The following is a 72,089-nucleotide window of genomic DNA, read 5'->3' as shown; positions in this document are numbered from 1 at the left end:
CAAAGAGATAGGCCAATATGACTGAAACCTGGTGTGCGTTCTTTCCAAAGATGCTACTTACTAAACATGATCTCTGAAGGCGACGGTGGTGGAATCTCTCGGACTTAGCACAGACTTTTCAAAAGGCCCTCTTATTTAAGTATATTTAAATTAATACCTTTCGGATGTATTAATTTAACAAACTAAACATATGTCTTTGTATTAATGTCTTTATCAGCTTTATCAGCTTTTTGAAAGAAATGCAAAACAGCTGAGGCAATCTGTGGGGGCCTTGTGGTTCTAGGCGCTTATGTCCGGGACTGTGCGACTGCTATGGTCGCAAGTTGGAATCCTTCCTCGGGCATGGATGTATGTGATGACCTTAGGGTGGTTAGGTTTAAGTAGTTCTCAGTTCTAGGGAACTGATGACCTCAGATGTTAAGTCCCATAGTGCTCAGAGCCATTTTAACCAACTTAAAACTGCTGACGTGGAGCCCGTCCGCTATTGGTGTGATCCAAATACTGATTGGTAATTTATCAGATCTTTCATGGTGCACCAAAGACCCTACATTCTTAAAGAAACGAAGTCCGATACTCATTTAACTATGCAGCATAATGGGATAGATCGACAGCGTTATGCACTTGCCTTATGAAAATTACATTGGAGTCACATCTGTAAGTTTGCATTTTCTCGAACACAAACCTGGAATAACAGTAAATCACAACACCAATCAACAAGCACTGCTCAGTTAATTTCAATTGGCAATACTGGGCTGACTACCAGCACGTAAGTGGTAGGTGATCACTACTATTTTCTTTACATTCTCTATCTTCCTTCAACCTTCCTGCTCTTGATAGATCACTGAGTCAGTTTAACGATACTTCCTGGAATAAGCAGTTGACAATTTTAGAATGTCTTTGTGCAAGAAGCTATCTGAGAAGGGAAAAATAGCACAAAATGAAGAAACTTATAATACATTGATGAAAGAACTTTTTACATTATGTATGCTATTCGATTACTGTAATTCTTATACAATATCGTTTCTTTTATAGCTTTTAAAACATAAGGGTTTTTGTAGCTCTTCAAAGCGGCGTCCAAGGAATTAGAACTGATGAAATCACCTACACTGCACCTTCTGTTGACATGGGCAATGGCAATCTTAAAGCATTTGAGTCAGGCCCCCAGGACACAGAGGTTTGTAAAATTGAATATTTACATAAACTCCTCAAATTACACTACGGTATTTGTCCAGAGATGCTGCGAGGTAGCAACATTCCTCTGGCGACCATTCGTCATTTAAAAATGGTATCTGAAGATAAGAGGCGTAAAGTCACGAAAAGGATACAATACTTTTCCTTCCCCATACTTCTCCAATCCCAGAATACGCTCTAACGACATTCTCCTTTACTGCATCTCCAACCGTCTTTTCTCTTTGTTCCCGCTAGTGGGTCCCAACGGATATGGCGTACCTTTCCATCTAGAAATAGTTATCTCAGTGTTCTCTGCTCTTTTGCAAGTTACAAAAATAACATTTAATGTTCTGAAATAGGAGAGACACTCATTCCTACATGTTCCTCCAAAACTGGTAACATGTGAATCCTTGGGGATCCGTGTTGTCCTAAAATAAGTTTGAATTTTGCCGTATATGAACTGAAATATGAATTTTGCTGTCGAGCGGTAAAAAAAAAAAAAGAGAAGACTAATGAGACTGGACATGTATTTCACAGCCCCACCCCATCAAAGAACATATCTTGCTGAAATAAAGCATTTCGAAGTTTACCGGTGACACTGCAGTCCTGTCAGAGACAGCAAAGAACTTGGAATAACAGTTCAATAGAAGAGATAGTGCCCTGGAAGGGAATTATAAAATAACCTCCAACGGAACTAAATGATAGGTAATGGAACGTATTCGAATTAAACCCAGCAGTACCAACTAATTTTAAATAACGTTTACTACAAAGAGGGGCGTAATATATGACCAACACAAAGATATACTTATTTCGTTAATTTTCCTTGTTTTTTTACGCACAACAAGATATATAATGAAGACTGACTATAGCAAGAAAAGTGTTAATGAGAAAGAGGGATTTCGTAACATCGAATAGAAATTTAAGTGTTAGGAAGTATTACTGTAAGGTATTTGTATGGTTTCCGAAATGCTGTTTCAGGCGGGTGCAAAAATGAGTGTGCGTAATGGAAAATACTGATCGCGAACGCAAAGACGTGCCCCTGTCTGGCTACCACCTGAAGCAGATCTTTGGATCTCGTAACGGTGATATTATTTCCTGCTTCTTGCTTTATAACATATAAATTACAACATAAAAATAAATGAATGATTAAGGGAACTGGTAACTACTATTTATTAATGTTTTTTCTGCTTATACATTTATTGTAGATTAAAACCCCTTTATATATTACAAATGTTTATATGTCGATGTGCAATGGCCATAAGGGTATACAAATGAATTTCCTGACTAATATTATTGATCAACTGTCCAAATGTGCCCCCTTTTATGTCTACGTGATCTAATATAAATAATGCGAGATGACAGAGGTCATCTACGTCCCAAACACAAGAAGCAACTACTTTCAAAAAGATCGACACCAGTGTGCAACCTCAGTATAAATGAAACTTACGTGATCACAGCTGTTCAGCTTTATAGTATTAACAAGCCATAGCAATTACCAATATCACCGTATCTACTACGTCCGGTGCGTCTGAGAGATGGTTCTCGTACAAGTCTGCGACGATGGAAGATCTCCAGCCACAAAATATAAAAAATCTCATTTAACACTTGGACGGCAGAAGGCGGTCCTCTGTCTAGTACAACCTAACACTATGGTTTTCTCTCTGTATTCTACAGACAAGAAATACGAACTCCCACCCACAAGGACGGAATCCAGATAACGTCTCAATGTGAGTATTGACACGGGAAGTGCTCTCAATCACTGAGCGCTGCGTACTCAACGAAAGTTCACTACCCAGAGGCGAAGTCCAGAATCGTATATGTTAGCAACACCTCCGGTCACCTAAAGCAAGTTATCAGTGCCTTGCGGCACTATATCATGCAAATTAAGCATTAGTGATTTTGTCCGCATTTGTACTATCATGACAAACGAACATTGCGACGGTATTTCACTGGTGACAGCTTTCCCCAGCTTTAACATTATTCCCCTGAGTTACACTGCACGTCATCGAAAGTCAGTTTCGGCATGATGCTTGATGAGAAAGTCTAGCCCTGGGATTGCACAGTAGCCTTCGCCTGCATCACGCATTACACTGCTAGTGTTGTCACTTTGTCAATTTCCTGATCCACTGGCACAAGCCTTGCAAACACATTTCCTCTTTCTTCTCGTCCCACCTTATGAGGAGGCAGTGCCGTCGAAGATGGTGCCGAAACTGCGGCTTTCGGAAATACTGAATGCGTTTGTACCATTTCAGTACCCAAAACATCTGCAATACAGTCAGCCATACTGATAGCTTTCAGTATCACCTCATAAGTATCTACAACAAAATTACTGTCGGCAGTTTCACTCTGCAAGACACAAAAATCGTCAGCATATGCACTTCTCTCCACATCTGGTCCAGGCTGCAGAAATTAGCAACTTCTCCGCCAGGAGGTCCCCCACTAATTATGCAAACAACAAACGAGGAGAACAAAACAGTACAACGACAAGGACACTTAATCTAATTCTATCCTAACACTTATTTAACTTAACTTGAGAGGCTACTCATAACTACTACTTCACGTGCTTAAACGCAGTGAGCCACATTTATTGCTAGAAATGAAACACATTGCCCATTCAAAATGGCGAAAATTACCACAAAACTCCGACTTCTCCACGAAACTCATATTCCCCTCCTAAGAAGCTACGCATAGTTAACACATACACTTCCAGACAATGAGCCCCAATCACTGATGATGGTGTTCATATTTACACATCCTCAGTCTGAGTTTACTTGACACATGTCACACTTGAAAACAGAACTGAAAAGCTGCTAAAAGGTACAAGGTGATACACACAGAGGGTAAAATACAACAGTCAGTGCACTCACCCACTGCATACTTGGCTTCAAAGGGCTCTGAGCACTGTGGGGCTTAACTTCTGCCGTCATCATTACCCTAGAATTTAGAACTACTTAAACCTAACTAAGCTACGGACATGACACACATCCATGCCCGTGGCAGGATTCGAATTTGCAACCGTAGAGGTCGCGCGGCTCCAGACTGAAGCGCCTAGATCATCTCCGTCACTCAGGCGGGACAAGTGCATACTAATATAGTATGTCGACGATACTGCAACCCTGAAGTAGTCGAGAGTCATCGTCTCCAGGGAGAGTGGCTGGTAAGGTTCCCCTGTCACTGAAATTTAGAGGTGAGACTCACTTCTAACATCAAAATGTGGAGATCCAGGAAGGATGACCTCTACACGTGGAGCTCTGAGTTGTGGTGGTGGGTTGTTGTCGGGATGATGATCGATGGCTGCTCATAAAAACTTCACTGTTAGTCATGCATTTTACTGATGAACAAACTACAACATTCTGTGGTGCATCTTCCTCTATAGTGTGTGCTGAAGACAGCGAGTGTTAAGGAACTGACGCAACAGGTGGGCACGAAAACTTCGTTTCATAGGCCATATCCTGAGGCATCAAGGACTTGTCTGTTTGATACTGGACAAAAATTTGTATACGATGGTATTGGGGAGGAGAGAGTGTTAAAATTGTAGAGGGAGACAAAGTCTTGAATACAAGTAGCAGGATCAAACTGATGTACATGGCATTAGCTGTGCAGCGCTGAAGAGGCTTGCACAGAATAGACTAGCTTGGGCAGCTGCATCAAACCAGTCTTCAGACTGAAGACCACAACAGCATTGAGGAAGGGGTGGGATGGAGAGGTAGACTTGTGGTCCACAACTTTGCAAGTTGTTTACTGGGACAACTCATGAGTAAGGTAGAACTCGTGTGATTCAGCGCCCTCGGCTGTAGACATGGAAGAAGACGTTTCTATATTGCCCTAAATTAAAGGCGCTACTCAATCTTGTATGAGAAAAGCTATTTATCTCACACTGCTGGCAGATGCAAGGAACTGATGTAGCAGTTCTTGTATATTTTGTTGTTGTAAAAAGAAGTGTTTCTGGTATGACGTTAACCTGCAACCATACAGTATAAGTGGCCCCTATCCTAAGGTGGATGAGCCAATGGAAGTTGTGAGCTGTAACTGTTACCTTGTTTGCTTGCGAAGGTGGAAGGAAGATAGATAATGTAAAGAAAATAGTCGTGATCACCTACCACTTACCAGTAGGTGGTCAACACTGTATTGCCAATTGAAATTAACTGAGCAGTGCTTATTGATTCCTAACGTGATTTCCTGTTACTCCAGGTTTTTATTCGAGAGAAACGCAACGTTACAGATGCGGCTCCAATGTAATTTTCTTAAGGCAAGTGCATAACGCGATCCGTCAGTCGAATTATGCTGTATAGTTAATTGAGAATCGGACTTCGTTTCTGAAAGACTGTAGGTTCTTTGTTGCACCATAAAATATCTGATAAGTTGCTAATCAGTATGTCGGTAACACAGATGGCGGAGAGATCCCACGTCAGCGGTTATGTATTTCTTTCACGAATAGCTGTATACAAAGCTGATAAATACATTAATACAAAGAGATATGTTTAGGTTGTTAAATTAATACTTCTGAAAGATATTAATTAAAAATATACTTAAATACGAGGTGCGTTTGAAGAGTCTGTGCGAAGTCCGAGAGATGCCACCACAGGCCCCTAACGACGTCATGTTAAGTTAGTAGCATCTTTGGAAAGAACGCACACCAAGTGTCAGTCATATTGGTATATTTTTGTGTGTTAGGCATTTTTGTGAATCAAGGAAGCCGTGTGATTGTCAAAAACTGGGAGAAAAAGAATTTCGTGTTGTGATTAAAAATTACTTTATGAATGTCAAAACGCCTCAGGAGACTAAAGAGAAGGTTGCTAAACATTATGGTGAACGTTCTGAACGCCCTGTGGAGGTTACCACTCCAGAAATCATTGATAAAATCCATAATATGGTAATGGATGACAGATGGGTTGAGGTGCGTGAGACTCCTAGTGCTGTGGGCATCTCGAATGAAAGGGTACATAATATTTTGCATGAACATTTGGACATCAGAAAGCTATCCGTAAGATGCTTCCGCGATTGCTCACGTTTGGCCAAAACGAACTGTGCGAAGTGTTGCAAGGATGGTTTACAGCTGTTCTGAAGAATTCGCAGGACTTTCAGCGTCGTTTCGTCACTGTGGATGAGATATGGATACATTACTATACTTCTGAGACCAAACAAGAATCTTAACAATGGGTACCGAGGTAGAATCTGCACCAAAAAATGCGAAGACAATTCCTTTGGCCTGAAAGGTTATGGAGATTGTCTTTGGGGAATCTCAAGGGACAATTCTCATCGACTATGTGGAAAAGGGTAAAACTATTAAAGGTGAATATTATTCTTCGTTACTGGACCGTCCTTTTCGATCAAGAAATTGCACCAGCACACACTTCAGCAGTTGTGGTCGCAAAACTAATGGAAATGTGATTCCAACTCATTTCACATCCCCCACACCCCATATTCTCCAGACCTGTCTCGTTCGGACTACTATTTGTTCCCCAAGTTGAAGAGATGGCTGGCGGGACAAAGATTTTATTCAAACGAGGAGGTGATTGCAGCAACTATTAGCTATTTTGCAGACTTGAACAATTCATATTATTCGGAAGGGATCAACAAATTAGAACAGCGTTGGACGAAGAGTATATGTCTTAAAGGAGACAATGTTGAAAATAAAAATGGTTTACCCCAAATATGTGAGCAATATTTATTTTTGCACGGACTTTTCAATGGCCCCTCGTACATTCATGGTTCTTATGAGCTAACAGGACAGATGCATAGATGCTTACATAGCGAAAGCTGAAGAACAAAGGACGACACGAAACAGGAAGGAATCCCCTAGATGATTGCAGAAAAAAATGTTCTCCATTATCGGCCCGTGTTACATATACTTATTAACATTTGTGGACTTTCTAGTACACACATATTTCATAAACATAAAGAAAGAAATTTTTCTTGGTGTCCTATATATTCCTACGATGTATTTGACTACGATACTGGCTGTTACATGAGTAGTCATTCAAGTCGTGTACAACAAGGTTAATTCAGTTTAGGGATATGTCTGCCCGTGGGAACTGATGCGGCCACTGATGGAGTCACGCCGCCGTTGGCTTGTATGATGTCAATCGGTCGGTGACAACTGGCTGAGAGCGAGCTCTAGTTTCGGAGTTTGCAGCAGAGGTGGGCATCGAAGCGCGGCGCGCCCAGGAGCGTAACCATGACAGCCGTGCGAGCCTTCCGTAGCGCTGCCGGTCTAGCCGGGGCAGCCGCATGGAGATCAGACGGGCCGCACTGGGCTACAGCAGTCGCGGGCCGTGCGAGTCCCTGGCGTCACCCCAAGGGCCGAGCAGTGTTGATGCGAAACGAACTTGTATGCCACGGGCTCAGCAGAGTCGCGTATGGAGATGCAACTCACGGGCCGCGACCTCTCTGCTACACACTGAGCGAGCCCGTGACGTCACTGCACCAGTGCCTTGGGCAAGCGCTGGCGTGCTGCGGCCTACAATCTGTTCGTAGCACTGACCTCAGTTGTGAGCTACGGGCTGCGAGAGGTGATTAGAGTAGAGTTATTTCAAATGTTAAATGTGTGTGTTATCTTATGGGAATTAACTGCCAAGGTCATCAGACAAAATGAGCGCGGAAACTAAACGTGGTATGCAGAAGAAGGTGTACGTGTCAATAAGAAGGGAAGTAAAAGAAAAACTAATGAGTGCTGAGTGGAGAACCATACAGCCTGAAGCGAATTTTAAAAGTGAAGCCTGTCGTGGATGGTGTTAGGAAAAGCCTTCATTTTGTTTGCTGTTCGCTGTGCAGTGAATTTTACTCTCATGCTGAAGGGTCAAGTGGAAATTCGCACATTTCTCGCCATCCAGGCGCGTCTAATAAATAAGGGTCTTGTGTAGACGAGAAACGACTTCCTACACCTGTTCAGGACATAACTGTCGATAAATGCGTGGCTATGTGTGCACGAGATGTAAGGTGTTATGGAACTATAAGAGGTGAAGGTCTCATGGATCTTCTTATTTGATACTGCAAATGCCATTATGTCTCACTCCCCCCCCCCCCCCCCAAATGTGTTGCGGTACAAAGCATAAAATGCTAAAAGCCTCCGACATATAATTACGCCAGAGGTAATTCCTCATATAAGAGAAGGTGAATACTCAGCAACTACAGACATGTGGACATCGAGTGCGAGAAGAAACAATTATCTGACATGTACTGTCTCCTGTTTCATTGACTGCACTCTCAGACCTCTCATTTTACTTACAACCCAGTTTCCAGATGAACCATAAAGTGTGTGTGTGTGTGTGTGGGGGGGGGGGGGGGTTATATTCTAAGAGAATTGTTTAGACGGTTTATGTCTCTTGGTATCCACCACTTCACTTTGAAAGACATGCAGCACACTGCTATTCAAGGTACCAACATTGCCGTTGCACTGCATAATTATTCATGATTGAATTGTTCCTGCCATATGCTAAATATGGAACTATGAAACAAATTCAATGCGGAGTGCATATGCGTCAGTTATCCATACCTTCATGGTCTTTTGAGCCCAAAATGAAGTAACTGATAATACGCTGATGAAAGAACTTTTTACGTTATGTATGCTATTCGGTTACTGTAATTCTTATACGCAATCGCTTATTTTACAGCTTCAAAAACACTAGGGTTTTTGTATCTCTTCAATGCGGCGTCCAAGGAATTAGAACTGGGGAAATCACCTACACTGCACCATCTGTTTACATGGACAATGACAATGTTAAAGTATCTGAGTCAGGTACCCCAGAACAGAGAAGTTTCTGAAATCGTACTTTTACATAAACGCCTCAAATTTTAATTAGATGAAAAGCTATTTGTTCAGCGATACTGTGAGGTGGCAACTTTCCTCTGGCCACCATTCGTCATTTAAAATTAGCATCTGAAGATAAAAGGCGTAAAGTCGTGAAATGGATACAATACTTTTCCTAATTCATGCTTCTCCAATCCGACAATACACTCTAACGATATTTCCCATTACTGCATCTCCAACCGTCTTTCTATTTGTTCTCGCTAGTGCGTTCGAACGGAAGTGGCTTAACTTTCGATCTAGAAATAGTTATCTCATCGTAGTCTGCTCTTCTGGAAGTTACAAAAACAACATTTAATGTTCGGAAATAGGAGAGATGCTCATTCCTACATGTTCCTCCACAACTGGTTACATGTGAGTCCTTGGGAATCCATGTTGTCCTAAATGAAAGTTTGAATTTTTGAAGTAATGCACTGAAATATGAATTCTGCAGTCCTCAGGTAAAAAGAAGAGAGGAGTAATAAGGCAGGACATATATTTCACAGCCCCACCCCACCGAAGAACAAATCATGTTGGAGAACATAAATTGTGCTACTCCATCTGCTGGATTTCTAGTTGCGCAATTTGAAGATGGGATTGAGACATTCGGGTAGCCTACACTCGATGTCCTCCCCCCCCCCCCCCCCAGCTGACAGCAAAGGGACACTACAGCCGTAATTTCTCCAGAGGGCATGCAGCTTTACTGTATTGTTAAATGCTGATGGCGTGCTCTTGGGTAAAATATTCCGGAGGTAAAATAGTCCCCCATTCGGATCTCCGGGCGGGAGGGGGGGGGGGGCGGGGGACTACTCAAGATGACGTCGTTATCAGGGGAAAGAAAACTGGCGTTCCACGGATCTGAGTGTGGAATGTCAGATCCCTTAATCGGGCAGTTATGATAGAAAATTTAAAAGGGAAATGGATAGGTTAATGTTAGATATAGTGGAAAATAGTGAAGTTCCGTGGCAGGAGGAACATGACTTTTGGTCAGGTGAATATAGGGCTATAAATACAAAATCAAATAGGGGTAATGCAGGAGTAGGTTTAATAATGAATAAAAACATAGGAGTGCGGGTTAGCTACTACAAACAGCCTAGTGAACGCATTATTGTGGCCAAGATAGACACGAAGCCCACGGCTACTACAGTAGTACAAGTTTATATGCTAACTAGCTCAGCAGATGATGAAGAAATTGATGAAATGTATGATGAGATAAAAGAAATTATTCAGGTAGTGAAGGGAGACGAAAATTTAATAGTCATGAGTGACTGGAATTCGAGAGTAGGAATAGACAGAGAAGGAAGCATAGTAGGTGAATATGGATTGGGGGTAAGAAATGAAAGAGGAATCCGTGTAGTAGAATTATGCACACTTCATAACTTAATCGTAGCTGACACTTGGTTCAAGAATCATAATAGAAGGTTGCATACATGGAAGAATCCTGGAGGTATCAGATATATTATATAATCGTAAGACAGAGATTTAGGAACCAGGTTTTAAACTGTTATACATTTCCTGGGGCAGATGTGGACTCTGACCACTATTTATTGGTTATGAACTGTAGGTTAAAACTGAAGAAACTGCAAAAAGGTAGGAATTTAAGGAGACTGGACCTGGATAAACTGACTAAACCAGAGGTTGTTCAGAGTTTTAGTGTGAGCATAAAGGAATAATTGACAGGAGTGGTGGAAAGAAATGCAGTAGAAGAAGAATGGGTAGCTCTGAGGGATGAAGTAGTGATAGGAGAAGAGGATCACGTAGGTAAAAAGACGAGGGCTAGTAAAAATCCTTGGGTAACAGAAGAAATATTGAATTTAATTGATGAAAGGAGAAAATACAAAAACGCAGTAAATGAAGCAGGCAAAAAGGAATACAAACGTCTCAAAAATGACATCAATAGGAAGTGCAAAATGACTAAGCAGGGATGGCTAGAGGACAAATGCAAGGATGTAGAGGCTTATCTCACTAGGGGTAAGATAGATACTGCCTACAAGAAAATTTAAGAGACCTTTGGAGAACAGAAAGCCACTTGTATGAATATCAAGAGCTCAGATGGAAACCCAGTTCTAAGCAAAGAAGGGAAACCAGAAAGATGGAAGGAGTATATAGAGGGTCCATACAAGGGCGATGTACTTGAGGACAATATTATGGAAATGGAGGAGAATGTAGATGAAGACGAAATACGTATATGATACAGCGTGAAGAGCTTGACAGAGCACTGAAAGACCTGACTCGAAACTGGAACCTGCGAGTAAACAAAATTCTATTAGAACTACTGACGGCCTTGGGAGAGACAGTCCTGAGGAAACTCTTCCATCTGGTGAGCAAGGTGTATGAGACAGGCGAAATACTCTCAGACTTTAAGAAGAATATAATAATTCCAATCCCAAAGAAAGCAGGTGTTAACAGATGTGAAAATTACTGAACTATCAGTTTAATAAGTCATAGCTGCAAAGTACTAACACGAATTCTTTGCAGACGAATGGAAAAACTGGTAGATTTGGGAAGACCAATTTGGATTGCGTAGAAATGTTGGAACACGTGAGGCAATACTGACCTTACGACTTATCTTAGAAGAAAGATTATGGAAAGGCAAACCTACGTTTCTAGCATGTGTAGACTTAGAGAAAGCTTTTGACAATGTTGACTGGAATACTGTCTTTCAAATTCTAAAGGTGGCAGGAGTTACAGGGAGCGAAAGGCTATTTACAATTTGTACAGAAACCAGATGGCAGTTATAAGAGAGTAGGGACATGAAAGGGAAGCAGTGGTTGGGAAAGGAGTGAGACAACGTTGTAGCCTATCCCTGATGTTATTCAATCTGCATATTGAGCAAGCAGTAAAGGAAACAAAAGAAAAATTCGGAGTAGGTATTAAAATTCATGGAGAAGAAATAAAAACTTGGAGGTTCGCCGATGACATTGTAATTCTGTCAGAGACAGCAAAGGTCTTGGAAGAGCAGTTGAACGGAATGGATAGTGTATTGAACGGAGAGTATAAGATGAACATCAACAAAAGCAAAACGAGGATACTGGAATGTAGTCGAATTAAGTCGGGTGATGCTGAGGGAATTAGGTTAGGAAATGAGAGACTTAAAGTAGTAACGGAGTTTTGCTGTTAGGGGAGCAAAATAACTGATGATGGTCGAAGTAGAGAAGATGTAAAATGTCGACTGGCAATGGCAAGGAAAGCGTTTCTGAAGAAGAGAAATTTGTTAACATCGAATATAGATTTAGGTGTCAGGAAGTCGTTTCTGAAAGTATTTGTATGGAGTATAGCCATGTATAGAAGTGAAACATGGACGATCAATAGTTTGGACAAGAAGAGAATAGAAGTTTTCGAAATGTGGTGTTACAGAAGAATGCTGTACATTAGATGGATAGATCACATAACTAATGAGGAGGTATTGAATAGGATTGGGGAGAAGAGAAGTTTGTGGCACAACTTGACCAGAAGAAGGGATCGTTTGGTAGGACATGTTCTGAGGCATCAAGGGATCACAAATTTAGCATTGGAGGGCAGCGTGGAGGGTAAAAATCGTAGAGGGAGACCAAGAGATGTATACACTAAGCAGATTCAGAAGGATGTAGGTTGCAGCAAGTACTGGGAGATGAAGAAGCTTGCACAGGACAGGGTAGCATTAAGAGTCGCATCAAACCAGTCTCAGGACTGAAGACCACGACAACGAGAACAACAATCGATCTCATTCAACATCTACTCGGAACGAGGAGTAAAGCATACAAGGATAAATTTGTAAACAGACTTAAATATCATGGAGAAACAATAAACATATTGAAGTTTACCGGTTACACTGCAATTCTGTCAGAGACGGCAAAGAACTTGGAATAACAGTTGAGTGGAATAGACAGTGGCTTGGAAAGGGATTATAAGATAACCCTCAATGCAACTTAATGAAAGGCAATGTAACCTATTCGAACTGAACGTAGCAGTAACAACGGATTTTCCATAACGTGTACTACAAAAGGGGGGGGGTGTAGTATATGACCAACACAAAGATATACGGATTTCGATAACTTTCGTTGTCTATTAGGCACAGCATCCTTTTGAAAGATATATTTATGTGTAAGAAGAGTGATAAACCTGAAAATATGAATATGACATCTGTTTTGAAAATTCACATCCACTGACAAGACCTAAATGTTTGCGTTAATTTTTACTCAAAAACTGAAAACCTAACGTGGTAGAAGAAATCATTAAAAATCACAAATACATTATTTTCAAAATTTTAAAATACAATGTACATGACTAGATTGCAGCATTCTGAAAAGGTATTCAAAAAGTACCCCTTTCCTCTCCCTTGGTATTCCGAGGGTTAAATCAGGTAGTGTTAAGGGAATCTGATTACGGAATGAGACACTAGAAGCATTATTGGGCAGCTAAATAACTGATGATGGCCGAAGTAGAGAGACTACAAAATGAATAGTGACTTCAGCAAGAAAAGTATTAATGAAAACGAGGGATTTGCTAACGGCGAATATCAATTTAAATGTTAGGAAGTATTTCTGGGAGGTATTTGTATGGTTTCAAAGATGCTGCTCCAGGCGGGTGAAGAAATGAATGTGTGCAGTGGAAAATACTGGAACGCAAATATACAGATTTGCCCCTGTCTGACTACCCCCTGAAAAAGATCTTAGTATCTCTTAACGGTGATATTATTTCCTGCTTCTTGTTCTTTAACATATAAATTACAACATAAAAATAAATGAATGATTAAGGCAACTAATAATTATTAAATATTAATGTTGTTTCTGATTATACGTTTATAGTACATTTAAACCACTTTATATGTTACATATGTTTATATGTCGATGTGCATTGAACATAAAGAGATACAAATGAATTTCCTGACTAATATTATTGATAAACTACCCAAATCTGCCCCATCTTATGGCTATGCGATCTAATATAAATACCACGAGATGACTGATATCATCTACGTCCCAAACACTAAAAGACACTACTTTCAAAGATGATCTATAGCGGTTTGCAGCCTCAGTGGAAATGAAAACTTACGTGATCACACCTGTTCACCTTTATAGCCCTAACAAGCCGAAGTAATTAGCAATATCAGAGAATGTACTGCGTTAGTGTGTCGGAGTGATGCTTCTCGTGCACGTCTGCGACGATGAAAGTACTCCAGCCACAAAATAAGAAACTCATTAATCGCTAGGACGGCAGAAGGCGGTCCTCAGACGTCTCTGTATTCTACAGACAAGAAACGCTAACTCGCAGCCGCAAGTTAGCAATATATTCGGTCACCTAAAGCATATTCCCAGTGCATCGTGGCAATGTATCACGCAGATTAAGGCTTATTGATTTTGCCCGCGTTTGTGTTCTATCATGATATAAGAACCTTGACACAGTATTTCACTGTTGGCAGCTTCCCCCAGCTTGAACATAATCCCCCTGAGTTCCACTGTATGTCATCAAAAGTCAGTTTCGGCATGATGCTTGCTGAGAACGTCTAGCCCTGGGATAGCACAGCAGCCTTCGCCTGTATCCCCCATTACACTACAAGTGTTGTCACATTTGTCAATTACCTGATCCACTGGCACAAGCCTTGTCGGCCCGATCATAAACCTTACAAACGCATTTGCTCTTTCTTCTCCTCCCACCTTCTGATGAGGCAGTGGCATCACAGATGGTGCCGAATATGCGTCCTCCGGAAATACTAAATGCGTCTGTACCATTTCAGTACCCAAAACTCGTGCAATACAATCCGTCTTATTAATAGCTTTACGTGTCACTTCCTAAGTATCTACAACAAAATTACTGTCAGCAGTGGCACTCTGCAAGACACCAAAATCATCGGCACATCCACTTCCCTCCACATCTGGTCCAGGCTGCAGAAATTCGCAACCTCTCCGGCAGGGTATACTTCACTAATTATGCAAACAACAAACGAGGGGAACAAAACACTATAACTACTAGGACAATTTATCTAATTCTATACTAACACTTACTGTTACTTAACTTCTACACTTTTGTGGCTACTCATGACGGCTACTATACGCGCTTAAACGCAGTGAGCTAAATTTATTGCTCAAAATGAAATACATTGCCCATTAAAAACGGCAAAAGCTACCACAAAACTACGACTTCTCGACAAAACTCATCTTCCCCCTCTAAGAGTCTACGCATAGTTAACACCTTATACACTTCCAGTCAATGAGCCACACACATTCATGATAAGCAGAAATAACGTTCATATTTACACATTCTCAGAACACAGTCTGATTGTGCTTGCCAGTTGTGACACATGGAAACAGAACTGAAAAGCTGCTAAAAGGTGCAATGTCTCAATGCGATAGTCGCAGGGGAAAAAATATAGTTAGTCCACTCACCCACTGCACACTGATGTGTGCCGACGTAACTGCAACACTGAGGTAGTCGAGAGTCATTGTCTCCAGGGAGAATAGCTGGTAAGGTTCACCGTCACTAAAATTTAGACGTGACACACACACTTCTGACATCAAAATGTGGAGGTCCAGGATGGATGACGTCTACATGTGGAGGTCTGAGTTGGGGTGGTGGATTGTTGTAGGGATGATTATTGATGGCTGCTTATCAAAACTTCACTATTAGTCATATATTTTACTGAAGAACAAACTAGATCATTTTGTTGTGCAACATCCTCCATAGTGTGTGCTGAAGACAGCGAGCGTTAAGGAACTGACTCAACAGGTGGGCATGGCCTCAAACGACTGCCTCCTATGGCCGATTGCTGATTGCACCTGGTAGTTGGCTCACAGGGTATACGTTGCTAATATCACAGCACTGATCTTAAAACCAGCAGCAGGGGCCCACAGTTAGTGGAGGCCAAGTCCCATGGTGGCTGCTTGTAGCCTCATGTCACATCGTAGAGCGCCACCTCTCCTCTTAAATATTAGCTACCTGACTGATACATCTTTGACTGATAATTATGGTAATTCATGTTGGGACAGAGCGCTATTGCTTTGTAAATCACAGCTTGCAACCATGAAGACGATTTAGAAGTCTGCTGATTGGATGTGTAGTTACTGGGCTACCAACGCCTTTCTGCTGTGTAGTCGTTATGGCGGTGCCAGACATTTTCCTGTCGCACAATGTGGAAATCTGCCAATGGTATTGCTGCATCTGACGTAATGGTGTTTGGTCGGCGCTAATCTTTTGCAACGGCCATGGCAATGTCACAATTTTACTCAGCAGCGCCGAAAAATAGTGGTGGCACTGCAGATCGAATAACTGATGGGGGAAACAAGAGATTTATGGTACCACTTCGTTTCATAGGGTATATCCTAAGGCATCAAGAACTTGTCAGTTTGGTAATGGAGAGATGTGAGTATATGTGAGTGTTGGGGAGGTGGGGGGAGTGTTAAGATTGTAGAGTGAGACGAAGACTTGAATACAGTTAGCAGGTTCAAACTGATGTACATTGCGTTAGCTGTGCAGCGCTGAAGAAGCTTTCACAGAAAAGACTAGCTTGGGCAGCTGCATCAAACCAGTCTTCAGACTGAAGACCACAACAACAACATTGGGGAAGGAGATAGGAGGGAATGGTAGGTTTCTGGTCCATAATTTTGCAAGTTCTTTCCTGGGAAAACTACTGAGTAAGGTAGATCTCGTGTGATTCAGCACCTTCAGCTGTTGACATGGCGAAAGACGTTTCTATATTACTCTAAAATGACGGTGCCGCTCATTCCCGTATGTGGAAAGCTATTTTGCTCACATTATTCGCCGATGCAGCGAACTGATGTAGCGGTTTTTGTATATTTTGTTGTTGTAAACAGAAATGTCTCTGGTATGACGTTAATCTGCAACCACACATGGAGTGACTACATTATAAGTGGTCCCCATCCAACAACAGCAAGAACCGCTCTTGTAGGTGGATGAGCGAGTGGAAATTCTGTGCTGTAACTGTTATTTTGCCTGCATGAGAAGGTGAAAGGATGATAGAGAAAGTAAAGAAAATAGTCATGGTCTCCTACAATTACCACCAGGTAGTCAGCTCAGTAATGTCAATTGAAATTAATCGAGCATTGCCTTTTGATTCCTGTTGTGATTCCCTATTACTCCAGGTTGGTGTTCGAGAGAAACGCAAAGTTACAGATGTGCCTCGAATGTAAATTTCATAAGGCAAGTGCACAACGCGATCGGTCAGTCGCATTATGCTGTATAATTAAACGAGTATCGGACTTCGTTTCTGAAAGACTGCAGTTTCGTTGCTGCACCATAAATATCTGATAAATTGCTAATCAGTATTTGGATCACACCAAAGTCAGACGGGCTCCACGTCAGCAGTTTTGCATTTCTTTCACTAATAGCTGATCAGAGATCTGATAAAGACATTATACTAAGAGATATGTTTAGTTTGTTAACTTAATACATCTGAAAATAATTAATTTAAATACACTTAAATATATACATGGTTCTTAAAAGCTAATAAGATACATATCTGGCCATTAAAATTGCTGCCCCAAGAATAAATGCAGATGAGAAACGTGTTTCATTGGACAAATATATTATCGTAGAACTGACATGTGATTACATTTTCAGGTAATTTGGGTATATAGATCGTGAGAAATCAGAACCCAGAAAAACCACCTCTGTCTGTAATTACGGCCTTGATACGACTGGGCATTGATTGAAACAGAGCTTGTACGGCGTGTACAGGTAGAGCTGGCCATGCAGCTTCAACACGATACCACAGTAAATCAAGAGTCGTGACTAGCGTATTGTGACGAGCCAGTTGCTCGGCCACCATTGACCAGACGTTTTCAGTTGGTGAGTGATCTGCATGATGTGGTGGCCAAGGCAGCAGTCGAACATTTTCTGTATCCATGGGGTCGTGCACCATCCTGCTGAATTGCATGGGATCGAATGAAGTGTCGAGCCACGGGTCGTAACACATCTGACATGTAACGTCCACTGTTCAAAGTGCGAACAACAGGTGACTGAGACGTGTAACCAATGGCAGCCCATACCATCACGCCAGACGATACGCCAGTATGGCGATGACGAATACATGCGTCCAATGTGCGTTCACCGCGATGTCGCAAACACAGATGCGACCATCACAATGCTCTAAACAGAATCTGGATTCATCGGAAAAAATTCCTGCACCCAAATTCGTCGTTGAGTTTACCATCGCCGGCACTCCTGTCTGTGATGCAGCGACAAGGGTAATTGCAGCCATGGTCTCCGAGCTGATGGTCCATGCTGCTGCAAACTTCGTCGAACTGTTCGTGCAGATGGTTGTTGTCTTGCAAACGTCCCCATCTGTTGATTCAGGGATCGAGACGTGGCCTGCACGATCCGTTACAGCCGAGCGGATAAGATACCTCTTATCTCGACTGCTAGTGATACGAGGCCGTTGGGATGCAGCACGGCGTTCCGTATTACCCTCCTGAACCCACCGATACCATATTCTGCTAACAGTCATTAGATCTCAACAACGCGAGCAGGAATGTCGCGATATGATAAACCGCAATCGCTATAGGCTACACTCCTGCATTTATCAAAGTCGGAAATGTGATGATACGCATTTCTCCTCCTTACACGAGGCATCACAACAACGTTTCACCAGGCAACGCTGGTCAACTGTTGTTTGTGTATGAGCAAACCGTTGGAAACTTTCCTCAAGTCAGAACGTTGTAGCTGTCGCCACCGGCGGCAAACTTGCGTGAATGCTCTGAAAAGCTAATCATTTGCATATCACAGCATCTTCTTCCTGTCGCTTAAATTTCGCGTCTGTAGCACGTCATCTTCGTGGTGTACTAATTTTAATGGCCTGTAGAGTAGATGTGTACATTGAGAAAGCGGAAGAACATAGGACGGTACGAAAAAGTAAGGCATCCTCTAACTGACTGCAGAAAAAATGTGAAGGCTTCTCTGTTCTTTATCAACATAGAAAGTCTTACATGTACTTTTTAACACTTGTGGACTCTCTGGTAGGCTGTTATTTCATAAACATAAGGAAAGAAAAATTTTCTTGTTTTCTTACGTTTGTCTCCGATACCTTTGACTACTATACTGGCTGATACATGAGTACTCATTCAAGTCGTGTACAACAAAATTACGAAATTGGTGTATACAAAAAAACAGTACACTATTTGGTATGTTTTAAATAAACCGTTTGACAAATGGTTTACATAGGCAGTGAGATATTTGTACAAGAAACAGTAACTTAAAATTTGAGAGATATCATGTTCTGAGTATAAGAGGTTAAGTCAGTTCAGTGACGTGTCTGCGCGTGGGAATTGATGCAGCCACTGTTGGAGTGACTTCACAGTTGGCTTGTATGACGTCAATCGGTCGGTGACAACCGGCTGAGAGCGAGCTTTGGTTGTGCACTTCGCAGCAGAGGTGGGCATCGAGGTGTGGCCCGTCCAGGACAGTGGTCATGACAGCCGTGCGTTCCTTGCGTCGCGCTGCCGGTTCAGGCGGGGCAGCCGCATCGAGGTCCGCTGGGAGAGTCGTGCGAAGAGGCTTGGCCCATGAGCTGCGGCCGCACAGGACTACAGCCGTATCGGGCTGAGCGAGCCCCTGACGTCATCCTAAGTGCCGATCAGTGCTGGTGGAAATCACCTGTATGCCACGGGCTCAGAAGAGCTGCACATGGAGACGCAGCCTACGGGCCGCGGCTTAACTGCTCCACACTGAGCGAGCCTGTGACGTCACTGCGACAGTGCCTTGTGCTGCACCTATGAAGTGTTGGTAGCACTGACCCCACTTGCGAGCTACGGGCTACGAGCGGTGAGTAGAGCAGTGTTTAGTGGAGTGATGGGATTTCTTAATTTTTTTCGTAACACACAAAATGAGAGCGGGAAACTAAACGTGGTTTGGAGAAGAAGGAGCACATGTCAAGAAAAATGGAAGTAAAAGAAAAACTAATTAGTGGTGAGTAGAGAACCACACAGCCTGGTGCAGTTTAAAAGCACACTTTGGACCTTTTTAAAGTCTAGTGTGGATGGATCTTTCATATTCTTTGCTGTTCGCTGTAGTGTGAAATTTACTCTCATGCTAAAGGGTCAAGTGGCACTTCGTACATTTCTCGGAATCTATGGGTGTCTAATAAACAAAGGTCTTATGTTGACGAGAAACGACTTCCTAAACCAGCTCAGAAGCTAACTGTCGATAATTGCGTTCCTATGTGTGCACGAGACGTAAGGTCGTACGGAAGTATGAGGTGAGGGTCTTTTGCATCTAGTTCAGAAGTTCATCGACACTGCAAAGGCCATTATATCTCACCCCACAACTGTGTCGCGGCACGTGGCAGAAAGTGTTAAAAGCCGACGACTTATAATTATGCCTGAGATAATTGCTCATATAACAGAAGGTGAATACTCAGCAACTACAGACAAGTGGGCATCCAGTGCGAGAAGAAACAATTATCTGACATGTACTGTCTCCTTTTTTATTAACTGAACTATCACATCTCGCGTTTTCTTTACAACCCAGTTTCCAGATGAAACAAAAATGGGCGGTAATATTCTAAGAGAATTGTTTACACGATTTAAGTCTTTGGTATCCGATAATTTTAATTCGCAGTATATATGCGTCAGTTGTCCATAAGTTCATGGTCTTTCGATTGGGCGAAAGAACGCTTCCCCTACGTTAAGAAAAGTGGTCTTCCTAATGCTCTTGATAGATAACTGAGCCATTCTAAGGATAGTAGTTGGAATAAGCAGCTGACAATGTTATGATATCTTTGTGAGAAAAGTACTCAGAGAAGGGAGAGATAGAACGAAATGAACTGATATCACGCTCATGAAAGAACTTTTCACGATATTTATTCTATTACTGTAATTCCTATAGGCAATCGTTTATTTTATAGTTTTAAAACATATGGGTTTTTGTAATGCTTCAAAGCGGCGTCGAACGAATTAGAACTGCAGAAATCGGCTGTACTGCACCTGCTCTTGACATGATCAATGACAATGTTAAAGCATTTGAGTCAGGCGCCTCAGGACAGAGAAGCTTCTGAAATTTTATTTTTACATTCACGCCTCATATTATACTTAGATGAAAAGCTTTTTATCCAGACATACTGTGGGGTAGCAACTTTCCTCTGGTCTCCATTCATCACCTGAAAATGATTTCTGAAGAGAAGAGGCGTAAAGTCATGAATGCGATACCCTCACACTTCTCCAATCCCACAATACACTCTAACGACATTTCCATTTTCTGCATCTCCAACCGTATTTTTTCTTTGTTCTCGCTAGTGGGTGCGAAGGGAACTGGCTTACCTTTCGATCTAGAAATAGTTATCTCAATGTACTCTGCTCCTCTGGAAGTTGCAAAAATAAAATTTAATGTTCTGAAGTAGGAGAGATGCTCTTTCCTAAATGTTCCTCCACAAGTGGTAGCACGTGAATCCTTGGGAAACCATGTTGTCCTAAATGAAAGTTTGAATTTTTGCCACTTATGAACTGAAATATGAATTTTGCTGTCCTCAGGTAAAAAGAAGAGAGGAGTATTGACGCTGGACGTGTATTTCACAGCCCCACCCAATCAAAGAACAAATCTTGATGTAGCACATGAATTCTGCTACTCCATCTGTTAGATTTCTAGTTGTGTAACTTGAAGGTGGGAGAGAGACATTCGGGTACCCTACACTCGATGTCATTCAACATCTACACCGAACAAGCAGTGAAGCATACAAGGATAAATTTGTTAACAGAATATTAGGGAGAAGCTGAAAGGGTACAGTACAGCCTGACATTGAAAATCGGTACAACATTCTTCGTTATTCTTGTCAGAACAACATATTTTTTTGTGGGTAATAACTCAATTTCACTTAATACACCGAAGCCGGATACCACTGTAGGGAACAATGACAAATTAATTATTTAATTGCTCACATGTGCACTACCACAAAATAAATCCCTACATCAAATTTGGTGAGATCTGTGAAATGAATGAATGTACAGTTGTCTGCTAAACGCAGATAGTGAATGTGCAATATATGATCATCTTTGAGGAGGGTCCTTTGGTCACCTTCGGTTGAACCAAAGAGGAAATTTACCTGCGCTTTGAGCGCCTGAAATGTGGCTGACCAGTACAGTAACATGGTGCTCCCCCACCTCGACGGAAGTTCGAGCTGACCTGAAGAATGGCTATGTTTAAGCTCTCTGGCGCTGGATCTTGTGTTGGTAAGACCTGTCTTAGGTGTGCTCCGTAAAAGACAAAAGAGTGGATAGAATGGTATGCATGTGGAATACTTAGGAGTAGTTTGGAAAAATTATTTCTCTATTTCAGGAACTTCTGTAGGGAGAATAAAATGTCAGGCGGGTAATATTAAGGGGATCGCAGTACTGTTTGGAAGTGACCAACGGTCACAATGAAACCACGTGTAACAATAAGTTCAAGTACTTGCGAGTGCTAGTGTTAAGTTGAAATATTTCCGAGTGCTAAAGTTAAGCTGAATTAGTGGCGTGTGTACTATAAGTTGGAAATATTTAAGAAATGGCGTGTGCGGGACTTGAAATTAGAGACGAGCACTTCCACGTGTTGAGTACTGTGTGAGTCTCAATCTGTGGATGACACTAAGGATAAAGAGAAGTGCTTTTCTAAGGTATCAGTTGAGGACTAGCGTGTGTGAGGAATATCATCTTAATATTACGTTTGCGTGTTATGTTTCCGTGTGACCCTAGATTCAAACTCTAATACTCTAAGAGAGAAGTAAGGTGAGTCAGCCGTGTATCCAGCAACGCCACTTGGCTTGCATTGCACAGAAAGACGTTCATATATCCTCCAGAGTTGACAGTACGAAAGAGAAGTTACGAAGTGGGGCAGGGTCGTGTGAAACTGGGATGAATGCTAATTGAAGTGGGAAAGGTGAAAGTGAAGTGATTCTAACGTTGTGACTATTCTTTGTGGTGTATTCTGTGTCGTCAGTGGGATGTATTTCATGTAATGTAAGTAAGTGTGGTTTGCATGGGAGAGTAGCAAGATAAGTTAAGAGGCAGTGGGTAATTCATGTTCCTTTTTGTACCGCTCGGACTGGAGGAAATTTTCGTGATGATGGGTGTGAGAGTCGAAGTGTGAGATACAGCAAAAGATCCACCATCCTATCCAGAGAGTGCACTGAAGCGTTAGATAATTACGAGACCATTAGATAGAGAATCACCAATGTAAAGCCATGCCCACTGGGCGGAGTTTCTCATGTGTAATTGTAGTATAAAATGTAATGGTGTGTTTGAGTTATCTGTGAATCATAATAGAATTTATCTGAATAAAAAGGATAGATAAAAGAAAAAGATTGGTGGCCTTGTCCTTCCAATAGTGTGTAGTCATGATATCCAGAATTTATAACGTGTGCGCCATTCATATTCAGTGCGATGGCTACGTGTTGATCAAAGCCGTTGGATGAGAAAGAAAATGTGGTATTGACAATGCATAGTGAACAATCATCCTTTTTGTGTAAATTTTTAATAGTCAGATGTGCGTTATCCGTTTCCGTTGCGTAATAAACAAACAGGAGATTAATTTGTAGCTTAATTGTGGGTACTTGAGCTCACAATCAGTCATCGATGTTTTACGATAAATAAGAATAAATCCACTCGCTTGGCAGACCACTCATCTTTCAGGCCTGACAGCTTGATGCCACAGTATGAGCAAGGCATATGGGTGCATCTCATAATTTCTACCCTACCAGGACTGTTCTGTAAGGGTTTGCTGTTAAGATTTGTTTAAATTTTTTTATCGGGTTTGTCAAGATTTTTACGTATATTTTGATAGCGCTAAGATGTAAAGTTTTTTGTTTGCAATTTCTTTCTGGATTGGTGAGGATCGTTGTATAAATTTTTTATGCGAAATGTCCGTAGTAACTAGGTCGCAGTCGAAAAGTCGAGTGACCATGGAGAAGAGTGATTCTGGCGTGAACGTAGCAGTGGAGCAGGAAGTAGGTGTCGACTTTGGGTTAATGAGCGAGAACGGCAAACATTGGGAAGGGGTTGAATTGCTCAGTGGACCGCGGCAAAGTGATCCTTTAGGCGGCGGGCTTTGTCCACAATCGGGAGCTTTTCCCGACGACGCTAACGAGCCGGGACTAGGTCAGGTATGCAGTGAAAGTGTAGCTACCCTTAGCGAAACTTCGGTGTCTCAGGCGAACGAGGTGAACACACCGACAGTAGCAAATTACAATGTGCTACTGCAGTTTTTACAGAGGATGGTTAGAGATAATAAGGAAAGATTGGAAACGATGGATAAAGATAATAAGGAAAGATGGGAAGCGTATAAGGAAAGATTGGAAGCAATGGATAAAGATAGTAAGGAAAGATTGGAGACAGTGGATAAGGGAAACAAAGAGGCAATGAGGAAGCTGCGTCTGTCCGCAGTTAATAATCGGTTAGATGAAGAGGAGAAGAATCTGGGTGCGTTGAAGCAAGTATGCGACGCCGTGAAAGAAATAGCCAATAATTTGGAGGTACAAATAATTGCAAAAGAGAGTTATATTATAGAACATAGAGGCATGTTGACGGATGAGCGAATCAAAGAGGAAGACGAACTCAGAGAATTAGAAGAACGGTTGTGTCGGGTAAAACGGGTGGCAGACCCAACTGGGTATAGTCCAAGTTCGGAAAACGTAAATGCGGAAAAAGGCACTTCTTGCCGGTACAAATGTACACTTGTTTTCCGGATCATGACAACTACCAACATCCATGCCTGTGGCTGTCTCAATTTCAAGATTCATTACCTTCATCATGCCGACCGCTCCGCAAATTGAAGTTAGTGTGTAACCATTTGAGCGGAGAGGCCAGAGCGAAAATGCAGGAAGTTATCAAAGACTGTAGTAGCTACAAGACATTTTGTGACAAGTTTTTAAATGAATTCTGGTCGAAAAGTAAGCAGGACCAGGTTAAGCAAAGCATATTGATGATGCAAAGTTGTATCGAAGATGGTATATGAGACCCAGTGGTGTGCTATCAGGAAACAGGTATTTGGGTGTGCCATACGAACCTGGGGATCTCATTAGGATCTGTATAACGAAGTTGCCAGTGAAATTGCGCAGAGATATAGCGATAGCAGGCAGAGGATTAGACGATTCTGCCTCATTTCAGCACTTGTAACAGGAACTGGGTTATGAGAGCAACATCGTGAACGGAGGCACGACTGATAGGTCCGACAGAGTCAGGGATAGGAACGATAGAAGCTGTCATAATGACAGGAGGGCATGAAATCCTGGCATTTCAGTCTCGTCATAATGGATTGTTGGATAGGAGAAACTAATCCAACATATCAGACCTTAGCATTTTGCTTAAAACACATACCGCTGGCACAGAAAATTGTCCATGTAGCAGACATACTCTACGGATATGTAGAATGCAAATACCATACCTCTGATCATAGAATAAAACACCAGTAATGACATCTGTTAGGCTGGTCTCTCAGAGCAAGTAGACAGTAAGGCTCACAAAAATTTGCAAATTTTGATTTGGAGCACTAAAGTAAAAGGACTGTTCCCTAAAAAAAACCAGTTGCTAAAAACGTTATGTAGTGATGCCAATGAGTACAGTTTAATAAGTGCAATTTGACTACTGCAGGTACTTAACACGTAATTTAAAAAGTCAACATTGTGATCTGTATGGCATGGGGTAGATTCAAACTGCTGTTACAGGTAACATCAGCTATGTGTTCGAAGTTTTTAGATTAGCTGCCGTCTGATATATAGTATGTCATTGTCGCGGTGACAGTTATAATGAAGTGCTGCGTATGGTTGTTCGGAACCTGGCGTTACGGAAAGAGGCCACTGGCACCAAAGTTCCTAACACTTGTGTTGTCCCTTTCTCCCAGCTTGTATATTCTCTGCACACATTTAATTTTCATGTAAGCACAGATTCCTAACTAGCAAATTCTTTACTGTGTATAGTGAACCATTCAGAATGAGGCGGATTGTCCATGAAAATGCTGTACTGATTGAGACAATTAAGGGAAAACAATTGTGTGGGCTTCTTCACATTTCTAACATCAAATTATGGAAAGGTTAAGGATAGATCGAAAGTAGGCGAGTTATGGTAGATAGTCAGTGTATTTATTTGTGGTGTGTAACGCTATGCAGGGTCAAATCGAACATAAGAATTTTCAGGTGGGATGTCAGGAAGTATGACGGAATAGATTGGTCGAATGAGTCATGAACAGGAGTCGACAGAGTGGTGTATGTACGTATTTTTTGTCATATGAATAAGGATCAAGCAGAAACGACGTGATGATTAATGAGTGGATAAAGATGGTAGATAGAGAGAGAAGCGACGTGATAAATGGTAGTGGATAAAGGTGATATTTAAGGAAAGAAGCGACTTGAAGCAGTGTGATTAATAAAGAAGAGATTCGAAATGATGAAACAGTGGTAAATAAAGGTGAGTAGAATTGAATAATGTGGAGATGTCTTAGATGTATGTTACAGAGAGGCCTGTGTATGCTGCAGTCGAGACTGATTCGAATGGAGAAGGAAGATCAGGAAATGATGGAGTAATGGAAAGGCAGGGAGCCGAGATACGAATGAAGAGATGAGGACAACTGCACAACCTGAAAGGACACAAAGGGAGTATGAGATCCAGATGGTGAAAGTTGTAGAATATTGACGTAAGATGTAAAATGGTTCAAATGGCTCTACGCACTATGGGACTTAACATCTTAGGTCATCAGTCCCCTAGAACTTAGAACTACTTAAACCTAACTAACCTAAGGACGTCACGCAACACCCAGCCATCACAAGGCAGAGAAACGTAAGATGTAATGTAAGTGTAAATCTAATTCTTACCATAACATTTGCAATATGCCAAAAATAATATTTTATTGTTGTTGTTGAAGCCTGATACCAGGATAACTAATCAAAACGGTCCCAAGAATGTGTACAGTTATCTTGCAGGATGAATAATTTGTGTATTTTTTTTGTTTCTTAGATGAAATGTCGCAATTCTAAGTTGATATTTAGCAGGATGAGTAATCGGTAAAGTGAGTGCAGAGGTAAGCCGAAGGAGAGAGATGCCAGAGAGAAAGGACGAAATTGGAGACTGTAATGCTATCTCCAAAACAACTCCATGTGTTATGTGATTGAGTATAAGGGAGCAAAGGTATGTTATGTTGACGTGAGTATGGTGGTGGTGAGGTTATCTGACTGCTAGGCCTATTCTTTTGGTGTATTAATGGATCGAATGAGAAGGAAAATGTGTCAGTTGAGTGAGTGTCGTAGAGTAGTGTGATCAATGCGCACACCTCTGTAAAGGGGATGCTACCTATCAATAAGTAAAACATTATTGTGCTTTATTGTTTGATTTGGATGAACCTCGATGGTAGGTCAGGATATGACGTCATGTGGATGGTACATACATGTCCTATAAATGTTGTTATATATAATAAAAGTTAAAAATATGTAAAGAGATACTAATTTCTGTCTGTCACAAGCACGAAGGTGCAATGTATGTTGTAGATTTAGAGTCATCAGTTTCTAAAATGTTTATTGTGTTAGGATGTAAAAATAGTTTACTATTTGATATTATGTAATAGGTAATTTTGAGCTGTGTACATTGTTTCATATTTTTTTGTTAGAACACTTTCATGGGGTATTAATTTCAGTCTGTCACAAGCGTAAAGGTGCGTTGTATATTGTTGTTTTAGAATCAACAGTTTCTAATATGTTTACTGTGATAGGATGTTAAAGTAGTCTACTATTTGATATTGTAATTATGAGCTGTATCGATTGTTTCTTATTCCTTTTTTTTAACACTTTCATGTTTTGTGTGAGAGACGACAGTTACAATCAATAGCACAAGTGTGGGCTGTATATAGAAAAGGGATAAATGTTGATGTTGTATGTGTTCAAAACCAGGGTGTATGATTTAATGTATTTTAGTACCAAGATTCTTTTATTACCAATGTATCTAATAGATCATACGTGTAATCAATGAATATTTAAATATTGTAAGAATATCCTTTTGTCTGTAATTTTGCGAGATGCACGGAAGGGCCTGACTGATAGGGTGTCGTAGCGCTGAGGTGCCCACGCAGAACGCGCCCGTACCTACATAAAAATGCGGGAGGGCAAGCTGACGTCGGCATGAGAGAGGCGACAGAGCCGCTGCACTCCCCACTCCACTGTCGGTTGGGGTGCATTCCTCGCGCCTGCTACAACAGGTGAACGGCCTGGAGCGACACTCACCTACCACTGCCATTCATAAGTTGCGTAACCCTTACGAATGGAGACAGTATCCCGCACAGGCAACAGCAGGGAGTTTTTCTGCTCAACGGGTCGCCTGTCGGCGGCGCAACGGTAGAATGAACGACGCGCGGCACAGTCCGGCTGCGATTTTTTAACAGCAGCTATTAACTAGTACTGGACTGTGGAGCCGTGAAACAAGATGACTGCTCGTATGTCTCAATAAGTTGGAAAGTGAAGGACTAGTTTTTTCACGTTGTGAGTGGTGGAAAAGATTTTGTCTTCAGCAGACAGGACGAATATTTTGTTTTGTCTTGACCACTGAATATTGGGATCCATAAACGTTTGGGAGTGACTTGTTAAGTGTGCTTTCTAAAATGCATGTGGGACGCTTGTTATACTTAAATAGGACAGTTGTCGTTTGGTGACTAATTATTGCCTGAACACAAGAAACTAAAGTGGGACACAGACATTTGCATTTGTAGTAGGAGACATTTCTTTAATTGGTGCGCGAATAAGTTCTGTTTGTTGGAACATCAAGACTTTTAATTACACCATGAACTGAAAGGAAATGACCGTGGGGAACAGTAGTTGTAGGGCCATTTCTGGACGACCACATTCGTGTGGATGGTAATCTGAGAGTGACTATGACATTTGAGATTAATGTGAGATACATTTACTGTTCAGTGTGTGTTCAAAATGCCGATTTGAGTGACCTAAAGACTTTCGTCCGGGTAACCATGGGAGAGCTTTGACACCGAGGCAGTGTTTCTAGGAAAACTGTCAGCGACTTTTTGACCCCGAGAAAATCACAGAATCAAATGGTTCTGTGTGACTCACAAGATAGGGAATAATGTATTTGCATTTGTAATTGTGTAAATTTTTTTTTATATGTTGTATTCCTGAAGGGACAGTAAGTGTAATTGTATTTCAGTAACATATGTGTTTAGCATAGTTAGTGTGTTTTTTTGTTTGTTCTTGGTTAACAAGTTTATGTCGCATGTTTATTAGAATACTTGGTGCAATGATGCTTTATTAGCCAGTGTCGTAATACTAAAATAGTGGCTCTTGTTGCATTGGTCAGTAAGGTTGTCACAGGGGACAAGAGTCTGCATTGCACAAAAATTAACTGATGCATTTTGATGCTGTGTACAGTAATAATCTAGTTGGTGTGTTGACTGAAGCCACTTATTTGCATTTTCACAGTGGTGATATTTCACATTGAAGTGTAACGGAGGCTAGTCGAAATGCAAGATCTTGTCGTCTAAATATGTAACAACAGAGAAATTAGCAGTAGAGTAAAATACGAGAGCTACTGGTGGATTCAAGCACTTATTGCTAACTATTTACTGCGTGTATTGATCAAAGTTGATGGACTGACTAGCTCACTAGCAGGTATTTATACTGCTGGACAAGGATAAGGTTTAAACTCACAGTCGAGTAGTGGTGGCAATTGCTAAAGTGATGATTACATAACCAGTACGTAACTTGTGTTATATTTCATTGTTTTTTCCTCAGTTTTATTTCTCTGTAGGTTTGATGTACATTTTAAAGTAATGGTATGGAGACTGACATTCTACATGTAACTAGTGTACGCAATTTTTTTTCTTTTGTTTATTTTGTTTTGTATTTAGACATTGCTGTGTAAAGATTATACCCCAAAATTTATGTATGTCAGATTACTTACTATGTGTGGACGGTGAGCTTTTTAAAATTTCATTAGTACAATTAGTATTTTTTTATTTGTTATAGAATTAGTAAAGTTTGGATTACTCCTAAAATTAACGGAGGTCCAGGTAACTAAGCCAATTTTTATCTCACCATTTTCTTTATTTGTATGATGTCATGTTTTATTTGTCATTTGGATTGTTGTAAATTTGTATGTGTACATTACTCCGGATTGTGGAGAGTACAATAATGCAACAAATGTGTCAATAAGTTGGTAAAGTAACAGCATTTGGTTGTCTACTTCAGGTCACAAGGGGGTAAGGTCTCCTGGTTATTATCGTGCCTTGCTAATTTTGTTCGAATACAGCTTTCTTAAATAAATGTTCGGAACTACCTTCGCATTGCAAGGATAGTACCGTGAATATTTTTTTTTTTTTTTTTTTGCACCGGTAGCCGGTCAGAACAACATATTTTTTTGTGGGTAATAACTAAATTTCACTTAATACACTGAAACTGGATACCAGTGTGGTAAAGAATAACAATTTATATATTTAATTGATCACATGTGCACCCCCACAAAATAAAACATTACATCCAGTTTGGTGAGATCTGTGAAATGAATGAATGTATGGTCGTCTGCTAACCGAAGACAGTGAATGTGCAATATATGATCATCTTTGAGACGGTCCTTTGGTCACCTTTGGTGGAACCAAAGAGGTGAAATTTACCTGAGCTTTGAGCGCCTGAAATGTGGCTGACCAATACGGTAACATGGTGCTCCCCTACCTTGACGGAGGTGCAGGCTGGCCTAAAGAATGGCCATATTTCAGCTCTCTGGCGCTGGATTTAGTGTTGGTAAGACATGTCTTAGGTGTGCTCTGTAAAAGACAAAAGAGTGGAGAGATGGCATGCATGTGAAATACTTAAGAGTAGTTTGGAATAATTATTTCTCTATTTCAGGAACTTTCGTGGGGAGAATTAAATGTCAGGCAGGTAATGTTAAGGGGATTGTAGTACTCTTCGGAAGTGACCAACGGTCACAAAGAAACCACGTGTAGCAATAAGTTGAAATACTTGCGAGTGCTAGTACTAAGTTGAAATACTTCTGAGTGCTAAAGTTAAGCTGAATTATGGCGTGTGTACTATAAGTTGGAAATATTCAAGAAATGGCTTGTGCAGGATTCGAAATTAGAGACGAGCACTTCCACCTGGTGGGTACTGTAAGGAAAGTGCACTGTAGCGTTAGGTAATTACGAGACCATAAGATAGAGAATGACCAATGTAAAGCCAAGCCCTCTGGGCGGAGTTTCTCATGTGTAATTGTAGTATAAAATGTAATGGTGTGTTTAGGTTATCTGTGAGACATAATAGAATTTATCTGAATAAAAAAAAAGTTAAAAGAAAAAGGTTGGTGGCCTTGTTCTTCGAATAGTGTGTAGTCATGATATCCAGAATTTATATCGCATGCGCCATTCACATTCAGTGCGATGCCTACGTGTTGATCAAAGCCGTTGGGTGAGAAAGAAAATGTAGTATTGCCAGTGCGTAGTGAACAATCACAGTTGTATAAATTTTTAATAGTCAGATGTGCGTTATCTGTTTCCGTTGCGTAATATTCAAACAGGAGTTTAATTTGTAGCTTTACTAGAGCTCACAATCAGTCACTGATGTTTTGCGATAAATAAGAATAAATCCACTCGCTTGGCAGACCACTCATCTTGCTGACCTGACTGCTTGGTGCCACAGTATGAGCAAGGTATGTGGGCGCCTCTCAAAGCAATAAACATTTTGCAGTGTACCGGTGACACTACAATTCTATCAGAGACAGCAAAAAACTTGGAATAACACTTGAATGGAGTACACATTGCCCTGGGTAACCTCCCCACAAAATAAAATAGTGTAACTTTCCAACAAAATAAAATAATATGAATAATATTCTCATTTAGCGTAACTATCCAACAGTGAAAATATAATACCATATGTCAAACATTAGAAATTTTCCTGGCGCAGCTAAGTGCAATGCTGGCCGATAGATTTGTCTTATATAAAAGGAAAGAACTGATTTTTTTTTCAATAATTTTTTTCAATAAATTGAGATTAATGTCAAAAGTTGCTTTTTATGAGAAAGATTATTATTAACAGATTTTTTTAAAAACATTTACATGGGACTTGATGTAACAATACTACATATGCGCGAGTCTGATTTTACCTTATCTTACAACGCTCAGGCTCTGCCATCGCTGCACACGACCAGCCCAGCCAACACGAAACACCAGACACGACTGCTCGCTAGCAACAAAATAGTGGTACTGCAGTCAATACTGCTCTTTGGTCTCAGATTCTCTTCCAGCTTACATATCGCAGGCAGCGCGTGAGCAATACATCGAAAATACATCAGCTCGAGTGCGGTAGCAACAAATTCTTTAATTATGGACCTGTTACATAACCCTCCACTGGGGGGGGGGGGCAAAAATTTGGCAGCGATGGCGAGTCAATTGGACTTATCATGAGCAACAAATTTTTCTAGATTCTATTTAGGTTACTAAGGCTACAATCACAGAGTATATACATCATTGATAAGTGGCGAACATATTAAGAAATTAAATAGAGTGCACATGCACTGAGTACAAAACATATTCAGAAATGACAAAGTATATACGCAATGAGTACAAAATATATTAAAAAAATAGAGTGCACAAGCACGATAAAAGTTTTTAGCGTTTTTTACTACTGAATTTATTAAGAAAAGAAATAAAGTGCACATGCACCATAAAAGTTTTTATCATTTTATAAGAATTTAAATGCACAGTATAAGCCTTTACTATTTTACAGGAACTAGGAAAGTAATGGGATGGATTGCATCATGGTTGTAGCACAGTAGGTTGCACGTAGCTGCACTGAAAGTCCATATCTTTCTACAGAAGCACAACACCAAGTGAGACAATCTGAAGTTCTCTTCCCTGAAGTGTTTATCAGTGTAGCCATGACACTGAAATGTTGTATTAATATTTAATGTTATCATTTTGGTAGTACATTAGGTACACCAAACAGTAGGACCATAATAACATCTCCATCGTTCAAGGTGGTGGACAGCTTGATATGTCAACACCATATTCTTGTAGAATCCATACTCTTACAACAATGTAGAATAAGTGCAAAAACCAATATAGTGCTCCATGATCATGAGTATGGACAGGATAAACGGATATTGCAGTAATTAGGTCAGAAGGTGAAGGACACATTAAGTCTTATGCTAGTCATAGAATTACACGAGTGTATCAACCGATATGAACAATTATTGGCACTCATTGGCTAGTTACTAAAGATGTAGTAAATATTGAGTATTACAAAACACTATTCATAACTCATCTGATTGAATCAGTGGCATTCATTGGCCAGTTACTAAACATGTAGCAAGTATTGAGTATTACAAGACATTATTCATAACTCATGTGATTGAATCGCATTCATTGGCCAGTTACAAAGTATTCATATAGTGTTACAAAACATTATTCAGTGTTATTTACAAGTCATCATTTAAAACAGGAGCTATTGGGTGTAGCATCAAGTTACTGGTGTTTATATACGATATCATGTAAGTGACATAAGACATATTTAAAATGTAAGACATTGGAACTATTACTCAAGATCGGTAGTCCAATAATACATAGACATAATGGAATCAATACACAGAAAAATTCAATTTTTATTTAAGACTAAAAATATCATCATTTAAAACAGGAGCTATTGGGTGTAGCATCAAGTTACTGGTGTTTATTTACGATATCATGTAAGTGACATAAGACATATTTAAAATGTAAGACATTGGAACAATTACTCAAGATCGGTAGTCCAATAATACATAGACATAATGGAATCTATACACAGAAAAATTCAATTTTTATTTAAGACTAAAAATATATCTTAAACTGGTAGCATTATTTAGCTGTATACTGGTAATAGTTGGGACTCTTAATAATTTTTTTAAGCAATGCATTGCACTGGGATCGATAATTAATTGCTGGGGCATGAAAATATTTGCTTTTGACTTATTGCTGTAAATAAGGATTATTAACGTCATTCATCATGAGTCAGCTCTAGAGAGGTTATGAAATAAGTACAGTATATGTAATCACATTCATAAATGATATACACCACTGGGTAAAAAATGCAAGTACTAGAACAGGTGTAATAAAAGCTTCTCCTGGAAAAAATACAAAATGAATTATTGAGCTGAAAGAAGAAATGCATATTATGCTGAAAAATAGTGAACTTCGAATTAACAGGTAATGAAACGTGTACTTAATATTTATGTACTCTAGCTGTCTTTTCCAAAACATTCAGTCATTATACTATGCGACATAAGACAAACTGTCAAAAGGAACTGCAAGAAATACTTAAATAACTACATAGCATTTCTTAACTAACAGTAAATATATAAACATCATTATCATCATCTGCGAAGAAAAACATTATTCATATTAGCATATTCTTCATATAACTATTCATCATCATTTATTATCATCTGCAAAAAATAGACACTTCATTATGCATATTCATATTACCATTTACTTCATACAAATATTCATTATCATTCATTACTTCATATAGTATAGAGTTTCTTACTTCTATCATATTTCATCACTAAAATTAACATCTGTAGTTCTGTCTAACAGTCTGCATCAATCGCCTTGTATTCTGAAAGAAAAATAATTAGTCAAGTCTGCTATCATACGATGTATACAGTATATTCTGCTTAATGCTTGTTAATTCTGATCCATTTACTCTGCATTACAATATATTGCATTTTCTTTCCTTCATTCTGATGGTAAAATTTCTATTTCATAGTAAACCACTGTGGTTGTTTAATTCATTTCTTTTACACGGTATTGCTTTCTGAAAAATGATGAATGTGGATTAATATCTTGCATTTAATTCATATACCCATTAAATAAAAACTTGTTTCTAGTAATATAATTAAGCATACAGCATAGCATGACAGAAAACGTATTAGGTCTAAAACATAGAGAGTTTTCAAGTGCAAAAAATGTACACACAGTATCATAATGTAGTAGCAAAAAATGTAAAATAGTCAAGATGTTGAGATATAAGGCAAAATGTCAATGTCAACTGGTGTTTGTTACATCTTAAACATTTCATAGTGCATACAGACCAAAATTCTACTTTCAATAGGAAAACAATCATACATACACAAAATCGAAAATGTGCACGGTCTGATACATAACGACAAGAAAAGCGACCTGCTAACCTTACCTTGCCGGACACTTGCCAAGAAAAAATATGATAATCATCAGTAAGTGTTCACATCAATAACCGGAAAAGGCATTACAATGTGATAAATCATAAAGTATGTTCATTCAATAAAGGGTTTAATGTTGGAGACATGGTGATTGCCTTTGCTTTTTCTGGTTCTCAAAGTTTCAGCATGTACCACATTGGGATGAGGAATGCTGCGAATTCTGTATGGACCTGCGTATAAAAGTTCAAATTTACTGCATCTACTCTTTCCTCTGTTAGATAAATAGTGTGTGCGTACTAATATCTTCTGTCCAATGTGAAAGTCACGGCGTGTACAAACCTGATTTTGCTATCTTCTCCGGCGCTCTGCGGCACGTTTTATGTTGTTGAGAGCAATCTCAATTATTTCGTGGTGACGTAGTCAACGAGATGTAGGAAAGGATACTAATTCTTTAATTTTGTTAGGTGGTTCAACATTTTTCAACATAACAGTCGGAGATAGCATATTGGATTCATTTGGTATGGAGTTAATTACATCCTGGAATGAGAGTATGTGTGTATCCCAATCAATATGTCTTTTATGGCAGTATATTCTACATAATTTACCAATTTCTGTCATCAGTCGTTCACAAGGGTTCGAAGAAGCGTGCTATTTGGATATATAGATCGGAGAAATGTTTCTAGCTCGTAACATACGTGTCCATATCGCAGATCGAAATTGTGGTCCATTGTGGGAAATTACTTTCAATAGATGCCCTACATGAAATAAAAAATGTTTTACAAATGTATTCTAAATAGATTTAGCAGTAGCTTTGCGCAACGGAGTGAAGGTAACAAATTTCGAAGTGAGTTCAACAGCGACAAAGATGTAGCAAAAACCTCTATTAGTTCTGGGAATCGGTCCAAAAATGTCTACAGCTGCCATGTGTCTCAATTTAACAGGTACAATAGGATGTAACGGAGGAATATGTGAAGTCGTGTCTGATTTAGCTTTCTGGCAGATTTTACATGACGCTAAAAATCGGCGAATACGTTTCTCCATGTTGGTAAAATAACAGTTCTGTCTCAGTATAAGAAAACATTTTCTGGCTCCATAATGTGCGTAACTTAAATGAGTATACCAAATTCATATGTTAACAAGTTCGTCAGGAATGCATAATAACCAGTTGTTACAGTCATGGTGAGAGCGGCGAAACAGAATGTTATTGCGTACCGTGTAATGGTTTCTAATGGTAACGTTATTCTTATCTTGCCAAAGGTGTTTAATTTCTTTCCATACGTTGTCTTTACTCTGCTCTTGTGCTATGTCTCGTAATGACGATGAAATGAAATTTTCAAATGAGATCTGTTGAATATACATGACGCTGGAATTTGCTTGGCAGAAGTTGTTTGCGATGTCTTGCTGATTGTTGCAGAGAGAACGGGATAGTGCGTCTGCTACAATATTTTGTGTACCGGGAATGTAAACAATTGTAAAATTTAATTCCTGTGAATAAAGTTTCCATCTGCTTAATCTGTCATGTGTAAATTTAGCGGAAAGTAAAAACTGGATAGCTCTGTGGTCTGTGTAAACGGTAGTATGTCTTCCATAAAGAAAATGACTAAATCGGGCAAATGCTCATACAACACATAATGTTTCAAGTTCTGTAACAGAATAATTGCTTTCAGCAGGTGACAGAATGCGACTTGCAAAGGCGATGTTTTTAATTACTGTATTACCGTCTTCTTCAATTTCCTGAAAAATGTGTACGCCTAAAGCTGTGCTAGAACTGTCGGTGGATATGGAAAAATTTCTAGTGAGATCTGGGTGTGATAAAAGAGGTGCATTCAACAAGGCATGTTTCAGATTGACAAATTCAGACTGCGCTTGGCTATCCCAGGACCAAATAGTGTTTTTACCCGTCAGTTGGCATAATCTAGGGGTGTCTAAAGCAGAGTAATGAATAAATTTACGGAAAAAGTTAATTAAACCCAAAAAGTTGCGTAATTGTTTCTTCGTCGTTGGAATAGTAATGTCACGTAAAGCTTGAAGTTTTTCCGGGTCAGGAGCAATGCCTTCAGCTGAAATTATATGTCCAAGAAATTTTATGGAAGTTCTGCCAAAGTGCGATTTGTTAAGATTAACTGTGAGTCCTTGTGCACGAAAAGTTTGCAAAAGTTGTTCTAGAATCAGATTGTGTTCAGACAAGTTAGCTTCTGCAATAAGAATGTCGTCTACATACGTTGTGATTCTGTCTTTTAATTCTGTCGGAAGTATAGTATTCAAACCGCGAATAAATGCTGCTGAAGAAATTGTTAAACCGAACGGTAATTTACAAAATTAATAAATCACCAAAACGGAGAAATGCTGTGTACTTTCTGCAGTTCGGATGGAGCCGAATTTGCCAAAATCCCGATTTCGAATCTAATGTGGAATAAACAGCAGTACCATGAAATTTCTGTAGAAGTTCTTCTAGTGTCTGTGGGCGATCTGTTTCATTAATAATAATGTCGTTGCTGTGACGCGAATCAAGTACGAGTAGAAGTGATCCATCCTTTTTCTTAACACTATTGGAGCGGGTTTATGTACGGACTACCTGCTGATTTATTAATACCTTGGTCAAGCATAGCTTGCAGTTTTTTCTTAACTTGTTCTCTGTGAATATACGGAATGGGATAAGGTTTAGCTTTAAATGTGTCGTGCTCTTTAACTTGAAATTCATACATGAAACCGGACATAGTACCAGGGATGTTGTCAAAAACTGGAGCTTGCTGTAAAAGAATTTTGCGTATTGCGTACGTTCGACGTCTGTATTTGCACTGCTTTGTTTAACCTTATCCGAAATCATTTGTATAACGTCATAGTCGGCTTCGTCTGGTGTATTGTAGTTGAGAACATACGTATCTGTGAAAAATGTGGAATGACAGTTTATGTTACGTGATGCAGAAATAACCTCTGCTCGATTAATTGCATGTTTATCTGCATATACAGCGTGCTGAAATTGTAATGCCAGTTGTACATTTTCATCTTTTAACATTAAATAGGAATTTTGAAAGTCAATAATTGCGTCATGTTGTACCAGAAAATTCGTACCTAAAATAACGTCTGTTGTCAATAAGGGAAAAATCCAAAAATTGGAGTGGAACGTATGACCTGCAATACAAAATGATAAGTGTGTCTGTAATTTTACATCTACTCCTTCACCAGATACTGCTCCTTTTACTTTAGTTTTACCTAATGGTAAGGTAGGATAAGTATTCTCTTCGTTACATTCGTTGAAAGTTTCCTCGTTTATAACTGACATAGGTGATCCAGAGTCGATTACTGCTGAAAATGTGTATGATCCAATCTTTACTTCAATGACAGGGTGGCAAATGGTTTTTTGAATAACTGGTTTTTCCTGCAAAAGAGTGTCTCGGATGGCGTCAAAAGTAATAACATTCTCGTGAACAAGAGTCTGTGTATCAAAAGTATTGCTTACATCGCTGGAAGGTTCAATCTGTGCTGTATCTAGTCAAATTCTATCTGACGTGCTGTTATTTGCGGGAGGATGCTGTGGCATTTCCACTATTTGTTCTGTTCTGTTATTTCTCCCTGACGTATTACGTTCGGGATGATATCTACTGTCTGGTTCATTCATGATAATCTGTTGTTGTCGATGATTCTGCTGCTGGTAAGACCGACTGTTACACTGAAAACTGTGCTCATTACTTTTACGTCTGTCATAATAATCGTTGCTATACGGCGCATTGCGATATGAGTTGAAATGGTGTGTTTTCTGTGCGTAGTGATTTCCTTGTTGCTGTGCGTTACTATTTGGTGGAGCCGACGCTATCGTGTAGGCAGCGAAACATTAAAGCTCGGTTGACCTTGCAGACTGCATTGTTGGTTAGGTATGCTAACCGACTGGTTGCGGAGAAAACCCTCTACTGTTGCCAAAATATGTTTGCGATTGCTGAAAATTTTGTACATACTGATGATTAAAATTTTACCACTTATTAAAATTACGCTGGTAGTTCTTGTCATTTCAGGAGTGTCTAATGAAAATTGTCACTTTCCGTAAAACTTGTCATATCTGGTTTTCTTTACTCATTCCTAATTCTAGATAGATCGATAGTCGAAGAGCTGTTTTGATAGATATAAAGGATAGTAGAAGAGAAGGCAGCAGTGCAGAAAACTAAAGATGAAACAGCACTACTACGGCTCGGGGCCCTGTGCACGCTACGGCACATATTCATCGAAGTGTAATGAATCCCCTGAGGTCACTTCCGCCCTGCAAATAAATTTTAGTTTCTGCGTTACAGGCAATGCCGGTGAAAATTCAAAATCAAACTGTTGTATCCAGTCCAATTCTAGTTTCTGCATTAAAGGCCACGCTGATGAAAATACAAAAGCAAATCGTCGTATCCAGTCCAAAGGATGTATTTGTCTTCTGTCATTTTTAAATACCTTAGATTTTTGCACGGATAAAAATTGCTTATAATCAACGTTATCGTCTCTGAATGTGTGAACTGGTTCAGGATTGTATGATAATCCGTTTGTCTGTGTCTGCCCGGAATCAAAGTCACGTACTCTCTGTAAATTACCTAAATTGTACTTGCTGTGTGAGTGTGAGAAATGTTCGGAAAGTGGCGCATGCTGTATCGTGTTACAGGCTGAGACATTTTTCATCTCCGTCAGTTCTTGCTGTAAAGACGACACTTTTCTACGCAATGTATTGTTGGACGAACCTATCTCACTGATTATCTGCTGTAAATGCTGGAATTCGGGTGTCTGATTGAAAGAAATTGGTGACGTATCGTCTGATTTGGTGTCATTGTTATTTTCGATAACGTCAATACGACTGGCCAATTCATCAAATTTTTCAGTCAGTGCTTTTACCTGATCATCATTTTTAATGTCACAAGCATTAATTTGTTTTTGGATTTTACGTGTAGTTTTGTTCAATTTCTTAACGTCTGCTTTAATGGCATCGGGATCCTGTATTAATTCTAATTGTTCAAGTCTGTTGGTCACTGTCTGAAAGTCTACTGTGTGTGTGTCTGTTTTTGTTTTAAGATCGGAGATTTCATCATGCAATTCGGTGTTCAACTGTTTAATAGAATTGATGTCGTCTAATACTGTAGCAAGGTTATTGTCTACGTATGTTTTTGCTTTCGTAAATAATTTACGGTAACGCGTTTCACTGTTTTGTAGGTGGTGATTAAAACGTTTGTCAATTAGGCTGTTCTGTTGTTCGAATTTCGTGTCTACTTTGGCATCCAGTGTGCGTGAAAGTTCTGCTGACATTAATTTAAACTCGTCGCGTAACTGTGTTGCGTTTGCAGAACATTGTTTAGGGACTGCACTAATTTCATCTTGCATTAGTTGTGGCTGCATGTGTATTACTTAATTCTTGTGCAACGGATCTAATTTCTTCACTACTATTCCTAGCACAAGCCTTAATTTCCTCACGTAATTGTTCTTTAGTATCATGACATTGTACGGCAACAGCTGCAATCTGTTCATTAATCTGTTTAAAGTTCTCATTAATTTGTTTGATCGACCTGTCGTGTTTTTCATTCGGTTGTTTGAAACTTTCATTAAGTTGTTTGTTCGATTCATTAAGTCGTTTGAAATTGTCGTCTTGTTCTTTTTTCGACTGTTTGAGATTTTCATTAAGCTGTTTGTAATTGTTGTCTTGTTTTTCATTGAATTGTAGCAATAGTGCTACAACTTGATCCAAGCCAAAATTACCGCCTCTATTCTCTGTACTGTGTGATGGTGTATCTGCATTTGTCACGTTTTGTGAAACCATTTGGTCATTGTCTGATTCACGAAAAGGTTTGCTAATTGGACGAGCACTGTGGGTCACTACCTAGGAATCAAATAAATCTGACGTATTTTGACTACATTGTTCATCTTCGTGAGAAAAATTTATCTTTTCACTGTGTAAATTTTCCAAATCAGATGTGATAAACTGGGCTGAGTTCATTGTAACGGAACGTGCCGCGTCATCAATTGTCGTTAAATTTACATTGGACACAATTGAATTTGTTTGCTCATCATTTAGATTAGAATCATTACTGGTGGTTGGTACGCACTGATTGTCTGTAACTGGAGGATTATCATCAAGACACTGAGTGTCGCTAGTATTATCAGTCAAATTATTAAAGTCGGCATTTTCACCCATTACGACTCGCGATGTACTGTTAGCAGTTTTTCGCGGCATTTTCACAACTTAAAGTTAAGCACAAAAACAAACAAAGACAAAGCAAAAATGGAACAAATACAGTTACAAAAAAGAGCAATAAATTGCCGATGATCTGTGAAAGAAAAAGTGACAAATTAGTAAATGCGTTGCGCCAGATGAAAACTACTTTTAATATTAAGTAAATAAGAGCAGATATATTGCTGACTACTTCTCTGAATTCACAAAAATTCGTTCCTGGCCGGTTGTCGCCAAGTGTAACCTCCCCACGAAATAAAATAGTGTAACTTCACAACAAAATAAAATAATATGAATAATATTCTCTTTTAGCGTAACTATCCAACAGTGAAAATGTAATACAGTATGACAAACCTATAACCTTTCAATAATTGACAGTCAATTTAACCTGGTAAATTTTGGACGTCAGCAATGCTGCGTCATGGCCCTGATACATCATTCTGAATAAAAAGAAAAATCTTACCTTAATTAGATCGCCGGATAACGCGTATATATCTGCTCCTATAAGAAATTTTCCTAGCGCAGCTAAGTGCAATGCTGGCCGATAGATTTGTCTTATATAAAAGGAAAGAACGTATTTTTTTAATAATCGGGATGGCCCAAGATTGGAGAAATTAGTGAATTCTTTAAATTGAGATTAATGTCAAAAGTTACTTTTTATGAGAAAGATTATTAACAGTTTTTTTTTAAAAAAAACATTTACATGGGACTTGATGTGACAATACTACATATGCGCGAGGCTGCTTTTACCTTATCCTACAACGCTGAGGCTCTGCCATCGCTCCACACGACCGGCCCAGCCAACACGATACACCAGACACGACTGCTCGCTAGCAACAACTTAGTGCTACTGCAGTCAATACTGTTCTTTGGTCTCAGATTCTCTTCTAGCTTACATATCGCAGGCAGCGCGTGAGCAATACATCGAAATTACATCAGCTCGAGTGCGCTAGCAACAAATTCTTTAATTATGGACCTCTTACACCTGGAAAGGGATTATATTCTGAAAATTCACATCCACTGACGAGACCTAAATTTTCCTTTAATTTTTACTGAAATATTTAAAACAATTACAATATCTGCTGGAAGAAATCATTAAAGATAACAAATATTTTTTTTATTTTAAAATATGATGTACATGACTAGATTACAGTATTCTGAGAAGGTAGGCAAATAGGACCTCTCCCTTGGTATCACGTGGGTTAAATCAGGAAGTGTTATGGAATCTGTTACGAAATGAGACACTACACAGACTATAGGGCAGCAAAATAACTGATGATGACCGAAGTAGAGAAGATATAAAATGAAGACTAACTACAGCAAGAAAAGTATTAATGAAAAAGAGGGATTTGCTAACATCGAATATAAATTTTAATGTTAGGAAATATTTACTTAAGGTATTTGTATGGTTTCCAAGATGCTACTCCAGGCGGATGTAAAAATGAATGTGCGCAATGGAAAATACTGAAAGCGAAAATAAAGATTTGGCCCTGTCTGACTACCCCCTGAAGCAGGACTTAGGATCTCTTAACGGTGACATTATTTCCTCCTCCTTGCCCTTAACATATAAATTACAACATAAAAATAAATGAATGATTAAGGGAACTAGCAACTACTAAATTGTAAATGTTGTTTCTGCTTATACATTTATTGTTGATTAAAACACCTTTATATATTACAAATGTTTATGTGTGGATGTGCAGTGGACATAAAGAGATACAAATGAATTTCCTGACTAATATTATTGATAAACTGTCCAAATCTGCTGCTTTTTATGGCTACGTTATCTAATATAAATAACGCAAGGTAACTGATATCATCTACGTCCAAACACTAGAAGACGCTACTTTCAAAGATGATCTACAGTGGTGTGCAACCTCATTGGCAATGAAACTTAGGTGATCACAGCTATACAGCTTTATAGCCTAATAAGCCGAAGCAATTAGCAATATTACCGAATGTACTGCAGTGATGGATCTCGTGCCCGTGTGCGACGATGGAAGAACCCCAGCCACAAAAGAAAATACTCTTTAACACTAGGATGGGAGAAGGCGGTCCTCTTACTAGAATAATCTATTACTATCTTCTCCTCTCTGTATTCTACAGACAACAAACACGAACTCCCGGCCGCAAGGACGGAATTCAGATAACTTTCCAACGTGACTGTAGACAGGAGAAGTGATCTCAATCACTGAACGCTGCGTACTCAACGACGATTCCCTACCCGGAGGTGAAGTCCAGAAACGTGTAAGTTAGCAACACCTTCGGTCACCTAAAGCCAATTCCCAGTGCCCTGTGTCCATATACCACGAAAATTAAGGTTTAGTGATATTGCCCAAATTTGTCCTATCATGATAAACGAAATCTGCGACAGTATTTGACTGGTGACAGCTTCCCCGAGCTCGAACATTTTCCCCCTGGGTTCCATAGCTACGCATGGTTAACACCTTATACACCTGCAGACAATGAGCTACACTCACTGATGATAGGCAAAAATAATGTTCATACTCAGAGCACAATCAGAGATTACTTGCCACATGTCACACATGAAAACAGAACTAAAAAGCTGATAAGAGGTGCACTGACTCGACGTGATACTCGCAAATGGGGAAAAGTAGAACAGGCAGTGTACTCACCCACTGCATACTGATGCTGTGTGCCGGCGAAACTACAACCCTGAGGTAGTCGAGAGTCATTGTCTCCATAGATGGTGGCTGGTAAGATTCCCCCGTCACTGAAATTTAGACGTGACACACATTTATGACATCATAATGTGGAGGTCCACAATGGATTGTTCCTACATGCGCTGGTTTGAGTTGAGCAAGTTAATTGTTGTTGGGATTATGATCAATGGCTGCTCATAAAAACTTCACTGTTAGTCATGCATTTTACTGAAGAACATTCCGTGGTGCAACGTCATCCATAGTGTATGCTGAAGACAGCGAGTGTTAAGGTACTGACGCAACAGGTAGCCATGGTCTCAAACGATTACCTTGTATGGCCGAAGGCTAATTGAACCTAGTAGTTGGCCGACAGGCTGGAAGATGCCAAGTTCACAGCACTGATCTTAAAACCAGCAGCAGGGGACCACAGTTAGTGGAGGCCAAATCTCGTGATGGCTGCTGGTAGCCTCATCTCGCCTCGTGGAGCGGCAACAGCTCTTTTCTTAAATAGTAGCTACCGGACTGAGCACCTTTTACTGAAAATAATGGTAATTTATTTTGGGATAGAGCGCACATGCTTTGCAAATCACAGATGGGAAACATGTTGAGAATAAGAAGTTTGCTGATTTGATGTGTAGTTACTGGCTTACCAACGAATTTGTGCTGTGTCGTCGCTATGGCGTTGCCAGCTATTTTCCTGGAGCACAATGTGGGGATCTGCCAGTGGCACTGCTGCATCTGACGTAATGGTGTTTGGTCGACGCTGCTCTTTTGCAACAGCCATGGCAATGTCACAATTTTACTCAGTAGCGCCGAAAAATAGTGTGGCACTGCAGATCGAATAACTGATGCGGAAAACAAGAAATTTATGGCACAAGTTCCTTTCATGCGGCATATCCTGAGGCATCAAGGACTTTTCACGTTGGTAGGTAATGGAGAGAAGTGTGTATATGTGGGCGCTGGGGAGCGGGGGGTGTTAGAATTGTAAAGGGAGACAAAGTCTTGAATACAGTTAGCACGTTCAAACTGATGCATGTCGCATTAGCTGTGCAGCGCTGAAGAGGCTTGCACAGAATAGACCAGCTTGGGCAGCTGCATCAAACCAGTCTTCAGACTGAAGGCCACAATAACAACATTGCAGAAGGGGGCAGGAGGGAAAGGTAGGTTTCTGATCCTCAGTTTTGCGAGATCTTTACTGGGATAAGTTGCGAGTAAGTTAGAACTAATGTGATTCAGCGCCCTCGGCTGTTGAAATTGGAAATGACGTATATATTGAGTTCTAAATTAACGGCGAATCCCATTCTCGTATGAGAATAGATACTTATCTCACACTGTTGACCGATGCAACTAACTGATGTAGCGGTTCTTGTATTATTTTGTTGTTGTAAACAGAAGTATCTCTGGTATGACGTTAAACAGGAACCACACATGGAGTGACCACGGTATAAGTGGTCCCTATCCAACAATAGCATCAAGGTGGATGGGGGAGTGGAAGTTGTGTGCTGTAACTGTTACCCTGCCTGCCTGCGAAGGTGGAAGGTAGATAGAGAATGTAAAGAAAATAGTCCTGATCACCTACCACTTACCAGCAGGTAGTCAGCTCAGTAATGTCAATTGTGGTTGTTAATTCCTGGTGTGATTTCCTATTACTCCAGGTTGGTGTTCGAGAGAAACGCAAAGTTTCAGATGTGGCTCCAATGTAATTTTCATAAGGCAAGTGCATAACGTGATCGGCCAATCGCATTGTGCCGTATAGTTAATTGAGTATCTAATTTCGTTTCCGAAAGACTGTAGGTTCTTTGGTGCACCATAAAAGATCTGATAAATTGCTAAGCAGTATTTGGATCACACCAACGGCGGACGGGCTCCACGTCAGCAGTTTTGCATTTCTTTCACGAATAGCTGTATACGAACCTCATAAAGACATTAATACAAAGAGACATGTTTTTTGTTAAATTAATACATCTAAAAGGTATTAATTTAATTATATGTAAATACGAGAGTCATTTGAAACGTCTGTGCAACGTCCAAGAGATGGCACCACCGGCGATTAACGAGGCTATGTATAGTTAGTAGCAGCTTTGGAATGAACGAACACCAAGTTCCAGTCATATTGGTCTATTTCTTTGTGTTATGAATTCGTGTGAGCCACGGAAGTAGAGTGATTGTCAAAAATGGACGAAAAAGGAACCTCGTGTGGTGATCAAACCTTATTTTATGAAAGGCAAAACGCCTCAGCAGACTAAACACAAGCTTGATGAACATTACGGTGACACTGCGCCTTCGATTAGAACAGTTTATAAGTGATTTTAAAATCTTAGGAGTGGCCATATGGACACAAGCGATACTGAACGAGCCGGCCGAGTGGCCGATTGGTTCTAGGCGCTACAGTCTGGAACCGCAGCGACCACTACAGTCGCAGGTTCGAATCCTGTTTCGGGGATGGATGTGAGTTATGTCCTTAGGTTAGTTATGTTTAAGTAGTTCTAAGTTCTAGGGGACTCATGACCTCAGATGTTAAGTCGCATAGTGCTCAGAGCCATTTGATGCTGAAAGTTGTGGATACCCCGTGGGTGTTACGACTCCAGAAATCATTGATAAAATTCATGATAAGGTGATGGATGACAGAAGAGTTCAGGTGCATTAGATTGCTAGTGTTGCGGGCATATCGAAGGAACGGTTACATAATATTTTGCATGAACATTTGGACGCTAGAAAGCTATCCGCAAGATGTGTTCCGCGATTGCTCACGCTTGACCAAAAATGGAATCGTGTGAAGTGTTGCAAGGATGGTTGCAGCTGTACAGAAGAATCCGCAGGACTTTGAGCGTCGTTTCGTGACTGTGGATGAGACATGGATACCTTACTATGCTCCTGAGACCAAACAACATTCTAAACAATTGGATGCCAAGGGATAATCTGCACCAAAAAAGGCGAAGACCATTCTTTCGGCCGGAAAGGTTATGGCGACTGTCTTTTGGGATTCGCAAGGGATAATTCTCATCGATTATTTGGAAAAGGGTAAAACTATTACAGGTGAATATCATTCATTGTTATAGGACCGTCCTTTCCCATCATGACAATGCACCCGGACAAACTTAAGCACTTCTGGTGGAAAAATTAATGGGAATATGATTCCAGCTCGTTTCCCATACATCACTATTCTCCAGACTTGCCTCCCTCGGACTACTAGTTGTTCCCCAATTTGAAGAAATCGCTGGCGGAACAAATATTTTATTCAAACGAGGAGGTGATTGCAGCAACTATCAGCTATTTTGAAGCCTTGGACAATTCCTATTATTTGTAAGGGATCAACAAATTAGAACAGCTTTGGACGAAACGTGTAAGTCTCAAAGTAGACTATGTTGAAAAAAAAATGTTTTATCCCAAATACGTAAGCAGTTTTTAGTTTTGCAGGGACTTTTCAAACGCCCCTCATATATTCATTGTTCTTAAGAGCTAACAGGATAGATGCGTACATAGCGATAGCTGAAGAACAAAGGACGATACGAAAGTGGAAGGCGTCTCCTAGCTGATATCAGAAAAAAAGTGAGAGTATCTCAGTTCTTCATTATCCTAGAAAGTATTACATGTACTTATTAACGTTAGTGGTCTTTCTGGTACACAGATACTTCATAAACATAAAGAAACTTTTTTGGTGTCTTACATTTTCCTACGATATATTTTACTACGATACTGGCTGTTACATGAGTAGTCATTTAAGTAGTCAGTACAACAAAATCACAAGATTGGTGTATACAAGAAAAAACAATACACAATTTGACATGTTGTAAATAAACAAATGATTTTAATTGGCACACGAGATATTTTTACAAGATGGAGTTACTTAAAATTTCAGAGTAATCATTGTTCTGAGGATAAGAGCTTAAGTCAGTTCCGGAACGTTTCTGCCCATGGGAATTGATGCAGCCATCTCAGTTGGCTTGTATGATGTCAATCTGTCGGTGACGACCTACTCAGCTGGAACTCTGGTTGTGCACTTTGTAGCAGAGGTTGGCATCGAGGTTCGGACCGTCCAGGACCTTAGCCATGACACACGTGCGAGCCTTGCCTCGAGCTGCCGGGTCTGTCGCGGCAGCCGCATCGAGGTCCGACAGGCCGCACGGTGCTGAGTCATGCGGCGACACTGGGCTACAGCAGTCTCGGCCCGAGCGAGTCCCTGACGTCACCCCAAGGGCCGAGCAGTGCTGTTGCGAAACAACTTCTATGCCACGGGCTAAGCAGAGTCACGTATGGAGACACAGCCCACAGGCCGCGGCCCCAATGCTCCGCACTGAGCGAGGCTGTGACGTCACTGCATCAGTGCCTTGCGCAAGCGCTGGTGTGCTGCGGCCTACGTGCTGTTGGTAGCACTGACCGCAGATTTGTGCTACGGGCGGCGAGCCTTGTGTAGAGCAGTGTTTAGTGGGATCGTGGGATTTCTTCATTTTTGTCGTAACGCACAAAATGAGGTTGGAAACTAACCGTGGTCTGGAGACGAAGGAGCGCATGTCAAGAAAAAATGTAGTAAAAAAAAATTAATCAGTGATAGTGGAGAACCACACAGCTTGAAGCGTATCTTAAAAGTTCAGTTTAGACCTTGTTAAAGCCTATTTTGGATGGCGTTAGGAAAAGCGTTCATTTTGTTTGCAGTTCGCTGTGCTGTGAAATTTCCTCTCATGCTAAAGGATCAGGTGGCACTTCGCACATTTCTCGCCATCCATGCGCGTCTAATAAACAAAGGTCTTATGTGGACGAGGGACGACTTCCTAAATCTGCTCTGGAGGTAACTGTCGGTAAATTTGTGGCTATGTGTGCACAAGATGTTAGGTCGTATGGAACTATACGAGGTGAAGGTCTTATGGATCTTGTTCAGACGTTAATTGACACTGCAAAGGCCATTATGTCTCACCCCACAAATGTGTCGCGGTACATGGAAGGAAGTGTTAAAAGCTTACGACATATAATTATGCCTGAGGTAATTGCTCATATAATAGAAGATGGATACCCAGCAACTACGGATATGTGGACGTCCAATGCGAGAAGAAACCATTAGCTGATATGTACTGTCTCCTGTTTCGTTGACTGGACTCTCAGATCTCGCATTTAGTTTGCACCCCAGCTTCCAGATGAATCAGAAACGGGCGGCCACATTCTAAGAGAATTGTTTAGATGACCTATGTCTCTTGGTATCCACGACTCTACTTTGAAAAACATACAGCACACTACTGATCAAGATACCAACATCGTCGTTGCACTGCGCGATTATTCACGATTGAAATGTTCCTGCCTTATGATCAATACGAGACTACGAAATAATTATGATGCGGACTGTATATGCTTCAATTGTCCATAAGGTGATGGTCTTTTGACTGTGTCGAAAGAACGCATCAATAACATAAACAAAAGTGGTCTTCTTAATGCTCTTGATAGATCACTGAGCCAGTCTAACGATACTCGCTGGAATAAGCAGCTGACAATGTAAGAATGCCTTTGTGCTAAAATCTCTCTGAGAAGGGAAGAATAGCCCGAAATAAAGGACCTGATATCACGCTGATAAAGAACTTTTCACTGTATTTGTGCTATTTTATTGCTGTTATTCTTATACGCAATCGTTTATTTCAAAGCTTTTAAAACATGAGGGATTTTTGTAGCTTTTCAAAGCAGCGTCCAAGGAATTACAACTGGAGGAGTCACCTATACTGCACATTCTGTTGACATGGACAACGACAGGACAGAGTACCTTCTGCAATCGGACTTTTACATAAACGCCTCAAATTATACTTAGATGAAAAGCTATTTGTCCAGATATACTGTGAGTTAGCAAGTTTCTTCTGGCCACCATTCGTCATTTAAAAATGATATCTGAAAACAAGAGGCGTAAAGTCATCAAAAGGATACAATATTTTTCCTTCCTCATACTTCTCCAATCCCACAACACACTCTAACGACATTTCCCTTTACTGCATCTCCAACCGCCTTTTCTCATTGTTCTCGCTTGTGGGTTCGAAAGGATCAAGCTTACCTTTCGATCTAGAAATAGTTATCTCAATGTATTCTTCTCCTCTGGAAGTTAGAAAAATAACATTTAATGCACTGAAATAGGAGAGACGCTCATTCCTATATGTTCCTCCACAACTGGAATTCTTGGGAGTCCATGCTGTCCTAAATGAAAGTTTCAATTTTTGCCAGATTTGCACTGATATATGAGTTTTCCTGTCCTCAGGTAAAATGAAATATATAATGAGGCTGGACATGTATTTCGGATTACCCCCCGCCCAAAAATAAATAAATAAATAAATCATGTTGAAGCACATAAATTCTGCTACTCCATCCGCTGGATTTCTAGTTGTACAATTTGAAGATGGGACTTAGACATTCGGGTAGCCTACACTTGATGTTACTCAACATCTACACTGAACAAGCAGTACAGAATACAATTATAAATTTGTGAACAGAATTAAATATGAAGTAGAAACAATAAACGTTTTGAAGTTTACTGGTGACACTCATGTTCCGTCAGAGACAGTAAAGAAATTGGAATAACAGTTTAATGGAATAGATAGTGCCCTGAAAAGTGATTATGGGATAACCCCCAATGTAACTAAATGAAAGGTAATGAAACGTATTTGAATTAAACCTAACAGTACCAACGTGTTTCCCATTATGTGTACTACAAAATGGGGGCGTAGTGCATGACCAATACATAGATATACGTATTTCGTTAATTTTCGTTGTCTTTTACGCACAACATACTTCTTAAAGATATATTTATGTGTAAGACCAAAATTTTTGCGTTAAGTTTTACTGAAAAATTTAAAACAATTACGGAATCTGGTAGAAGAAATGAAATAGGGGGTTCAAATGGCACAGAGCTCTACGGGACTTAACATCTGTGGTCATCAGTCCCCTAAAAATTAGAACTACTTAAACCTAACTAACCTACGGACATCACACACATCCATTCCCGAGGCAAGATTCCAACCTGCGACGGCAGCGGTCACGCGCTTCCAAACTGAAGCGCCTAGAACCGCATGGCCACACCGGCCGGCAAGAAGAAATCATTAAAAATCATAAATATATATTTTTTAAAAATTTTAAAATATAATTTACATGAGTAGGTTACAGCGTTCTGGAAACGTAGGAATAAAGTACCCCTTCCCTCCCCCTTGGTAATGCGAGGGTTAAACCAGGTAGTGTTCAGAGAACCAGATTACGAAATGAGACATTGGAAGGACTATTGGGGAGCAAAATAACTGATGATGGCGGAAGTAGAGAGGATATAAAATAAGGACTGTCTATACCAAAAAACTATTAATGAAAAAGAAGGATTTGCTAACATCGAATATAAATTTAAGTGTTAGGAAGTATTTCCTGAAGGAATTTGTATGGTTTCCTAGATGCTACTCCAGGCAGGTGTAAAAATGAATGTGCACAATGGAAAATACTGATCGCAAAAGTTAAGATTTGGCCCTATCTGACTACCCCCTAAAGCAGATCTTAGGATCTCTTAGCGGTGATATTATTTCCTTCTTCTTGCTCTTTAACGTATAAATCTCAACATAGATGTAAAAGAATGATTAAGGGAACTAGTAACTAGTAAATATTAATGTTTCTGCTTATACATGTTTGTAGATTAAAACCTCTTTATTTATTACAAACGTTTATATGTCAATGTGCAATGGACATATAAAGATACAAATGAATTTCCTGACTAATATTATTGATCAACTGCCCCAAATCTGCACCTATTTATGGCTGCGCGATCTAATATAAATAACCTGAGATGACTGACATCATCGGCGTCCCAAACACTAGAAGACACTGCTTTCGAAGATGATCTACATTGATGTGCAACCTGAGTGGAAATGAAACTCACGTGATAGCAGGTGTTCAGCTTAATAGCCCTAATAAGCCGAAGCAATTACCAATATCACCGAATGTACTGCGTCCGGTGCTTCGGAGTGATGGTTCCCGTACACGTCTGCGACGATGTTAGATCTCCAGCCACAAAATAAAAAAACTGATTAAACACTAGGACGGCAGAAGGCGGTCCTCTGTCTAGTCTTTTTCTCTCTGTATTCTACAGACAAGAAACGCGAACTCCCAGCCACAAGTACGTAATTCAGATAACGTCTCAATGTAAGTATTGACAGGAGAAGTGCTCTCAATCACTGAGCGCTGCATACTCAACGACGATTCCGTACCCACAGGCGAAGTCCAGAATCGTATAAGTTAGCAACACCTTCGGTCACCTAAAGCAACTTCCCAGTGCCTTGCGGCACTATATCATGCAATTTAAGCATTAGTGATTTTGCCCGCATTTGTCCTATCATGACAAACGAACATTGCGACGGTATTTCACTAGTGACAGCTTTCCCCAGCTTTAACATTATCCCCCTGAGTTCCACCGCACGTCTTCGAAAGTCAGTTTCGGCATGATGCTTGATGAGAAAGTCTAGCCCTGGGATAGCACAGCAGCCTTCGCCTGCAACACGCATTACACTGTAAGTGTTGTCAGTTTTGCAATCTCCTGATCCACTGGCACAATCCTTGTCTTCCCTATCATTAATATTAGAATCCATTTCCTCTTTCTTCCCCTACGACGTTCTTTGAGGCAATGCCGTCACAGATGGTGCACAATTTGCGTCCTTCGGAAATACTAAATGCGTCTTTACCATTTCAGTACCCAAAACATCTGCAAAACATTCAGCCTTATTTATAGCTTTCTGTGCAACCACCTAAGTATCTACAGCAAAATTACTGTCGGCAGTTGCACTCTGCAAAACGCTAAAATCATCGGCAGGTGCACTTTCCTCCATATCTGGTCCAGGCTGCAGAAATTCGCAACCTCTCCGCCAAGGTATACCTCACTAATTACGCAAACAACAAACGAGGAGAACAAAACAGTACGATGACAAGGACACTGTATGCTACCACTTCTGCCGGCCGTAGTGGCCAAGCGGTTCTAGGCGCTTCAGTCTGGAACCGCGCGACCGCTACGGTCACAGTTTCGAATACTGCCTCGGGCCTGTATGTGTGTGCTGTCCTTAGATTAGTTAGGTTTAAGTAGTTCTAAGTTCTAGGTGACTGATGACCTCCGATGTTAAGTCCCATAGTGCTGAGAGCCATTTGAACCGTTTTGCTACAGCTTCTGTTTTGCTCTTTTCTGCTGATGGGCAAGCCTGCGAACCGAACGTATTAGTGAAAAATATTTGCCCAACAGATTTAATAACGATAATTAGTCGCCCTGACACTTATACGCTCTCCAGAAGGGTAAGCTTATCCTTTGCTCGATATGTGACATCAACTAGTCGTATTCAATCTGGTTGGTTTCTAACAATGTCATCAGTATATGCTAGGATGTTGAGATGTGCTGGCCTAAAAACACTGCCTCCACCAGGTGGTTGCAAATATGAAATACACAAATAAGGAGATAATAAAATGGCAAAGGAAAGTACTAATCATGAAATGATACTCTCAGTAGTGTTAAATTCTTTACTCTTCTGCAATTTACGCTATACAATATTACACAGTACGAGCAACATTTTAGTTCTGCCTATTCACATTTGGTAATCGGCTGTCCTGTGATATATTCGCGGTTGTTAATCCAAGCGCGGAATAATAACATCAGCTATGGCAATTGCAATTACATTTAGAACTACACTCACGACTAGCAACGTGAAGCCTCAGCATAGAACGGAAAAGACACGTGATCAGCAATTTACTTTACTTCCCTAACCGCCGTTGCGAATGCACGACCACTACAGTTATCTAACGCTTATCGCTGCAAAGGCTCTCGCCTCAGCGAGATAACATAAATTCTATCTCACCAAAAGCTTCCGTAGGCACCTCCACGGCTGCCGTGGAACACCAAACGATCCTCAGGCTCTCGCTACAAGTACTCTGTCCCAGTAACGAGGTCGCACACCTCGCCAGGACCAACCTCTCTCCTCGACACCCCAGGAACAAGTGTTTCACAGTTGCAACGCTTTTTCGTAGCTCTGTTCTTTTTCCTTCTCCCCTTTAATGTGTATGGCCAGTCATGTTGCTGGACGGCGTTCGTTTCAGATCGCCGACCAATCTCAGTTTTGCAATCGACCAAAGCTTCTAGAAGTTTCCAAACTGTTCCAGAAGCTTCTGCTCCGGCCGTTCGGAAAACCACCTACACGCCGCCACGCTTTTTGTGAGCGAGCCCCTGTGCCTTCGCCTTGCCCTCGGACACGTGGCTCCCGCGAGGCCGCGGTCCACCCGCCTGGGATTCCAGGAGTTTACGTTCGATGTTGTCTACAGCTCTCAGTCCTGCCTGCCTCGCCTCTGTCTTTCCCGTTCTTCTGCCAGCCTCCCGTCTCCGTCCGCTTCACTATCGCCGTGCAGATATTCTGCTACAAATTAAGATCCCTAGTCGATGACAGTATCGTTAATGGTTTCCTGTCTCGATGTTGTTACTATTAAAGGGTCTACTTTGCGGAGTAGTAGTTGTAATGTGGCTCAAAATCATGCCACCTTACTTCACTTAATCTAATTCTATACTAACACTTACTGTAACTTCACTTCTCCTCTTGAGCGGCTACTCATGACTACTACTTTATGTGCTTAAACTTAGCGAGCCACATCTATTGGTTGAAATGAAGTACATTCCCCATTCGAAACGGCGTAAACTATAACAAAACTCAGACTTCTAAACAAAACTCATCTTCCCCTCCTAAGAAGCTTCACATGATTAACATCTTATACCATTCCAGACAATGAGCCACACCCATTGATGACAGAGAAAAATAAGGTTCATATTTCCACATGATCAGAACCCAGTGTGAGTCTACTTGCCACATATCACACATGAAAACAGAACTAAAAAGCTGTTAAAAGGTAGACTGACTCGACGTGACACTCGCAGGATGAAAGCAGAGCTGACCATTTGCAGTATAGTCGACAGGACCGATAGCGGACCACTGGTACAGAGCCGAGTGGTGGGTCTGAATCAGAGGCTCAGACGGTTCTGCGAGCGTGTAGGCTGCAGATTCGTCGACTTGCGCCAACGGGTGGTTAGGTTTCGAGTTCCGCTGAATAGGTCAGGTGTCCACTATACGCAGGAGGCGGCTACACAGGTAGCTCGGACTGTGTGGCATGGATTGGGTGGTTGTTTAGGTTAGAGGGCCTTGGGAAAACACAAGAAGGAGTTCAGTCACAAAGGGTGCAAGCTGAACACAGGAAGAATGTCGATACAGAAATCATTGGTATAATAGTTGTAAGTTGTCGTAGATGTGTTGGGAAAGTACCAGACCTCCAAGTGCTAATAGAAAGCACTGATACTCAAATCGTTGTAGGCACTGAAAGCTGGCTAAAGTCGGATATAAGCACAGCTGAAATTTTTGTGAAGAACCTAACGGTGTGCCGGCCGTGGTGGGCGAGCGGTTCTAGGCATTTCAGTCCGGAACTCCGAGACTGCTACGGTAGCAGGTTTGACTCCTGCCTCGGGCATGGATATGTGAGATGTCCTTGATGTTGGGGCCTTCTCCACCAGACATCACGCCGCCTACAGTATCGGCAACCAAACTGAAAGCCTGCCGCCGCGGGTTGCCCGCCTCGCAGGTACACCGAAGCACTATACAACCGACTGGCAATATTGATGAAAGGCCACAGCAACAACCACAACACCAGCACCACGGCAAAGACACCAGCGGCCACCAGGGGCCACTACTGGCCCACATAAACATAAGGAAGAGGTCGCTGCAGATCACGTAATTATTTTCACATGTCCAACCACGTGATAGAAAATAGTTCCAAGGTACTCATCCGCCAAAGCAATATAAAGGCAGGGGCTCGGCTGCACATCGGAAGTTCATCGACCTCCAGCAGACATGGATAGCTGCCGCCCCAGCATACCGGCTTGGATCTTCTCGCTGATCTCTGGATTAGGCTTGGTACATCAGAGAAGTCTCAGTTGTTTTCTATATTATTCTTGTATGTAGTTGTGATTCGAATTCAGGTCATTGTTTTATGTTGGTATTATACTTGGAGAATTCATTTTGGTTAACTGAACAGTCCAATAAATTTTTTGTTGTGCTTTGATCGGTAGTTTCTTCAGCTTACGCAGACATAGCAGAGGCGACGAGTTGGTTTGTAGTTTCCTCCCGTTTGTCGCTTGTTCTCCTCCATGGCAGAGGATATTCAGGGCATCGATCGGCCTCGCGCTTTTAGCGAGTATGCAGCAGACGAATGAACTTATTATTCAGCAGTTGCAGGCTCTGCCTGCTGTCTCCCGTGGGTCTCAGGCACTGAGTGCTCCGTCCGATTCCCCTCCCATGGTACTGCGGGTCACACCTCCCGCTTTTCCTAAGTTTGACAAGTCTTTCGAGGTTGGGGCAATTATGTAGCATGGTTGGAACAACGTCGTTGGCGACGTACAGGGGCTTGCGATTCTTCTTGCCTACGTCGGTCCGGAAATATATCATCTGTTGCAGCAGCAGCACACTGACATGGAGCCACACACTCTGTCGTATGAACAGTTGACTTCAAGTTTGTTGGAGTATTTTGATTCTCAGGTCCACGTGGCGGCTGCCCGTCACAAGTTTTTTAGTTGTCAGAAGCTCCCCTCCCAATCTTATAGGGAGTGGGTTGCCACACTTCAAGGCCTCTCCAGGGACTGTCGTTTTTTTTTTGTGGTAACCCCTCGTGTAAACAGTTGTAGGGTTCAGCACTCATTCGGGACATGCTTCTTGTACATGCTCCGGATGACTAATTGTGGAACAACTTTCGTAAATTGAAAGATCCATCGTTGGATACTGGCTTCAATGTTGTACGCACTCATGAACAGTCTACTTGCTCGTTGACCGAGTTGTTTCCCCCTGCGCAGGTCTTTGTCGCCCTTCCGTCGAGGCGCCAGTATGCCTCACAGGGGTCTCGCAGGTCCCCCCGTACGGAGGGCCCTCCCCCATTCCTGGATACAGGGTGTGTGGCCGCTCCACCACCGGACTAGCCGCCGCGAGTGCGGCGTCAGCTGCCCCAGCCACAACAGCAGCAAGGGTCACTGTCCTGCCAGCAACGTTTCATTTCGCACACGCGAGTTGATTGTCGGTTTCGACATGTGAAATGTTCAGCCTGTGAAAAACAGGGCCACAAGGCGGTGTGCCGGTCATCCTCTTCGATGCTCGTGGACCACACGTCCATCGATGCTTCTGATTCTCTGGAAGACGACTTCGTCCCTCTGCTGCAGATTTCCTTTGTGTAGTCCGTCTTTCCGCCTTCAATGGCGGCAGTCACTCTGATGGTACAGGTTGATGGCGTCTCCCTCCTGTTTCAGGTGGATACAGGGTCTTTCGCCACCATCATCGATGCTGGCTCCCACCATCATTTGGGTTCCCCACCTCTCCATACTTTTCACATGACCCTGCGGAGCTACAGTAATGATGCCATTAACCTCCAAGGGTGGTTCTCTGCTCGGGTCCAGTACCGCTTCCATGATTTTTAGGCACAGGTATTAGTCCTCTGCGCGCCCACGGCCATGAACCCCTTGGGCACGAATCATTCCCTTTATTGGGCTTGGAGATCCATTAGTCGGAGCCGGCAGCTATTGCAGGAATTCTTTGCTGTTTTCTCCACCCTGTCTCCGGGAGTTTCAGGGTTTGAGGCCCACATCGAAATCCTTCCCTCGTCTGTCCCAAAATTCCATAATGCTCGCTCGGTTCCTTTCGCCCTCCGTGACGAGTTACGGCAGGATCTTCAACGCCTGGAGGATGAGGGCATCCTCAGCCCCATTCCCAATAGCCGTTGGGCTACGCCCATCGTCGTTCTTGAGAAACCCAACAGGTCCTTGCGCGTTTGTGGGGATTTCAAGGCCACTGCCAATGCTCAGTCTGTTATCGATTCTTACCCCATCCCGAAGGTTGATGACATTTTGTCGAAATTGGCAGGGCGGCAAGGTGTTTGCCAAAATTGACCTGAGGGATGCGTACCTACAGGTACTTTTGGATGAGCCATCCAAAGCTGCTTTGGTCTGGGCTTTTCCGCTATAACATCCTTCCTTTTGGCGTCCCTAGGGCTCCCGCTAGAGGTCATTGTTGGAAACCGGAATAAAACAATAATGGGATCCTTTTACTGACCTCCCAGCTCAGATGATACATTTGCTGAAAGGTTCAAAGAAAACTTCAGTTTGATTTCAAACACGTACCCGACTCATACAATAATAGTTGGTGGTGGCTTTAATTTACTCTCGATATGTTGGCGAAAATGTATGTTTAATTCCGGAAGTATGCATAAAATATCTTCCGAAATGTTGCTAGACGCATTCTCTCAAAGTCATTTCGAGCGGTTAGTTCATGAGCCCACGCGAATAGTAAACGGTTGTGAAAACACACTTGATCTCTTAGCAACAAATAATCCTGAGTTAATAACGAGCATCAAAGCCGATATAGGGATTATTGAACACAGGGTTGTCGTAGTGAGATTGAATGTAGTCCCCAAATCCTCGAAAAATGAGCGAAATTTATACCTATTCAAGAAAGCAGATAAAAATTCACTTGACGCCAACCTGAGAGACAATCTCCACTCATTCCAAGTTAATAATATAGGAGTAGACCAGATGTGGCTTAAATTCAGATAAATAGTATCGGCAGCAATTGAGAGATTTATACCAAATAATCAAACAAACGACAGAGCTGATCCTCTTTGGTACACAAAACTAGTTAGAACACTGTCACAAAAACAACGAAACAAACATGCCAAATTTAAACAGACGCAAAATCCCCATATTGGCGATCACTACAGGAGCTCTAAATTTAGCGGGGAGTTCAAAATGAGACGCCTATCCCAGTTTCCACACCGAAACGTGGTCTCGAAACCTGGAAGAAAATCCAAAAAGAGTCTGGTCGTATGTGAAGTATGTTAGCGGCGAAAAACAACCAAAGCGATAAGAATGGAGTTACTATACACAGCCTACCGAAATCTCTTCATAAAAGAAGACGAAAAAATATCCCAGAATTCTAATCGAGAACGGCTGCCAACATGAGTAACGTAGAAGTCAATATCCTCGAAGTAGTGAATCAACTCAAATCACTTAATAAAAGCAAGTCTTCTGGTCAAGACTGTATACCAATTAGATTCCTTTCCGAGTATGCTGATGCATTAGCGCCATACTTAACAATGATATACAACAGTTCGCTCCACGAAAGATCCGTACCCAAAGACTCTTAAGTTGCACAGGTCACACCGATATTCAAGAAAGTTAGTAGGAGTAATCCACCAAATTACAGGCCCATATCGCTAACGTCGATATGCAGCAGGATTGTAGAACATAAATTGTGTTCAAAAATTGTGAATTACCTCGAAACAAACGATCTATTGAAACACAGTCAACAAGGGTTTTGAAAACATCGTTCCTGTGAAGCTCTTTATTCACACGAATTGCTGAGCGCAATTGAATAAGGATTTCAGATCGATTCCGTATTCCTGGACTTCCGGAAGGCTTTAGACACTGTACCACACAAGCTGCTCGTAGGAAAATTGCGTGCTTATGAAATGTTGTCTCATTTATGTGATTAGATTTACGATTTCTTGTCGCAGAGGTCACAGTTCGTAGTGATAGACGGAAAGTCATTGAGTAGCACAGAAGTGATTTCAGACGTTCCCCAAGGTAGTGTTACAGGCCCTTTGCTGTTCTTTATCTGTATAAACGATTTGGGAGACAATCTGGGCAGCCGTCTTCGGTTGTTTGCAGATGACACTGTCGTTTGTCGAGTAATAAAGTCACCAGAAGATCAAAATAAAATCCAAAACGTTTTAGAAAAAATAAAAAATATCTGAATGGTGCGAAAATGGGCAGTTGACCGTAAATAACAGAACGTGTGAGGTCATCCACGTGAGTGCTAAAACGAACTCCTTAAACTTTGGTTACACGATAAATCTGTCTAATCTAAAAGCCATAAATTCAACTAAATACCTGCGTGTTACAATTACGAAGAACTCAAGTTGGATTTAGCACATAGAAACTGTTGTGGGGAAGGCTAAAGAAAGGCTGAGATTTATTGGCAGGACACTTAGAAAATGTAACAAGCCTACTAAGGAGGACACTACGCTACAATTACGAAAACTTTTTTCAGCCCACGGCCCAGCATGCTGCACGCTAGTCATTGGGGTATAGTGCGGAAGAAGCAATTAGCGCGGCGTCACTGCACTTAGGTCAGCAATGATAAACATATTGACAATTTGCTTGCTCACTGTCGCTGTCGCGAAGAGCATCAATCTGCTCCCCGCCAGCGCTTCTTTCCGTGGGGCCGACAACTACTGCGCCTTGGCAGGACGTTCATAGTGATTTTGCGGTCCTAACTGGGACACCCGATGGTTAATAGTCAGAAACTTTCCATTTGTTGTACCTATGTCTTCTACTGAATCTGCCAGTACTATTCAGGCTTTGATGTCTATGTTCTGCATTGAGTTATTGTCTCCGACAATGGCCTCCAATTCGTGTCCTCAGAGTTTGTACCATTCTGAGCTGCTAATGACATTCGCCATCTGACCTCAGCCCCTTTCCACCCCCAGGCAAACGGCGAAGCTGAACATTTTGTGCGTATGTTTATGTCGCAGATGAGCAATTTTTGCGCCACGCATTCTCACGAGCATACGCTCTGGACGTTCCTTGCTTCATACTGCTCGCAGCTGCTCGGTACCCGTTCCCCAGTGGAATTGCTACATGGCCGCGCCCATCGGTCGCTCCTGCAGCTATTGCACCCGCTCCCGCTGCTTCGCCTCGTACTGGCTTGGCGCCACATGACTTAGTGTTCTATTTTTTTTTCTCTGGCAGGCAGCTCTGGGAGCAGCGACTCATTCTTCTCCAGCTTGGCCTCGCCTTATTTGTTATTTCTGGTCCCTCTAGCACTGACAAGCGACATCGGAACCAAATCCGTTTGTGCCGTCCTCGGTTTTCTGCCGCTGGTTGTTTTCTGGCAGAATTGGAGGCTTCACGGATTCCGCCACCTCAGCCTACGACTCCACCAATGGCCCCTTCGCTGCTCGCAACCCAGCCACGGTCGCCCCGCCTGCTGTCGTCGAAGTCGCCGCTGCCAGTCCGGTTACCTGCATGGGACGGGCGCCTCTCACCGCCACCAAGGCCCACCTCCGGCCACTGCTGCCGCCACCACCACGTTCCTCCGTTTTGCCGGTACCGATGGCCGCTGATGCTGCTGTCACGCCGCCGCCGCCCCCGCCGCCCCCGCCGCCCCCGCCGCCCCCGCCGACGCCGCAGCCGCCCATGGAGGACGTTGCTCCACCTGCTCATCCGACCATACCCAGTGGCGGTGCGCAGTTTTCCACCAGCAATTCGGGGTCGCAAGTGGATAGCACAGCTCAGTAGTTCCCCTGTCCGCCCATCAGCTGCGCACCCCTGGGTTTCTCCACCTGTCGTCGGAAGCCCTACTCAATGGCGGTGCATCGTTTCATGTGGGAGAGATGTGGTATCAATAGCAACGATGCGACGGTGGAGGTGAAAGTTCTTAAGTTGGTACTAAAACAGGCACCGACGACAGCGTCCTCTAGCCGGTGCTGTGATGGTCTATGAGCTCCATCACAGATTCTGCCCATCTTGATCAAGAGCAGACGGCAGGAAGCTTTGCTTCCTATTGAGAGTATGTACTACCTACAATGAGTCTAAGGCTTCGCACCTCAGTGCAAAGTTATGTATTCAGTTAATATTGTGATATAGTACAACCATTTCCAAGAGCAGTACCGAGAGATTTTCACCTTTCCCTGCTCCTACTCACTTCCTTCATTCAGCCAACGTTTCAGTTTACTGGAACAGACCCATGCGCTAACTTCCAGGTGAGATACAAAACTGATATTGCAATGACTGTTGCAAAAGACTTAGTTAGTGGGCCACCTCACATCCAACCAAACACAATTACGTCAGATGCAGCAATGCCACTGGCAGATTCCCATATTGTGCTCCGGGAAAGAAGCTGGCATTGCCATAATGACGACACTGCAGAAATGCGTTTGTAGGCCAGTTACTAAACATCCAATCAACAGACATCTTATGATCTACATGGTTGCTAGCTGTGACTTGCAAAGCAAGAACGCTCTGTCCCAACATAAATTACAATTATTTTCAGTCAAAGGTGTCTCCGTCTGGTAGCTACTATTTACGAGGAGAGGTGTATGCCGCTCCTCGAGGCGACATGATGCTACAAGCAGCCACCACGAGATTTGGCGTCCACTAACTGTGGGCCTCTGCTTATGGTTTCAAGATCAGTTCTGTGGCTTAGCAGCCCAGTGGGCCACCTTCAGGCCAATTACCAGGTAAAATCAGCCCTCTGCCATAGAAGGCAGTCGTCCGAGACCAAGGCCAACTGTTGTGTCACTTCCTTAACACTGGCTGTTATGGAGGACGTTGCACCACAAAATGTTCTAGTTTGTTCTTCAGTGAAATGTATGACTAATAGCGATGTTTTTATGAGCATCCACCTATCATCGTCCCGACAACAGTTCACCACCTCAACTCAGACCTCCTCACGTACATCTACATCTACATAGATACTCTGCATATCACAGCTTGGCCGAAGGTTCATAGAACCACCTTCACAATTCTCTATTATTCCAACGTCGTATAGCGCGCGGAATGAATGAACACCTATATCTTTCCGTACGAGATCTGATTTCCCTTAATTTTTCGTGGTCATCGTTCCTCCCTATGTAGGTCGGTATCAACAAAATATTTTCGCATTCAGAGGCGAAAGTTGTTGATTAAAATTTGGTGAGAAGATTCCGTCCCAACGAAAAACGCCTTTCTTTTAATGATTTCCTGCCCAAATCCTGTATCATTTCTGTGACAATCTCTCCCATATGTCGTGATAATACAAAACGTGCTGCCTATATTTGAACTTTTTCTATGTACTGTCAATCCTATCTGGTAAGGATCCCACACTGCGCAGCAGTATTCTAAAAGAGGAAAGACCACCGTTGCAACTTTTGTGCAGTATGGGCCATAACTGGCTTTGACGGGTGAAACAACGACATCTAATGCTTTATGGTCGGTGACCAAATAGAACTTGCTACCGTACAAAAAATTATGAAACTTTGTCACACCATACACAATAAGGCTTCTTTCTCGATTTGAGAATAGTTTTGCTGGGCAGAGTTGAGCAACTTAGACGCAAAAGCTGTCGGGCGATCGACAGACTTCATGCGGTGTGAGAGAACCGCTCCGATGCCGTTAGAAGATGCATCGACATCCAAAACAATTGGTTTGGAGGGATCGAAAGGAATCAAACAGCGATCACACAAAAAAGCAGATTTCAGCTTGTGGAAGGCAGCCTCACATCCCGAAGATCAAACAAAATGAACGTTCTCTCGTAAAAGGTGATGCAAAAGCGCTGCAATCTGCGCAACATTTGGTATAAACCGAATATAATATGATATTTTGCCCAACACAGACTGAAGTTCTTTCAAGTTCCTGGGTACTGGCAAGTCTCTAATTGCACTGAGAGGTGAGGACGAGGAGTGGATACTCTGTTCGTTAATCATATGTCCTAAATACTGAATCTCAGTTTGAATAAAATTGCACTTGCCTCTGTTACACTTTAGTCCTGCCTGCAAAAGTCCAATAAATAAGGCATGCAAATTCTGCAAATGTTCGTCAGCGGATCGACCTTATACCACAATATCGTCTAGATAATTTGTGCAACCAAGGAAAATGGCACACAACTGCTGCAAATAAGACTGAAAATAGGCGGAGCCGAAGCACAAACGAACGGAAGGCGGCGAAACTTGAACAGTCCAAGATGGATGTTGATCACAAAATAGCTCTGCGACTGTTCGTCGAGCGGATTCTGAAAGTATGCGTCCCGCAAGTCAGTCGAAAGAATTTTCCCGCACCATGTTTTTCAAAAATGTTTTCAGGACGCAGTAAGGAAAATGTAGCTGCCACTGTCTGAGGATTTACTGTAGACTTAAAGTCAGCACAAATACGGAGACGACCGTTTGGTTCCTTCACACACACACGATAGGCGAAGCCCATGGCGAAGCAGAAACAGGTTCAATGACACCAATGTCTTCCAAATGTTTAAGTTCAAAAGCTACGGTGTTGCGCAGTGCGTCCAGTACAGGGCGTTCACCCCGAAAAATAGAAAGTCTTTAACTACAACCAGCGCTGCAAAGTCTGTGGCAAAACCAAGGCCATCAGAAAAGAGTTCACAAAATCGTATCTTAGTGTAGGAACACAGTCTGCATGGTCAATAGCGTTGATGCAAAGTACATTGTCGTGAACTGCGATTCCAAAGAGTTCAAATGAGTCCATGCCAAAAATGTTCGTAGCATCACAAGAGCAGAACACATGGGAAGACACTGTACGGGTCGTGGCACCATACGTAGATAGCAAACTACATACGCTAAGCACTGAGATTTCCTGTCCGGTAAGTGCAGCCAGCGTGGAATGTGAACGATGAAGCGGGAGTGAATAAAGCAAGTCATACGTCGATATGTTCAGTAAAGAAACTGACGCACCAGTGCCCAGCTGCATGCGAAGATAACGTCCACAAATGAGCAAAGTCACAAAAAGTTTCCTCGCATCGCGATGAATGCGAGAGGAAGTGTCTGGCAAAACTTGATTCCCATGACGAGCTCTCGAAGCACTTACAGCAGAAGGCTTTGAATAAATGGCATTAACATCCATAGGTTGCTGTGAATCATGATCATGGCCGTTGCCGTTGCGGTGACGCCCACGCGAGCCACGCGAACGGGAGTCAAGGTGAGTTAGAGTTTCTGTTACTACACACAGCTTGCACATGTCCTTTCTTATTACAAAAATAACACAGTATTTGACGGGATGGGCAACTGTCCCGTGGGTGTGCACGGATGCAGTTCGGACATGTTTTCAGTTTCTTAGTGGGTGCCTGGTGTGAAATTTGTTCACTTGCCCGCGAACGGGGCGGAGTAGGTGGTCGTGCAGGCGGGTGAGAGAGCACGTGTTGCTCCGCGCTACCAGTACACAAACCCGGGGTCACGTCGAACGCGGAGGAAGCAATGTGTAATATATCTTCTCTGTCTAGCAAGTTCACTACTACCTGCAAAGACGGACGGGAAAGACCCACCGTGGTTTGACAGCGAATTTCGGAGAATGCTCAGGAAGCAAAGGCAGTTGGATTCGCGGTAGAAGAATGATTGGGAGAGTGAGGACAGGTAAAAGTTAGTAGAGATTCGTGCTGCTGTAAAAAGAGCGATGCACTAAGCATTCAACCACTACCAACATCATACCTTAGCACAAGATCTTTCTGAAAACCCAAGGAAATTCTAATCTTACATAAAATCGATAAGCAGGGCGAAGGCTTCCATCCAGTCACTCACTGATCAGTCTTGCCTGGCAACGGAAGACAGCAAAACGAAAGCTGAAATTTTTAATGTAGCGTTTGAGAAATCTTTCACGCAGGACGAGCGTACAAACATACCGCCGTTTGAGTCTCGTACAGACTCCCGTATGGAGGACATAGAGACTGACATCCCTGGGGTTGTGAAGCAGCTGAATGGGTTGAAAATAAATAATTCACGAGGTCCTGATCGGATTCCAATTCGGTTTTACAGAGAGTACTCTACTGAATTGGCTTCTTACTTAGCTTGCTCCATTTATCGCGAATCTCTTGCCCAACGTAAAGTCCCGAGCGACTGGGAAAAAGCGCAGGTTACGCCTGTATATGAGAAGGGTGGAAGGACGGATCCTCGAAATTACAGACCAATATCCTTAACATCGGTTTGTTGCAGGATTCTCGAACATATTCTCAGTTCGAATATAATGAATTTTCTTGAGACAGAGAAGTTGCTGTCCATGCATCAGCACGGCTTTAAATAGCATCGCTCTGCGAAACGTAGCTCTACCTTTTTTCACATGATATCTTGTGAACCATTGATGAAGGGTATCAGACGGATACCATATTCCTTGACTTCCGGAAAGCATTTGACTCGGTGCCCCACTGCAGCCTCCTAACTAAGAGCATATGGTTCCCAAGTATATGAGTGGCTCGAAGACTTCTTACGTAATAGAACCCAGTACGTTGTCCTCAATGGTGAATGTTCATCGGAGGTGAGGGTTGGTTCAAATGACTCCGAGCACTATGCGACTTAACATCTCAGATCATCAGTCCCCTAGAACTTAAAACTACGTAAACCTAACTAACCTAAGGACATCACACACATCCATGCCTGAGGCAGGATTCGAACCTGCGACCGTAGTGGTCGCGCGGTTCCACACGGAGGTGAGGGTATCATCTGGAGTGCCCCAGGGAGGTGTGGTAGGTTCGCTGTTGTTTTCTATGCACGTAAATGATCTTTTGGTTAGGGTGGATAGAAATGTGCCCTAATCTCTCTTATCTTTGTGTTTTTTTTTTTCAAAACATATGTTGGCGGCAGTAAAATTGTCCTGCAGTCAGCCTCAAATGCTGGTCCTCTAAATTTCCTCAGTAGCGATTCACGAAAAGAACGCCTCATTTCCTCCAGTGGCTCCCGCCCGAGTTCCTGAGGCATTTCCATAACACTCGCCTGATGATCAAACCTACCAGTAACAAATCTAGCAGCGCGCCTCTGAATTGCTTCTATGTCCCCAATCAATCCGACCTGATAGGGATCCCAAACGCTCGAGCAGTACCCAAAGTCTTAATAGCGAATTGTTGGAACAGTTAAAGACCGTCACTGAGCCACACGGGCATATCACAGAAAAGCCAAAGTAGTACCGAGCAAAAAAGGAAATGAGAAGAGAGGGAAAAAATTTAATCCCTGTTCGTCACCAAGTTTTGTATCCCGCCTGGAAGGCGGCGCGTGGGTCTGCTCCTGCAAACTGGAAGGTTGCCCAATTGAAGGAAGTGAGTAGGAGCAGGAAAAGGTGAAAATCTCTCGGTACTGCTCTTAGAAATTGCTTTACTATATCACAATATTAACTGAATACATAACTTTGCACTGAGGTACGAAGCCTCAGACCCGTCTTAAGTAGTACATAATCTCAATAGCAAGCGAAGTGTCCTGGCCGTCTGCTCTTAATCAAACTGCGCAGAATCTGTAGTGGAGCTTGTAGCCCTGCACAGCACCGGATAGAGGGCGCTGTCGTCGGTGTCTGTCGTAGTGCCAACTTAAGAACTTTTACCTACACCGTGGCATCGTAGCTATCGATACCACAATTACCATTTTACTCAGTAGTGCCGAAAAATAGTGGTAGCGCTGCAGATCGAATAATGATATGAAGATACTGAGTCCAACTGGGGAAAACAAGAAACTTATGGCACGACTTCCTTACATATGGCATATCCTGAGGCACCAAGGACTTGTCAGTTTCGTAATGGAGAGAAGTGTGTGTATAAGTGGGTGTTGGGGAGGGGGAGAGTTTATTAAAATTGTAGAGGGAGACAAAGTCTTGAATACAGTTAGCAGGTTCAAACTGATGTACATTGCATTAGCTGTGCAGCGCTGAAGAGGCTTGCACAGATTAGACCAGCTTGGGCAGCTGCATCAAACCACTCTTCAGACTGAAGACCACAACAACAGTATTGGGGAAAGGTGCAGGAGGGAGAGGTAGGCTTCAGGTTTACAGTTTTGCAAGTTCTTTACTGGCAGCACTCATGAGTAAGGTAGGTCTCGTGTGATACGGCACCCTCGGCTGTTGACATGGCAAAGGACGCTTCTATATTACTCTAAATTAACGGCGCTTATCATTGCATCGAAGTGGAGTAGCGGTTCTTGTATTATTTTGTTGTTGTAAATAGAAAAGTCTCTAGTATAAGGTTTAACTGCAACCACACATGGAGTGACCACATTATAATTGCTCCCTAGCCAGCAATAGCAGAAACCTCTCTGTAAGGTGGATGAGCGAGTGGAAGTCGTGAGCTCTAACTGTTACCTTGCATCATCGTCTACATCTGCATCCATACTCCGCAAGCCACTTGACGGTGTGTGGCGGAGGGTACCTTGAGTACCTCTATCTGTTCTCCATTCTATTCCAGTCTCGTATTGTTCGTGGAAAGAAGGATTGTCGGTATGCTTCTGTGTGGGCTTTAATCTCTCTGATTTTATCCTCATGGTCTCTTCGCGAGATATACGTAGGAGGGAGGAACATACTGCTTGACTCTTCGGTGAAGGTATGTTCTCGAAACTTTAGCAAAAGCCCGTACAGAGCTACTGAGCGTCTCTCCTGCAGATTCTTCCACTGGAGTTTATCTATCATCTCCGTAACGCTTTCGCGATTACCAAATGATCCGGTAACGAAGCGCGCTGCTCTCCGTTGGATCTTCTCTATCTCTTCTATCAACCCTATCTGTTACGGGTCCCACACTGCTGAGCAGTATTCAAGCAGACTTCCTTTGTATTCGATTTGCATTTTCCTTAGGATTCTTCCAATGAATCTAAGTCTGGAATCTGATTTACCGACGATCAACTTTATATGATCATTCCATTTTAAATCACTCCTAATACCTACTCCCTAATAATTTATGGAATTAACTGCTTCCAGTTGCTGACCTATTTTATACCTAAATGAAAAGGGATCTATCTTTCTATGTATTCGCAGCACATTACACTTGTCTAGATTGAGATTCAATTCTCATTCCCTGCAACATTCATCAATTCGCTGCAGATCCTCGTGCATTTCAGTACAATTTTCCATTGTTACAACCTCTCGATACACCACAGCATCATATTCAAAAAGCCTCAGTGAACTTCCGATGTCATCTACAAGGTCATTTATGTATATTGTGAATAGCAAAGGTCCTATGACACTGCCCTGCGGCACACCTGCAATCACTCTTACTTCGGAAGGTGGAAGAAAGATAGAGAATGTGAAGAAACTAGTCGTGATAGCCTACCACTTACCAGCAGGTAGTCAGCTCACTAATGTCACTTGATATGAACCGAGCAGTTCTTGTTGATTCCTGTTGTTATAGTGTTCGAGAGAAACGCAAACTTACAGATGTGGCTCCAATTTAATTTTTATAAGGCATGTGCATAACGCGATCGGTCAGTCGCATGATGCTGTGTAGTTATTTGAATATCGGACTTCGTTTCTGAAAGACTGCAGCTAAGTTGGTGAACCATAAATGATCTGATAAATAGGTAATCAGTATTTGGATCACACCAATGGTGGACGGGCTCCTTGTCAGCAGTTTTTCATTTCTTTCACGAAGAGATGTATACAAAGCTGATAAAGACATTAACACATAAAAGTAAAAAAAATATTATTATTTGTTATTGAGGCCGGGGGGCCACATGCGGGGGAGTATTGCCGCCGTATTGCAAGTCCTTTCTAGATGACGCTACATCGGCGACTTGCGAGTCAATCATAATGAAAATGATGATGACGGACACACAACACCCACTCCCCAGGCCGGAACTGAGCCTGGGCTCCCTAGTAGTCGGTAACGCTACCGCTACGCTGCGGAAGCGGACATTAATACAGAGCGATATGTTTGGTTCGTTAAATTAGTACATCTGAAAGGTAGTAATTTAAATATACTTAAATATATTCATGGTACTTTAGAGCTAACAAGATAGATGCTTACGCAGCGAAACCTAAAGAACAAAGGACGAAATGAAACAGGAAGACATCTCCTAGTAGATTGCAAAAAAGAGCAGAAGGCTTCTCCGTTCTTTATCATCATAGAATATATTAACACGAACGTATTAAAATCTGTGGACTGTCTGGTACACACATGATTCATAATAACAAAAAAAGAAAAATTTTCTTGGTGTCTTACATTTGGCCCCTTGAGTGACTACGATACTGGCTGTTACAGGATTGGTGAATACAAGAAAAAAAAAAATACACAATTTGACATGTTTCAATTAAACTCATTGACAAATCATTTTAATTGGCACTGACTATATTTGTACAAGATACACTAACTTAAATGTGCTGTGTCTGCCCATGGGAATTGCTGCAGCCATTGCTGGAGTGATGTCGCAGTTGGCTAGTATGATGTCAATCGGTCGGTGACGACCGGCTGAGTGCGAGGTCAGGTTGTGCACTTCGCAGCATCCAGGACCGTGGCCATGACAGCCGCGTGGGCCTTTCCTCGCGCTGCCAGTTCAGCAGCGACAGCCACATCGAGGTCCGATGGGCCGCTCGGTGCAGAGTCTCAGAGGCTCGGCCCGTGAGCTGCGGCCTCACTGGACTAGAGCAGTCGCGGACCGAACCAGTCCCTGTCGTCACCCCATGTGCCAACCAGTTCTGTTGCGAAAGCACCTGTATGCCACGTTCTCAGGAGAGCTGCGCATAGAGACGCAGCCCACGGGCCGCGGCCTCTACTCTACACTGATCCAGCCCGTGACGTCACTGTACCAGTGCCTTGAGCAAGCACTGGTGTGCTGCAACTACGATCTGTTGGTAGCACTGACTGCAGTTGAGAGCTACGGGCTACGAGCGTTGAGTAGAGCAGTGTTTAGTGTGATGGTGGGATTTCTTCATTTTTGTTGCAACGCACAAAATGAGCACGGAAACTAAACGTGGTCTGCAGAGGAAGGAGCGCATGTCGAGGAAAATGGTAGTACAAGAAAAACTAATCAGTGAGGAGTAGAGAACCACGCAGCCTGAAGTGAATCTTAGAATTTCATTTGGACCTGTGAAAGCCTATTGTGGATGGCGTTAGGAAAAGGTTTCATTTTGTTTGCTGTTCACTGTGCGGTGAAATTTACTCTCATACTGAAGCGTCAAGTGCACTTCGCACATTTCTCGCCATCCATGCGCGTCTAATAAACAAGGGATCTTATATGGACGAGGAACGACTTCTTAAACCTGCTCTGGAGGTAACTGTCGATAAATGCGTGGCTATGTGTGCACGAGACGTAAGGCCGTACGGAACCATAAGAGGTGAAGGTCTTATGGATTTTATTCAGACCTTACTTGACACAGCAAAGGCCATTATGTCTTAACCCGCAACTGTGTCGCGGTACATGGCAGAAAGTGCTAAGAGCCTACGGCATATAATTATGATTGAAGTAATTGCTCATATAACAGAAGGTGATACACAACAGCAACAGACATGTGGACATCCAGTGCGAGAAGAAACAATTACCTAACATGTACTGTCTCCTGTTTCATTCACTGGACTCTCAGATCTCTCATTTACAACTCAGTTTCAAGATGAATCAAAAACTGGCGGTAACGTTTTAAGAGAATTGTTTAGACGATTCATGTCTGTTGGTATAAACGACTTTACTTTGAAAAAACATGCAGCACACAATTGATCAAGATACCCACATTGTCATAGCACTGCGCAATTATTCATGATTGAATTGTTCCTGCCAAATGCTAAATACAGGGCAACGAAAAAATTTTGATGCTAAGTATATATGCGTCAATTGTCCATAACTTCATGGTCTTTTGACTGTTGCGAAAGAACGCGTCACTTATGTAAAGAGAAGTGGTCTTCTTAATGCTCTTGATAGATCACTGAGCCAGTCTAACGATACTCGCTGGAATAAGCTGCTGACAATGTTAGAATGTCTTTGTGCGAAAAGTTCTCTGAGAAAAGGAGAAATAGCACAAATTGAAGGAACTGATATCACGCTGATGAAAGAACTTTTTACGGTATGCATACTATACTATTACTGAAATCCTTATATGTAATAGTTTATTTACTCGGGGCGGTTAGTAGACCCGCAACCGAGCGCCTCACCAGGTGGCGGATAGGGGAATGCCTACTAGGTACCGAGGAAATGAAATACTCGGGGCGGACCAAATCTACTATTAGCGTCTGTTCCCACAGTGGGCGGCTACAAAAGGCGTCTGCTCCACATGTCAGTGGCGGCCTCAACCAACCTCCTGATCTGGAAAGTCAGGTTGTAGTCGGCAGCATGCCATACATCCAACTACTAAACATCATGATGGTACAACGAGAAAAATCTCATTACCCCCGGGCCCCAGTCAATAGACTGGGATCGTCGTGAGCATCGGATTCCGGGGGCTCACGGACATCATGAGAAGTATCGGAGCTGCTCAAACTCCCTCAAGACCAAACGCTAACACTACATCGGCACACTCAACGTGAACACACTGATGAAGACAGGAAAGATGAAACAACTGACAGACACTCTCTAAAAATATGAAATCCAAATATGTGCACTGCAAGAAACACGATTCACAGACCAAGACCATTTCAACACGGAGAATTTCAGAATATACAAAGGAAAACCATCGAGACAACTGAAAAACCTAAGGCTTTTTGGTACAGGATTTGCAG

At 41.8% G+C, this 72,089-nt stretch overlaps 1 protein-coding gene across 1 annotated transcript; it reads left to right on the top strand.

Moving 5' to 3' along the window:
* The first annotated feature begins 23,816 nt into the window (after window positions 1-23,816).
* On the top strand, window positions 23,817-61,240 carry LOC126298084 (protein enabled homolog). The gene is made up of 2 exons (XM_049989401.1): window positions 23,817-24,523; window positions 60,838-61,240. The coding sequence occupies exons 1-2, from the start codon at window positions 23,817-23,819 to the stop codon at window positions 61,238-61,240; spliced, it is 1,110 nt and encodes a 369-aa protein (XP_049845358.1).
* The last annotated feature ends 10,849 nt before the right edge of the window (window positions 61,241-72,089 follow it).

Source organism: Schistocerca gregaria, chromosome X, assembly GCF_023897955.1.
Source record: "Schistocerca gregaria isolate iqSchGreg1 chromosome X, iqSchGreg1.2, whole genome shotgun sequence".
Taxonomy (NCBI): Eukaryota; Metazoa; Arthropoda; class Insecta; order Orthoptera; family Acrididae; genus Schistocerca; species Schistocerca gregaria.
The sequence above is the reverse complement of the archived record's forward strand: the minus strand, read 5'-3'. Positions and strand labels throughout refer to the sequence as shown.

Excerpts from the sequence above, each read along its gene's own strand:
- LOC126298084 (XM_049989401.1), top strand. The coding sequence starts at position 23,817 with ATGGAGAAGAGTGATTCTGGCGTGAACGTAGCAGTGGAGCAGGAAGTA. Across the intron at positions 24,524-60,837 it reads CGGGTGGCAGACCCAACTGG|AATTGGAGGCTTCACGGATT; the intron begins GTATAGTCCAAG and ends GTTTTCTGGCAG.